Consider the following 60,948-nt stretch of genomic DNA (forward strand, 5'->3'; position numbering starts at 1 on the left):
ATGAGCATAAGGAGATGTCACTTTATGATTTTTGTTGGGTTTGTTTGGTCCCTTTCAAGGGCACAACAGAGGAACCACATCGCGGGGATGTGGATGGGTTTATTGATACCATCACTGTAGGGGAAACGAGGAAGGTTTCCGATGCATGAATCACTAGCATACATTTTCCTGTTTTATGCTATTTTGCAATATTTGCTAGTCGTTGCTTAATTGGTCGTGGAAACTGTGGAAACCTTAGTGTTCCTGATATTATTATTTTTTTCCACGGTTTCTTCAGTGATAACTCTGTTAGTATGGGTGGTATTATTGCTAAACGGTTAAGTATGAACCGTACAAAGGGCCCCATCTTTGGAGGCATCTATGCTTCACGCCTAGCTGCACATTTTAACATACCTATTAGGCATTATGAGAAGGAAGAAAAATTGCTGCCTCGTGTTTATTTAGATTATAAGAGTATGGTGGCACACGATTTTATTGTTAAGAATAGGGAAGGGGAGCTTAAATACAAATTGTTCTTTCATAAACATCATCCTGAGACTATTACCCTGCGTGCTCCTTCCTTGTTTCATTTATCTTCAGGCCACCTTGTTCCGTTAGAGGCTGTTCACGCCTACCGGAATCCACCATCAGCCACAGAGCCAGAGTCGGAACCACAAGTTGATCATCCACGACAGTCTAATTACCATTGGGATCCAGTGATGATTGCCAACAAGTGGCAATCAGAGTCTTCTTCATCGTAGTACGACCCCTACTATTATTATGGATATCCCCATGCCAACTGTGGCCATAGACCAACTTAGGCCAAAAGCCTAAGCTTGGGGAAGTACGCATTCCTCACCGATATTATATTCATGTTCACACACTCATTGCTAGATGTCGGTGCTCATACTTTTTCATTGTATCATCCATGCTAGTTTATTTTCCTTTTTACGCTCTCTTCTTGTGTGTTTGATAAACCTTAAGAAAAACCAAAAAAATTAGTTGTAGCTTTTGATTAGTTTACTTTCCATGCTTGTAGTAGTAATTAAAAAGAAAACCCAAAAAGATTTCATGTTCTTCTTTTGCTTGTTGGGAGCTTTCCCGTGTAAATAGTTTTATTTCTTTTCTTTGGGGTTGATAGGAGAAGACCATAATTAAATTGTTGAAGTAGCTCTTATATGCATTATTGTTGATCTGACAAAAGAGCCCATATTGCCTTGTCTTCTCCTATTTATTGAATGCTTGCAGATTCCAGCTTAGTCCAATGCACATGCACTATTATTATTATTCACACTATTCGATCGTGCAAGTGAAAGGAAATTATGACGATATATGATGGACTGACTGAGATGAGAAAAGCTGGTATGAACTCGACCTCTCTTGTTTTTGTAAATATGATTAGTTCATCGCTCCTGATTCAGCCCATTATGAATAAACATGTTTGCAATGACAACTAGAGATCATAGTTTCTTGTGCCATGCTTGATTAGCTAGGAGCTTATAATGGTTTACCTTGCGTGCCAACATGCTATTAAAATGGTTGTGATGTGGTATGATAGGGTGGTATCCTCCTCTGAATGATTTAAGTGACTTGACTTGGCACATGTTCACGCATGTAGTTGAAACAAAATCAACACAGCATTCACGATATTTATGTTCATGGTGGATTATATCCTACTCATGCTTGCATTCGGTGTTGATTAATTTTAATGCATGTTCATGACTGTTGTCGCTCTCTAGCTGGTCGCTTCCCAATCTTTTGCTAGCCTTCACCTGTACTAAGCGGGAATACTGCTTGTACATCCAACTCCATAAACCCCAAAGATATTCCATATGAGTCCACCATACCTACCTATATATGGTATCTACTTGCCGTTCCAAGTAAATTTGTATGTGCCAAACTCTAAACCTTCAAATAAATATCCTGTTTTGTATGCTCGAATAGCTCATGTATCAACTAGGGTTGTCCGTATCTTCCATGTTAGGCGGGTTATTCTCAAGAGGAGTGGACTCCGCTCCTCACTCACGAGAAAGTGGCTGGTCATTGGGATGCCCAGTCCCATGCTTTATGCAAATCAAATCAAAATAATTGCAAACAAAACTCCCCCTGGGACTCTTGTTAGTTGGAGGCACTCGTTGTTTCGAGCAAGCCATGGATTGATGCTTGTTGGTGGAGGAGGAGTATAAACTTTACCATTCTGTTTAGGAACCGCCTATAATGTGTGTAGCATGGAAGATATTGCCATCTCTTGGTTGTTATGTTGACAATGAAAATATACCGCTCAAAATATTATTCATCTCTATTTCAAAACCGAGCTCTGGCACCTCCACAAATCCCTACTTCCCTCTGTGAAGGGCCTATCTATTTACTTTCATGTTGAGTCATCATCTTCTTATTAAAAAGCACCAGTTGGAGAGCATCATTGTCATTTGCATTCATTATTGTTAGTTTACATTGAGTATGACTTGACTGGATCTCTTTTACCATGAATTACAATGTCTAGTCAGTCCTTGATCTTTAAAGGTGCTCTGCATTTATGTTTTGTGGTCTCAGAAAGGGCTAGCGAGATACCATCTTGTTATATCATATTATGATTGTTTTGAGAAAGTGTTGTCATCTGAGATTTATTATTATTGCTCGCTAGTTGATTATGCCATTGATATGAGTAAACTTGAGACCTAAGCGTTATTGTGAATGTGGTTAGTCATAATCTTTGCTGAAAACTTGAATGCTGGCTTTACATATTTACAACAACAAGAGCAAACAGAGTTTGTAAAAGTTTTTCTTTATCACTTTCAGTTTGTCAACTGAATTGATTGAGGACAAGCAAAGGTTTAAGCTTGGGGGAGTTGATACGTCTCCGACGTATCTACTTTTCCAAACACTTTTGCCCTTGTTTTGGACTCTAACTTGCATGATTTGAATGGAACTAACCCGGACTGACGTTGTTTTCAACATAATTGCTATGGTGTTATTTATGTGCAGAAACAAAAGTTCTCTGAATGACCTAAAACTTCACGGAACATCTATTCGGAAATAATAAAAAATCCTTGCAAAAGATGAAGACCAGGGGGCCCACCACCTGTCCACGAGGGTGGGGGCACGCCCCCTACCTCGTGGGCCCCCTGGAGCTCCTCCGACCTCAACTCCAACTCTATATATTTGCTTTCGGAGAGAAAAAAATCAGAGAGAAGAATTCATCACATTTTACGATACGGAGCCACCGCCAAGCCCTAAAACCTCTCGAGAGGGCTGATCTGGAGTCCGTTCGGGGCTCCGGAGAGGGGAATCCGTCGCCATCGTCATCATCAACCATCCTCCATCACCAATTTCATGATGCTCACCGCCGTGCGTGAGTAATTCCATCGTAGGCTTGCTGGACGATGATGGGTTGGATGAGATTTATCATGTAATCGAGTTAGTTTTGTTAGGGTTTGATCCCTAGTATCCACTATGTTCTGAGATTGATGTTGCTATGACTTTGCTATGCTTAATGCTTGTCACTAGGGCCCGAGTGCCATGATTTCAGATCTGAACCTATTATGTTTTCATCAATATATGAGAGTTCTTGATCCTATCTTGCAAGTCTATAGTCACCTATTATGTGTTATGATCCGTTAACCCGAAAGTGACAATAATCGGGATACTTACCGGTGATGACCATAGTTTGAGGAGTTCATGTATTCACTATGTGCTAATGCTTTGTTCCGGTACTCTATTAAAAGGAGGCCTTAATATCCCTTAGTTTCCATTAGGACCCTGCTGCCACGGGAGGGTAGGACAAAAGATGTCATGCAAGTTCTTTTCCATAAGCACGTATGACTATATTCGGAATACATGCCTACATTACATTGATGAACCGGAGCTAGTTCTGTGTCACCCTATGTTATGATTGTTACATGATGAACCGCATCCGGCATAATTCTCCATCATCGATCCATTGCCTACGAGCTTTCCATATATTGTTCTTCGCTTATTTACTTTTCCGTTGCTATTGCTATCATCACTACAAAATACCAAAAATATTACTTTTGCTACTGTTACCACTATTATCATATTACTTTGCTACTAAATACTTTGCTGCAGATATTAAGTTTCCAGGTGTGGTTGAATTGACAACTCAGCTGCTAATACTTGAGAATATTCTTTGGCTCCCCTTGTGTCGAATCAATAAATTTGGGTTGAATACTCCACCCTCGAAAACTGTTGCGATCCCCTATACTTGTGGGTTATCACCTACCTATTATGGCATTCCCGTAGCCATTCCAAGATATATTGCCATGCAACTTTCCACCGTTCCGTTTATCATGACACGTTCATCATTGTCATATTGCTTTGCATGATCATGTAGTTGACATAGTATTTGTGGCAAAGCCACCATTCATAATCCTTTCATACATGTCACTCTTGGTTCATTGCATATCCTGGTACACCGTCGGAGGCATTCATATAGAGTCATACTTTGTTCTAGTATTGAGTTGTAATCATTGGGTTGTAAATAAATAGAAGTGTGATGATCATCATTTTCTAGAGCATTGTCCCAAGTGAGGAAAAATAAAAAAAGGAGAAAGGCCATAAAAAAGAGAAGGCCCCAAAAAATGAGAGAAAAAGAGAGAAGGGACAATGTTACTATCCTTTTTACCACACTTGTGCTTCAAAGTAGCACCATAATCTTCATGATAGAGAGTCTTTTGTTTTGTCACTTTCATATACTAGTGGGAACTTTTCATTATAGAACTTGGCTTGTACATTCCAACAATGGGCTTCCTCAAATGCCCTAGGTCTTCGTGAGCAAGCAAGTTGGATGCACACCCACTTAGTTTCTTTTGTTGAGCTTTCATATATTTATAGCTCTAGTGCATCCGTTGCATGGAAATCCCTACTCCTTGCATTAACATCAATTGATGGGCATCTCCATAGCTCATTGATTAGCCTCGTTGATGTGAGACTTTCTCCCTTTTTTGTCTTCTCCACATAACCCCCATCATTATATTCTATTACACCCATAGTGCTATATCCATGGCTCATGCTCATGTATTGCGTGAAGGTTGAAAAAGTTTGAGATTACTAAAGTATGAAACAATTGCTTGGCTTGTCATCGGGGTTGTGCATGATGAGAGCAATCTTGTGTGACGAAAATGGAGCATGACTAAACTATATGATTTTGTAGGGATGAACTATCTTTGCCCATGTTATTTTGAGAGGACATAATTGCTTAGTTAGTATGCTTGAAGTATTATTATTTTTATGTCAATATTGAGATTTTATCTTGAATCTTTCGGATCTGAATATTCATACCACAATTAAGAAGAATTACATTGAAATTATGCCAAGTATCATTCCACATCAAAAATTCTGTTTTTATCATTTACCTACTCGAGGACGAGCAGGAATTAAGCTTGGGGATGCTTGATACGTCTCCAACGTATCTATAATTTTTTATTGTTCCATTCTATATTATATTCTGTTTTGGTCATTATTGGGCTTTATTATACACTTTTATATTATTTTTCGGACTAACCTATTAAATGGAGGCCCAGCCCAGAATTGCTGTTTTTTTGCCTATTTCAGAGTTTCGCAGAAAAAGAATATCAAATGGAGTCCAAACGGAATGAAACCTTCGGGAACGTGATTTTCGGAACGAACGTGATCCACAGGACTTGGACCCTACGTCAATACATCAACAAGGAGGCCACGAGGTAGGGGGCGCGCCCTCCACCCTCGTGGGCCCTCTGTTGCTCCACCGACGTACTCCTTCCTCCTATATATATCTACGTACCCCCAAACTACCAGATACGGAGCCAAAACCCTAATTCCACCGCCGTAACTTTCTGTATCCACGAGATCCCATCTTGGGGCCTTTTCCGGAGCTCCGCCGGAGGGGGCATCGATCACGGAGGGCTTCTACATCAACACCATAGCCCCTCCGATGAAGTGTGAATAGTTTACCTCAGACCTTCGGGTCCATAGTTATTAGCTAGATGGCTTCTTCTCTCTTTTTGGATCTCAATACAAAGTTCTCCCCCTCTCTTGTGGAGATCTATTTGATGTAATCTTCTTTTGCGGTGTGTTTGTTGAGACCGATGAATTGTGGGTTTATGATCAAGTTTATCTATGAACAATATTTGAATCTTCTCTGAATTCTTTTATGTATGATGGGTTATCTTTGCAAGTCTCTTTGAATTATCAGTTTGGTTTGGCCTACTAGATTGATCTTTCTTGCAACGGGAGAAGTGCTTAGCTTTGGGTTCAACCTTGCGGTGTCCTTTCCAAGTGACAGTAGGGGCAGTAAGGCGCGTATTGTATTGTTGCTATCAAGGATAACAAGATGGGGTTTATATCATATTGCATGAGTTTATCCCTCTACATCATGTCATCTTGCTTAAAGCGTTACTCTGTTCTTATGAACTTAATACTCTAGATGCATGCTGGATAGCGGTCGATGTGTGGAGTAATAGTAGTAGATGCAGGCAGGAGTCGGTCTACTTGTCTCGGACGTGATGCCTATATACATGATCATACCTAGATATTCTCATAACTATGCTCAATTCTGTCAATTGCTCCATAGTAATTTGTTTACCCACCGTGAATACTTATGCTCTTGAGAGAAGCCACTAGTGAAACCTATGGCCCCCGGGTCTATCTTCCATCATATTAATATTCCAATACTTACTTATTTCCTTTGCCATTTATTTTGCTTTGCATCTATTATTTCTCTTTATCATAAAAATACCAAAAATATTACCATATCATATCTATCAGATCTCACTCTCGTAAGTGACCGTGTAGGGATTGACAACCCCTTATCGCGTTGGTTGCGAGGATTTATTTGTTTGTGTAGGTGCGAGGGACTCGTGCGCGGTCTCCTACTGGATTGATACCTTGGTTCTCAAAAACTGAGGGAAATACTTACGCTACTTTGCTGCATCACCCTTTCCTCTTCAAGGGAAAACCAACGCAGTGCTCAAGAGGTAGCAGTCACCGAGGGTTCGAGGGTCGCCGAGGGGTCGAGAGGTTGCCTAGTGTCAAAGTATTGATGAAATCCATGGCTTCATCATTAGCCGGATGTAACCGGGGCATGATGATACAAAGTTGTGCAAAGTTGTTTTGGAACGGAGCTCCGGATAGAATAATTCACCTTTTTGTACGAATTTCAGCAAAGGCCTTCCAAATGGCAATATTCGGAAGGCTCTTGCTGAACTTTGTACGAAAAAGCGAATTATCCTATCTGGGACTCCGTTCCAGAACAACTTTGCAGAAATCCATACCATCATGCACCTGTTACTTTCGCCTAATGATGAAGACATGGTTTTGTTGAATCCTTTGACACTAGACAAATGTGACATGAGGGGTTCGAGGGTCGGGGGTCGTCCAAGGGTCGAGGGTCTAGATTTATCAAGAATGCCCCCATTATGGATGTGCACAAGTTGTTCCAAACCCTAGAAGCGTTGCCGAGGCCACCCAAATTTACCAAGTTAAAAGAGCGTTGTCGTAGAGGCCACCCGAACCCTAGAAGCGTTGTCGAGGCCACCCCAAACCCTAGAGAAGCGTCGAGGCCACTAATATGATTCCTTGTTGTGATTAGGTAGCTAGGTCTACATTTGCCACTAATATATCCACCTGTTGTCATGTTTGTATAATAATTGTCATGTTGTAATATTTGCAGAAACAATGGAGCATGGACGAGACGAGGAAGCAGAACAGGTGTTGGGGGACATCATCTTAGGCGGAGGTGATGTCATGTCGTATCTTAACGACAATGATGGTCTGGAAGGACAGGGTGAAGAAGCAGGCTACAGTGATCGAACAATGGAGGAGGAAATGCATGATTATGATGGCTTCGGTGACCGAATGCCGGTGCAAGAAGGAGACCGTGATGACGGCTCCGGTGACCGAACAAAGTCCGGCCATGTGTGTGTGTGTGTGTGTGTGTGTATTTATATACATACATATATGTATATATTAAGCATGTGCTGACTAGCTAATTTATCCATTCATTGTTTTGGTATGTACACATATTAACTCTCGTCTTTCTTCTTTTTTCTAGCCCTCCGGATCGAGCACAACTTCGGTAAAGAAACGAGGCCCGAAGAAAAAGTTGTGCCTGGATGAAAGGTTCACGATCACAGCAATCGCGCGCGATGGCCAACCGATTGAACCCATCCGGACAAAGGAAGCATTTGCTGCTCAGTGCGGGGTTCTTGTTAGGGACAAGATCCCGATCAGCATCCAGCAATGGTTGAAGCCTAAGAAGGAAGACCCTGAGGTCTCTTATGTGAACGATATGCAGAAAGATGATCTTTGGACCGCGCTGAAGGCAAATTTCACCCTACCACCAGAGGAGGATCCGGAGAAGCCAGTTAAAGAGCAATTGATCAAGTCTCATGCTCTTAAGAAGATGTCAGAACTATTCAGGAGGTGGAAGAATGAGTTGAAAACAATGTTTGTCGACAAAGAAGAGACACCAGAATTCACCGGCCGGTATGAGAAGATCAGAGATCACTGGGACGCATTTGTGGCCCACAAGACATCGGAAAAGAGTAAGCAGATGTCAGAGAGAAACAAGATAAATGTTGCGAAGAAGGAGCATCACCATCGCACGGGGTCAGGTGGCTACCTCAAAGCCCGGTTGTTGTGGGCCATGGCTGAGAATCACCTGCTTGATAAAGGGGTCGAACAAGAGACATTGCACTGGCCAGACCATTGCCGGACTTGGTTCTTTGGGGTTGGCGGAAGCTTGGACCCTGTAACAGGGAAGTGCGTTTGGACAAAAGAGCAAATGCGAATACCCGTCACGAAGCTTAAGTACTATATCGCCGCAGCGCAGGACGGGACGTTCGTTCCAGACAGAGAGAATGACGAGCTCACAATGTCCCTCGGGAATCCTGAGCACCCTGGACGGACACGAGGCACACCAGGCTCTGTTCCGTGGAAGGCTGGGTTTCCGGACGCAGGCGGTTACAAATGCCAGGAGAGGAGGAAGAAAGTGGAGCAGACCCAACTGCAGGCGCTGCACGCAAGGGTATAAGCAATAGAGGAATGAGAAGCAGATCGCAGCAAGCGACCTGCCGAAGCTACCCCCGAAGCTACCCTGCCATCTCTGCGGAGAAGCAGTGTGGCTTCCACCGAGCTGCTTCAGCTGGAGCCTGTCTTCACGGCTCCTGCTAGCTACCCCGTGGATGCTATCACGGAGTCTCAACATTGCCACCTTATGACACAATGGCAGAACTTTAAAGTCAAGGCGGTTGTCGGCTCTGTTCGACCTCCTGAACCCGACGCAACTTTTCATTGCCGTGCAATTCCAGAAGGATATGCTAGGGTGACGGTGGATGAAATAACAGAGGGATTTGAGGGCCTCAAGCTTGACCACCCTACCGGTGAAGGGGAGACTCGGTTGGGTTCAGCTCTGAAGACTCCATGCCTATGGTGGAAGGAGCTCATCAACCTTCCGAACTGGACGCCTCCGCCTCCTCCTCCTCCTCCGTCGAGTCAGGGCACTCCGCCGCCTCCTCCTCCTCCGGTGATTCAGGGCACTCCTCCTCCTCCTCCTCCGGCGAGTCAGGGCACTCCGCCTCCTCCTCCGCCTCCGCCTCCTCCTCCGGTGAGTCGGGGCACTCCGCCGCCTCCTCCACCAAGTGATCAGGGCACTCTGCCTCCTTCTCCGGCGTCTGGCGGCACTCCGCCTCCTTCTCCACCTGCACCGGCATGCCCGAGCAGCCAGCCTCCTACTTCTCCGGCTCGTCAGCAAGGGCGGAAGAGACCCGCCGCCGCTCCGTCTGCTCCGGCGCATCGTACTCATTCTCCTCCGCCTTGTAAGCAAGCAAAGAAGACAGCGGCAGCCGCTCTGTCTGCTCCGGCATCTAGCAGTATAGCCAGAGGCGGGAGGCAATTAAGATTCGGTCTATCTCTAAAGCCTCTACAGAAGTTACCATACGAGAGGTCCATGGAGGAAAACGCGAAGATTGTGGAAGCCGAAGTGAGGGACTTCTTAGAAGCGGTGAAAGCAAAGAAACATCCACCTCCGGAGGAGAAGGTAGATCTGGTGAAAGCAAAGCGCACACCCGATGCCCTGAAGAAACCACCACCGTCTCCGCCGAAAACCAACTATGAGCGCATTATTGGAAAGTCATTTATCAAAGCAAAGCGGTCGGGAAGTACTATCAGTGATCGAAGGTTAGCAGAACGACGAGCTGGGAAAAAATTCCCAGCTCGACGAACAAGCGAACCAATCGTGCCCCCCGCTCAAGGTGTCTAGCGATATCGTCGCTAATGAACCGAGGATGGTGCCAAGTTATACCAATCTTGGAGATTACCTGCCCGACGATGCAAATTTTGATATAATGGAGGTGGACGAACACAAATACCAGTACGGGAAGCCTCTCGTCAGAGATAGAACTATTCTGACAACGATGATGCGAAGATAACATGATTGGTACATGAAAACATGCAGTGGGTCTGGGGGGAAGAATACTTTGACGCTGAGAGTTAAAGAGGAGCACGACCTCATTGGAATTGAACTGTTGTCTGTTCCATTTGAGGAGTTCTTCCAGTGGTTCAATCAAAATGAAGGAAATATGCCCTAGAGGCAATAATAAAGTTATTATTTATTTCTTATTTCATGATAAATGTTTATTATTCATGCTAGAATTGTATTAACCGGAAACATAATACATGTGTGAATACATAGACAAACAGAGTGTCACTAGTATGCCTCTACTTGACTAGCTCGTTGATCAAAGATGGTTATGTTTCCTAACCATAGACATGAGTTGTCATTTGATAAATGAGATCACATCATTAGGAGAATGATGTGATTGACTTGACCCATTCTGTTAGCTTAGCATTTGATCATTTTAGTTTACTACTATTGCTTTCTTCATGACTTGTACATGTTCCTATGACTATGAGATTATGCAACTCCCGATTACCGGAGGAACACTTTGTGTTCTACCAAATGTCACAATGTAACTGGGTGATTATAAAGGTGCTCTACAGGTGTCTCCGATGGTACTTGTTGAGTTGTCATAGATCGAGATTAGGATTTGTCACTCCGATTGTCGGAGAGGTATCTCTGGGCCCTCTCGGTAATGCACATCACTATAAGCCTTGCAAGCAATGCAACTAATGAGTTAGTTGCGGGATGATGCATTATGGAATCGAGTAAAGAGACTTGTCGGTAACAAGATTGAACTAGGTATTGAGATACCGATGATCAAATCTCGGGCAAGTTACATACCGATAACAAAGGGAACAATGTATGTTGTTATGCAGTTTGACCGATAAAGATCTTCGTAGAATATGTAGGAGCCAATATGAGCATCCAGGTTCCGCTATTGGTTATTGACCGGAGACGTGTCACGGTCATGTCTACATAGTTCTCGAACCCGTAGGGTCCGCACGCTTAACGTTTTGTGATGATTTGTATTATGAGTTATGTGATTTGATGACCGAAGTTCGTTCGGAGTCCCGGATGAGATCAGGGACATGACGAGGAGTCTCGAAATGATCGAGCCGTAAATATCGATATATTGGAAGGCTATATTCGGACATCGAAAGGTTCCGAGTGATCCGGGTATTTTTCGGAGTACTGGGGGAGTTACGGGAATACGGGAGTACATATGGGCCTTAGTGGGATTTAAGGGAAAAGGAGGAGAATCCACGAGGGCTGGCCGCGCGCCCCCCATGCGCCTAGTCCGAATTGGACTAGGGGAGGGGTTGTGCCCCCTCTTTCCTTCTCCTCCCCCTCTCCTTCCTTTCCCCTCCTAGTAGGACTAGGAAAGGAGGAATCCTACTCCTACTAGGAGGAGGATTCCTCCCCCCCTTTGGCACGCCTAGAGAGGCCGGTCGGCCTCCCCTCCCTCCTTTATATATGTGGGGAGCGGCACCCTAGAGGACACACAAGTTGATTGTTCCAAGCCGTGTGAGGTGCCCCCCTCCACCATCATCCACCTCGATCATATCGTAGCGGTTCTTAGGCGAAGCCCTGTGTCGGTAGCAACATCGTCACCGTCATCACCCCGTCGTGTTGACGGAACTCTCCTGTGAAACTCTACTAGATTGGAGTTCGTGGGACGTCATCGATCTGAATGTGTGCTGAACTCGGAGGTGACGTACGTTCGGTACTTGGATCGGTTGGATCGTGAAGACGTACGACTACATCAACCGCGTTCTCATAACGCTTCCGCTTACGGTCTACGAGGGTACATGGACGATACTCTCCTCTCTCGTTGCTATGCATCACCATGATCTTGCGTGTGCGTAGGAATTTTTTTGAAATTATTACGTTCCCCAACACAAAAGGCCCTTAATAAATTAACGGCCACTTGCTACTGTCTGTAAGTACTACTTTTATCATTAAGTCTCTCTATATATAGCTCAGCTCTTTCATTGCATGTATATATAATTATCCTCACTATATTATGCAGATTGAAGATCGTCGAATGCAGAAAAGCAAAAATCTATGATATTGGGTTCATTAACACAAATCTCGTAGATGAATATATGGTTAAATTTGATGCCAAAGCAACCGAGGCCAACTTGCTCCAATCACTGGTAATAAATCAAAACAAAGATAAAATACTCTTTCCTTACAACTTCAAGTGAGTGTTACTGTCTTGTGCATATTCGGTTTCCCTTACTACTTGAGGTTATAGTAATGTAATTGATGAGTTATGCATGCGTGCACAGCTTCCACTATATTCTCCTGGAGATTAAGTTTGAGCAGGGACTAGTAACCATCTTAGACTTGAGAAAAAAAATCTCCCGAGACCTATGCGGACATGACTAAAATGCTCGACAAGTAAGTTCAATCGATCATTATCGCGCCATATCGGCAACTTTTTGTTCATTTCCTGATATCAAGTAATTTTTTTCTTTGTCTCGCAGGGTTTGGAAAGTATTCACCACACAATCTCCGGGACTGCCGAGGGAGCTGCGATGGACATACCCGAAAGTAAGTAGTACTAGCTAGCTAGTTCTGCGCATCTCGATCCCGTTGATTCTAGCTACTTTCATCAATGCCATTTATAATGCTTCATTATCAGTTTGATTGACCTCGCTATTTCTCGTAAAGTGCTTGTGGCAGGAACAAGGGAATGATTACTGTGGATACTACGTTTGTGAGTTCATCTACAACGCGACTTGCAAAAAAACCGGGGCTACTCTAAAAGACAATTTGATGTGCGTAAGCAATAATATTCACAATTTCATTATATTACCATCATTTGTGTTAAGTTTCATTCATATATATGTATTGACCCCCTTCTTCAAATTATATGTGGCGGATGCGGGATGACCTCCTACCACAAGATCGCATCAAAGCAATTCAAAAGGAATTGGCGGGATTTTTTCTTGACCACGTCATCAATAAAGCCAGAGAATACCATCTGGAAGCTGAGTTCATATATAATTAGGGGATTATATTGTAAGAGATCTTAATATTGTAGATATGTAGCCAGTAGCGCCGAATAGATATATGAAAACTTGTTGTTCGACCGATCTCTCGGAGAAGGAGAGGTCGATATCACTTCTCTCTGTATGAATATGTTCATGACGAACTTCTGTACTTAATGGTTTCCTTCATTTGCTTACTAGCTAGCGTGTCGAGGGCCTCTCTATATGTATAGTACGTAGCGTCTACCAAGCACGGAGATAAGACAGGACACTTCTCTCTATTAATTAATTAGCTACCTAACACAATATATGAAACCCCCCAAAATTAACCATACAAAACCCCCCAACCCCCCCTCCTTTCAAAAAAAACAAAAACCCTAGCCCCTGAAATGCTGACGCGTGGTAGCTTATTGGTCCGGGTTGGTGCCACCAACCGGGACCAAAGGCCCTCCTACCTGGGCTCGCCGCAACGGCCACGTGGAGGCCCATCTGTCCCGGTTGGTGTAAGAACCAGGACTAAAGGTTTAGGGCTTTAGTAACGACCCTTTAGTCCTGGTTTCCCAACCGGGACAAATGGGCCTTATGAACTGGGATAAATGGTCGTTTTTCTACTAGTGCATGCACATCAACATGAGCTTGGAGGTTTAATCGGGTCTTTATTTCTTCCATTGGCCCATAATAATCTTGAATCTTTAATCAGGTCTTCATTTCTTTCATTGGCCTATAATCTCAGATATTTAGTTGGGTCTTCACTGGTTCCATTGGCCCATAACCAGAGATCTTTAATCATGTCTTTATTGCTTTCATTGGCCCATAATCTCGGATCTCAAATTGGAGATCACCCTCGTAATATGCGTCCTCATTGCATACCTCACTCTCTGAGTTTTTTTATGTTTTTTGAGGCTGCTTGTTGATTTCCATGGCAACTTGCTAGCGTATATAAACTTGTAGAATTCAAAGTAAGAAAACTAGGTGGCACTATTTAATTGATGAACCAAAATAAAAAGACTATTATAGGCTGCTATGCTGCCCTGCCTGGGACATGGGATGGAAGAAACAACTCAAATGGAGTTGCCCAACGTATACAGCCGACCCACTGTCATCCTTCGTTGGTGATAAAAAGAGCATCATCTTGTATACATTTTCATCTCTATCTGTCCAAAATCAACAGTAGATGGGTGGTTGTTTGGCTAGCGGGTATTGTTCCAATGTTTTGGACAAGCCTAGGACGATCCAGCGACGCATGAAAGAAACCGGCTCGCTCGTATGTGAAATGGACAAAACCAAAATAGCTAGCATACGTGAAAATCAATCGAAGTGGAACGAAACAAAGCGGGACGAAAATAAGAATATCGCCTTCCTTTATTAGTATATAAGTACATAGATTCATCAAGAAAATAGCATACTTGCCTTATTGGTGATTCATAGCTCGTTATTTGCTCAACGGTGCATGAGAGGGTAGAGGTGCGCTGCAAGACGTGGCTCAGCATGTAGCACTAGCGGTTCCTCTATGAAGAGGTCATGCTTGGACTCGCGGAGATTGATGGCCGACACCCCAGACGGTTTGGTCCAGGTGAAGCCATGCAGGAGCCTGCCGAAGAGCATGACACTCATGGTTGTTCCTAGTGATGCCGTGATGCATCCCCGCCGTCCGGTGCTAAAGGAGATGAACCGCAATTCGCTCTCGGTAAGCACCACATTGATGTTGTCTACCATATGGCGCTCTGGCTTGAAGTGGAGTGGTTCATCCCAGACGGTGGGGTTCTGGCCCAGGGCCAGCCGGCTGAGGATGATGTGGCTACCCTTGGGAACGCGGTAGCCCGCAACAATGGTGTCGGCAATTGCCACATGCGGCACGTTGAAGGGAGCGACTGGGTGGAGGCGAAATGCCTCACGTATGCACGCCTTGAGATAGTTGAGTTGCACGATGTCCGACTCTTGCACCAGTCGCTCGCGACCGACCACCTGGTCCATCTCCTCCACCGCTTTGGCCACCAATTTTGGGTTGTTCACCATCTCTGCCAGCGCCCACTCCACTGCGTTTGACGGGTTATCTATGGCCGCTAATATTATGTCCTGCATGCATTCCATGGAGATAAATGTAAGTTAATACAATTTATATATTTGCATGAAGATAGATTACATTGACTAATTGGAATTTTAAATACAGTTTAAGTTGAAATCACATCAAAATGGTAGAAAAATGCAATAATGATATGTTTAAACTATCAATTCATAATTTCTTATTCTATTGTTTCCCTTTTCTAACACCTGTGAAATACAGTATAAGATCTATTTAAGAGTGTGAGCTATTACCTTTTCTCATGGATGACGTATTACCTTGTAGGACTATGAGGCAATTGGTCACTAAATTCAATCTAGGCCCTTGAACCATCTTAAAATTTCTCATTAATTAATATTTTGCTTACCTTGCATTGTGCTTTGACCTCATCGATGTTGAGCAATGGCTTGCCGTCTATAGGATCGAAAGTATGTCTAGAGGGGGGGTGATTAGACTACTTGACCAAATAAAAACTTAACCTTTTCCCAATTTTAGTTCTTGGCAGATTTTGGCTATTGTAGGACAAGTCAAGCAATCATCACACAATTCAAGCAAGCATGCAAAGAGTATATTGGCAGCGGAAAGTAAAGCATGCAACTTGCAAGAATGTAAAGGGAAGGGTTTGGAGAATTCAAACGCAATTGGAGACATGGATGTTTTTCCCATGGTTCGGATAGGTGGTGCTATCCTACATCCACGTTGATGGAGACTTCAACCCACAAAGGGTAACGGTTGCGCGAGTCCACGGAGTGCTCCACCCACAAAGGGTAACGGTTGCGCGAGTCCACGGAGGGCTCCACCCACAAAGGGTCCACGAAGAAGCAACCACCCACAAAGGGTCCACGAAGAAGCAACCTTGTCTATCCCACCATGGCCATCGCCCACAAAGGACTTGCCTCACTAGCGGTAGATCTTCACGAAGTAGGCGATCTCCTTGCCCTTACAAACTCCTTGGTTCAACTCCACAATCTTGTCGGAGGCTCCCAAGTGACACCTAGCCAATCTAGGAGACACCACTCTCCAAGAAGTAACAAATGGTGTGTAGGTAATGAACTCCTTGCTCTTGTGCTTCAAATGATAGTCTCCCCAACACTCAACTCTCTCTCATAGGATTTGGATTTTGTGGAAAGAAGATTTGAGTGGAAAGCAACTTGGGGAAGGCTAGAGATCAAGATTCATATGGTAGGAATGGAATATCTTGGTCTCAACACATGAGTAGGTGGTTCTCTCTCAGAACATATGAGTTGGAATTGTGTATGTGTTCTGATGGCTCTCTCCACGAGTGAAGAGGAGGTGGAGGGGTATATATAGCCTCCACACAAAATCCAACCGTTACACACAGTTTTCCAATCTCGGTGGGACCGAATCAACAAACTCGGTCGGACCGAAAAGGTAAACCTAGTGACCGTTAGAGATTTTCGGTGGGACTGACATGCAACTCGGTAGGACCGATATGGTTAGGGTTTGGGCATAACGTAATCTCGGTGAGACCGATTACACAAACTCGGTGAGACCGATTTTGGTAATTAGCTAACCAGAGAGTTGGTCAGGCAAACTCGGTGGGACCGATTTGCTCTTTCGGTGAGACCGAAAAGTTACAAAAAGGAAACACTGAATTTACATTGCAATCTCGGTGGGACCGATCCGCTCTTTTGGTGAGACCGAAAAGTTACGAAAGGAAAACAGAGAGTTTGCAATCCCATCTCGGTGAGACCGAGATCCCTATCGGTAGAACCGATTTGCTAGGGTTTGGCAGTGGCTTATGACAAGTGAAACTCAGTGGCGCCGGATAGAAAGAATTGGTAGGACCGAGTTTGTCTTAGGGTTTAGGTCATATCTAGATATGGGAAAGTAGTTGGGGGTTTTGGAGCATATCACTAAGCATATGAAGCAAGAGGCTCATTAAGCAACACCTCATCCCTCCTTGATAGTATTGGCTTTTCCTAAAGACTCAATGTGATCTTGGATCACTAAAATATAAAATGAAGAGTCTTGAGCTTTTGAGCTTGAGCCAATCCTTTGTCCTTAGCATTTTGAGGGTTCCACTTTCACATCCATGCCATGCCAATCATTGAGCTTTCCTGAAATAGTCATCTTGGAATAGCATTAGCTCAATGAGCTATATGTTGTTATGAATTACCAAAACCACCTAGGGATAGTTGCACTTTCAATCTCCCCCTTTTTGGTAATTGATGACAACATATAGATCAAAGCTTCGACAAATGATAATAAGCATGAAATATATCGTCGCTTTGAGAAGTATGTGATAAGTAAGAGCTCCCCCTAAATTTGTGCATATTTAAAATTTTCTTTGGACTGCAAATGCACAAAGAGTTAGAGTCATGGGTTACTCTTCCATGTCACATACATCTTGGTGGAGCGCTTAAAATTATAAGAATGAAATACATGCACTCATCACCAAGAATAGTGAATGATCACATAAGATAGATAAGATAATAGCATTAAGCAAACATTAAGTGTAGCTTATGATCAAACACATGATCATCAATGTCTCACGAGCAATGACATATTATCTCAAGCACTCAAAAGCAAACAAAGTTCGAAAAACCACCAAATAAAGCAAGAGAGAAAAAAAGCAACACTCTCTCTCTCTCGAAGCCTATGATCTATACATTTTTCTCCCCCTTTGGCAACAAGTTACCAAAAAGTTTCTAGAAAATTCATAGTGCTAGATCGATGCTCAGGCTTGATCTTCAGGTGGTGGTGGAGTTCGGATCACTCCAAGGATGAAGGCTTCTGTAGACGCTGAAGTAGACGCTGGAGTTGGGGCTGAGGTAGATGCTGGAGCTGGTGGAACTGAGGCTGTAGCTGGTGCAGAAGTGGTGGCTCTGGTGTCAGCAACTAGCACTGCAGACGACCTTGGACCTCATGGCACTCTGGCAAAGGCATCAGTTGTAGTCCTGCCTCTCCTCTCCTGCATGTCATCCTGGAGCTGCTCCACTGCAGTCTGAATCTCTGTCACCTTGACATCCAAGTCATAGAACTTTTGTTCCATGATTCTCTCTAGGCTTGCCTGGTTCTGAGTTAGGGTGGCTAGTCCTTTCTCAATCCGCAGGGTGGATGCAATTAGGTAACCAAACTGCTCTTGTTTAGTTTTCAAGAAATATTCAGATGCCTCCTCTTGAGTTGGCATCTTGGCAGCTTTCTCCTTCCTTGCCTTCTCCTTCTTTGCTTGTGCTTGTGCTGATGATGGTTCATTCTCAGTCATAACCACTTGATTATCCTCAAAATCTGGACGGATGGGCAGGTGTTCCTTGTCCAATGAGTATATGACTGTGCCCATCTTTGAGTTGATGAGCTCCTGAATCTATGGGGCATATCCACAGCTCCTCTTCTGGTCTGCTGCTGTCCTCTTGATTGTCTCTACTATGAGGCTCATGACCTTGAATTTCTGAGGTACATCAAATACATGAAGCAAATTGATTGCATGGCCTCGGATCATCTTGTGATCTCCAGATTTGGGCAATAAGGTGTGCCTCAAGATCCAATTGATAGTTGGCAGCCCTGACAGAAGATAATGCACTGAGCCAAATTTGAAAGTTTCAAGAGCTTCATTTGGAATTTCTTTGTACATATTGGACATTGAGTTATGATCCATCTTCTTCTTGGCATAGATATCCAAGTCATCCTCATGCTCTTCAGGGGCATTGATCAGCTGAGCCCATTCAGCAACTGTAGATTGGTACCTCGTACCCTCAGACATCCAAGTTATCCTACCATCTGGATAAAAGTGTGTTGTGGAGTAGAACTGCATGATAAGCTCCTCATTCCACTTTGTGAGCTTCTGCCCAACAAAGTCTGCAACTCCACAAGCACTAAAGTTGTCTTGCACTCCAGGATAGTGCTCTTCATTGTCCTTGATGTACTCCCAATCAACCCATCTCATGTCACAAACTATTGGCTTCTTGTCAAGCAAAACTGTCTCATAGAAGTCCTGCTGTTCCTTGGTGTGAAATCTGTAATCCACAGCAGTTCTTCTCCTTGAAGCATACGGATCTGCTTCTCTCCACTTCCTCAGCCCTGAATCTCTCCTGAGCTTCATATCCTCAGCCACAGGATGAGCATCATTGTGGTCTGGGATCTTGGGCTTGAGTTTTCTGAGTACTTGCTCTTCATCATCTTCTTCTGCAGCTTCAGGCACTGGGGCCTTGTTCTTCTCAGTTGCAGGTATGCTCCTTGTGTTTCTCTTTGGTGCAGACTTGGACTTGGAGGCAGCTTTGGGTGCTTCTTTGGGCTTAGATGTGGCAGCCCCTGTCATGATAGCATCACCCATAAGCTTAGGTGCCTTAGGTGCCGGTGTAGCAACCTCTTCTTCTTCCTCTTCTTCCTCTTCTTCCATGATGGAAGACTTTCCAAGCACTCTGGCTACGGTCTTCTTGACCCTTTCCTTCCTCTTCTTACCTTCAGCAGCAACTGGCTCTATGGGAGTGGGCTTCTCAGAAATCTTGGTTGAAGCTCTGGCCTTTGGCATAGGCTGCCTACCTGCTGGCCTTTTGATTTTCATCCCTGGCTTTGTGCCTTGAGCTGGTTCAACTCTCTTGGAAGTTGCTTCCTCTTCTGCCACATAATCTTCATCCTCAGAATCTGAAGTTCTCTTCTTCCTCTGTCTGGTGGCAGCTTTTGGCAAATTGCTAGGAGTGCTCCTGCTGCCATCATCTGAAGAACTTGAGGGACTAGTGCCCTCACTCATCTGCACTTGCTCTTCTGACATGTTCTGGCTATCACTTTGGTCTGACATGATGAACAAGCTGACTGCTGACCCTGTGAACAGTTTATAGATGAGGTAGAGTGGATGAGCATCACAAAATGCAGAGATTTTTGCAAAAGAATGGTCCAAAAACTTAGTTTTAGTTTCCCACTGAAATCATCTCAGATCTACCGATTTTCAAACTCGGTGATACCGAAGCAGTTTTGGAACCTAAACTAGTGAACTCGGTTGGACCGAGTCACAGTTCGGTGGCACCGAGACTGCTAGGGTTTCACAGAGTTCCAAAATCGGTCACACCGATAAGTAATTCTCGGTCAGACCGAGTCTCACTTGTGCAATGGCATAAGCCAAATCGGTGGGACCGAGTTTTTCAACTCGGTGGGTCCGAGATGGTTTCGGCGGAAACCTAAACCTAGAATTTTCGAATCAAACCTAATCTACGAGTTCATTGACAAGATAGGAGTGTTTCAATCGTGGCAAGAATCATGATGATCACAATGTGCTAAGAATCGGATTGGGGAATAGCACAAAGATCGAGTCCATACCCTAGTTCGGTGGAGACTCGCTACGGCGGCAACGGCGGGGTAGAATTCCCGTTGACGGCGACGGAGACCAGCGACTGGAGGCGGCTGGCGGCGAGGAGACGATCCGGAGACCACGTTGGCAGAGCAGGCTATCGCGCGGGCGAAGGGGTTCGGAGAAATTTCCAAATTTTTGCCCGTGGCTATATATAGCCCGACCCTGTCGGTGTGACCGAGTGGAACAACTCGGTGGCACCGAGATGCAAAACTGTATACAGTTGTTGCAATTCGGTGTGACCGAGAGGTTCAAATCGGTTGCACCGAGATCGAAAACCTAGATCAACTTAATGATCTCGGTAGGACCGAAAGTGGGGTATCGGTCAGACCGAGAATCATAAAGAGGTTTTGGAAGTTTAAGTCTATGACGAATCGGGGACTCCGAGCGCTCCTCACACAGAGTGGTTCGAATCTGACTTGATCAAATTTTGTGATGTAGCATGAATAGAGTTTGAGACGAGAAAAGCATAGATAGCTAGAGGAGGTTCTTAGGCATTCTTGTCCATCCACTTGGCAAAAGGAAATAAAACCAAACAATCAAAACAACAAGTGGATGTCCTCAAATGAGTAAATATGCAACCAGCATGCTCACACAATAAGATGGCAAATGAAATATGTGACAAGGCATGCACAACCAATTCTAGCATCTACCAAGCAATTTGTGATGACAAGGTCATCTATATATGAGTATATTGACTTAGGAGTCAAGTGAGAACACTTGATCATAGGTCATACTCATCGTTTAAGCTCAAGTGGGGTTACCACTTTTACATAAAGCATTGTTGTGTTCACATCTTTAGAGTTGCTTTAGCTCAAGTCTTAGAGTAAAGCTCCCCCTAGATGTGATATCCCCCCTTAGAGGGATGAACTAACCTCGGGTTTTGTCGATGATGGCTTCATGTAGATGTTGAAGATGTGGATGCTCAATGTTGATGTAGATCACTTGGAGCTATCCATTTGAGTGAATTGCACTTTCAATACCTACATGGGTTAGTCCCACAAGGAACAAACAAGGATATCCATAGACATAGAGTGATGCACACACAAGATGATGTCCATGAAAACTTTTAGGTTACCTTGTCCCTTGTCTTACCAACAAGAGGGTTTGTGACTCCTTGAACTAGTGCAAGATGTGGAAGTTGATTGCACTTGTTCTTGCCAAAATGATAAGAGTGAAGTATGTTGGCGGAGTCACCCTCAAGAACTCTCTAGTTCTTCTTCTTTTGGATCCACACCATCTTGATGGGAATCCTTGGAGTTGTAGTCGTACTTGATGAAGTGGAACTTGAAGTAGTCTTGGGAATCCACTTGACTAAGGTCTTAGGAGCTTCTTCAAATGCATCAATTTCCTCTTGAAGCTTGTCCTTGCATTTTTGCTTGTAGTCTTGTGGTGGAAGATCATCTTGAGCTTGTGTCCCCTTGAAAGAAGTATCATACTTCTCTTGTTGAGGAACAAACTTTGTCTTGGGGTATTGATCTTCTTCCCACTCAACTCCATTGGCATTGAACTTTCGTTCAAAACCAACACCTTGATTCTTCCGGTGCATTCCTTGCTTGCGCACAATTTCCTCAAATTTCTTACTCCCGGCAAGGCTTTTGTACACCCCTTTCTCTATAATTCCCTTCAATAAGCTATTTTCTTGCTCAAGTGTAACTTGGCTAAGAGAATCATTAGTGGAATCAAGAGAACTACTAGAAGCAACAATATTGGATTTAGCATGATCATTGTTACTGCTAGAGGAAGAATCTTTCTTGTTCTTGTTACTAGACTTGACTTGAGGCATGTAAGTGGATAAGAGTAAACGCTTGGCAATGTAAGAAGAACTTTTCTTGCGGAGATCATCATTGATTGCTTTTAAGAACTCATGCTCTTGCTCAAGATTGAGCTTTTCAAAGCGTAATTTCTCATGAGCTCTTAAAAGTTCTCGATGATCTTCGAAGATAGTTTCATTAGCTAACTTAAGAGTGTTTAGTTCTTTAGTTAGAGCCTCAATCTTCTCCTTATCATTGTCATTCGTTTTATCTTGATTAGCATGATTAATTTACGTTTCATCATAGTATTCATCACTAGAGTTGTCAACAAGCAAATCATCACCTAACAAGTCATCTTCATCACTATTGAAATCAACATACTCGGGGTGTGTTACCTTAGGACCTTTGGTCATGAAGCATCTTCCAATTCCTTCATTTGGTGAGTCAAATATGTCGTAGGAGTTGGTTGACACAAGTGCTAGACCGGCAACACCTTCATCTTGAGTATCTTCGGAGTCGGAGTGATAACTTCTCTCGGAGTGGCTGTCGGAGTCGGAGCCGGATACCCATTCACCAACATGAGCTTGATGTCTTTGTCTTGTGTAGCTCCTTGATGATTTTTCCTTCCTTTCCGAATCCTTGCTTCTCCGTGAGTATCTTCGTTCATAAGGATCATCTCTACTCCTTCTCTCTCTTGGTGGTGATTCTTTGCTTCTTCTTTTTGGAGAATCTTCTCTTCTCTTTTAGGGAGCCGTACACTCATTGGAATAGTGTCCGAGTCTTCCACAACTGTAGCAGTTTCGCTCTCTACTAGAAGATCTTTTGTCATTGTAGGACCTTGACTTGAAGCTTCTATCTTTGCTTCTACTCTTGTAGAACTTGTTGAAGTTCTTCACCATTAAGCTCAATTCTTCATTGAAGTCTTGTTTCTCACTTGATCATGTAGGGGCTTCACATGAGGCTTTGTAGGCACCACTTGATTTGTTGTGAAGTTCCTCTTTATCCTTAAGTGACATCTCATGAGCAACAATTCTTCCAATCACCTCCGTTGGCTTGAGATCTTTGTAATCGGGCATCATTTGGATCAATGTGCACATGGTATCATATTTTCCATCCAAGGTTCTTAGAATCTTCTTGATGATGAATCTATCGGTCATCTCTTCACTTCCTAAGCCGGCAATCTCATTTGTGATGAGAGCAAGCCTAGAGTACATTTCAGCGACACCTTCATCATCCTTCATTTTGAACTTGTCAAGTTGACTTTGAAGCACATCCAACTTGGATTCCTTGACGGAGTTGGTACCTTCGTGCATATCAATCAAAGTGTCCCAAATTTCCTTTGCATTCTCAAGACGGCTGATTTTGTTGAATTCTTCGGGGCACAATCCGTTGAAGAGAATATCACAAGCTTGAGCATTGTATTGCAACATCTTCAACTCATCCGCGGTAGCTTCACGGTTTGGTTCTTTCCCATCAAAGAAGTCACCTTGCAAACCAACACACACAATAGCCCAAACGGCGGGGTTATGTCCAAGAATATGCATTTTCATTTTATGCTTCCAACTAGCAAAGTTAGTACCATCAAAGTAAGGACCTCTACGGTGATAATTTCCCTCGCTAGACACCATACTCTCCTAGGTTGTGAAACCAAGGCTATGACCACCAAAAGCTATGAAGATCAAAGCAAATGGAGACCAAAGCTCTGATACCACTTGTAGGATCGAAAGTATGTCTAGAGGGGGGGTGATTAGACTACTTGACCAAATAAAAACTTAACATTTTCCTAATTTTAGTTCTTGGCAGATTTTGGCTATTGTAGGACAAGTCAAGCAATCATCACACAATTCAAGCAAGCATGCAAAGAGTATATTGGCAGCGGAAAGTAAAGCATGCAACTTGCAAGAATGTAAAGGGAAGGGTTTGGAGAATTCAAACGCAATTGGAGACACGGATGTTTTTCCCGTGGTTCGGATAGGTGGTGCTATCCTACATCCACGTTGATGGAGACTTCAACCCACAAAGGGTAACGGTTGCGCGAGTCCACGGAGGGCTCCACCCACAAAGGGTAACGGTTGCGCGAGTCCACGGAGGGCTCCACCCACAAAGGGTCCACGAAGAAGCAACCACCCACAAAGGGTCCACGAAGAAGCAACCTTGTCTATCCCACCATGGCCATCGCCCACAAAGGACTTGCCTCACTAGCGGTAGATCTTCACGAAGTAGGCGATCTCCTTGCCCTTACAAACTCCTTGGTTCAACTCCACAATCTTGTCGGAGGCTCCCAAGTGACACCTAGCCAATCTAGGAGACACCACTCTCCAAGAAGTAACAAATGGTGTGTAGGTAATGAACTCCTTGCTCTTGTGCTTCAAATGATAGTCTCCCCAACACTCAACTCTCTCTCATAGGATTTGGATTTTGTGGAAATAAGATTTGAGTGGAAAGCAACTTGGGGAAGGCTAGAGATCAAGATTCATATGGTAGGAATGGAATATCTTGGTCTCAACACATGAGTAGGTGGTTCTCTCTCAGAACATATGAGTTGGAATTGTGTATGCGTTCTGATGGCTCTCTCCACGAGTGAAGAGGAGGTGGAGGGGTATATATAGCCTCCACACAAAATCCAACCGTTACACACAGTTTTCCAATCTCGGTGGGACCGAATCAACAAACTCGGTCGGACCGAAAAGGTAAACCTAGTCACCGTTAGAGATTTTCGGTGGGACTGACATGCAACTCGGTAGTACTGATATGGTTAGGGTTTGGGCATAACGTAATCTCGGTGAGACCGATTACACAAACTCGGTGAGACCGATTTTGGTAATTAGCTAACCAGAGAGTTGGTCAGGCAAACTCGGTGGGACCGATTTGCTCTTTCGGTGAGACCGAAAAGTTACAAAAAGGAAACACTGAATTTACATTGCAATCTCGGTGGGACCGATCCGCTCTTTCAGTGAGACCGAAAAGTTACGAAAGGGAAACAGAGAGTTTCCCATCTCGGTGAGACCGAGATCCCTATCGGTAGAACCGATTTGCTAGGGTTTGGCAGTGGCTTATGACAAGTGAAACTCGGTGGCGCCGGATAGAAAGAATCGGTAGGACCGAGTTTGGCTTAGGGTTTAGGTCATATGTGGATATGGGAAAGTAGTTGAGGGTTTTGGAGCATATCACTAAGCATATGAAGCAAGAGGCTCATTAAGCAACACCTCATCCCTCCTTGATAGTATTGGCTTTTCCTAAAGACTCAATGTGATCTTGGATCACTAAAATATAAAATGAAGAGTCTTGAGCTTTTGAGCTTGAGCCAATCCTTTGTCCTTAGCATTTTGAGGGTTCCACTTTCACATCCATGCCATGCCAATCATTGAGCTTTCCTGAAATAGTCATCTTGGAATAGCATTAGCTCAATGAGCTATATGTTGTTATGAATTACCAAAACCACCTAGGGATAGTTGCACTTTCACCGTCACCATCGGCGAGCATGATGAGAACGTCAAGGAAGTCCTGGACCCCGTCCTGCCTCTCGTTGCTGTTCCATTGCCTCCAACGCTCTTCAATGACCATGTTGTGCAGTCTATCCACTTTTGTGTTGGCCTCCTTAATAATTTTCTCGTGGCCGTCGAGGTCTAGGCCAAGTAGACACGGGAGGTAGTCGCTGACGCAGAACGAGAAGAGGAGCCCTAGGAGGGTGAAGGAAGCATCCATGTGCTCCACCTCCATCGGCCCCGGCCCGCCGTCCGGCTGAGGCTCCCCGAAGTACCGTTGGCCGAAGACAAGCCGGCGGATGACGTTGCCGCAGTAATGCCGTGTGACATGCCTGACATTGACGTTGGCTAGTCCCAACGTTGAAGATGACCCCACGGCGGTGAGGTTGTATATGTAACGCGTCAAGTTGTCAGCTTCGTCGGCGCGCTTGTCATGGAGCCACTTGTGGCGGGAGGGGCAGATGATCTCAGAGGTGAGCACCTTGCGCATCTTCATCCACTGGTCGCCGAACGGCGTGAGCACGGCGTCCTTGTACCCGCAGCTGATGGCGTCGGAGGCGAAGGTGAGTGGGCGGGACAAGAAGTTCTTGTCCTGCTTCTTGAGCACCTCCCTTGCGATCTTGGGACATGTGATCGGGACGACGTGGACGCCGCCAAGGCGGAAGCAAGCGATGTCGGTGCCCATATCCTTCATCACGCGATGGATCCAACGGAACGCTGGCTTATTGAGCACCATCTCGGGCAGGCTACCCACCAGTGGCCACGACCATGGTCCCGGCGGAAGTGGAAGCGGGACCATCGCCGATGAGCATGTGCCACTGTGGACCTTGCTCTTGGTCATGGCAAGGTGTATGAGCGTTATTACGATGAGCAGCTGGGACACAAAGCAGCAGCAAGCCAACATTGTGGAGACTGCTGCTTGCTGAGTGCACACAGGCTTGCGAGGTAGCTTGCCTTGTTATCGTTGCGTAGGTAGGCCAACTTTGCTTTACGTGTTGCTTTGCCCATGAGTGCGAGACCCCTTTTTATATGTTACCTCTCTCCCCAAAAAATTGGCTTAGATTTATCTAGATACAAAGGTATCTACGTATCTAACACTAAAACATGTCTAGATATATTCCACATGTGTGGATCGTTTACCACATGTATCACATGGTATTTCAAATGTATTTATCCTGATACTACTAATAATAATTGTCTACAGAATGAAAAATCTTCTATTGGTAGATTGTCTTAGATTTATTTAGATAGGAAGGCTGATACTAATAATAATAATTGTCTATCCAAACATAGTCAAAACAGAATAAAAAGCTTCTATTTATAGATTGCCATAGATTTATCTATATATGAAGGCTGATACTAATAATAATAATTGTCTACCTAAACATAATCAAACCAGAATAAGAAATCTTCTATTTATATAGTCTTAGTTTATCTAGATACTAAGGATGGTATTAATAGTAATAATTGTCTATCCAAATGTAATCAAAATAGAATAAAACATCTCCTATTTGTATATTTCCGAGCGTATTATCCGAAACTAACCATAATTGTCTTTCCAAAAGTATTTCAGACGCCAGGATGATGGACCATATGGGCAGCTTTCGATTTGAAGAGATGGTCAGACCATGCATCCGAGATTCAATGAGCTGCTACATCGAGACCTCCTATTTAGCATTGTACGCGCCAGCGAACGACGGAGCGCGTACCCCTCGCTACCCCACGCTGCCTCATGGGCTGGCCCATGTGTGGGGAGGGAAAGCGGAACCATCTTTTCTTTGTTCTTTTTTTTTATTTTTTTCATTGTAATACTAATTCGGGATTTCAATAAAGTTACAACTTGTGAAATGTTCGTGAATTCAAAAATTGTTCATGATTTGAAAAAATATGTTCGCGAAATGATAAATGCTAACAGAATTAAAACATGTTCACCAAATTCCAAAACATTTCTTGAATTCAAAAAATGTTTGTGATTTCAAAGGAATGAACATCTTTTTTAATTTGATGAACATATTTTGAACATCTATAAACAAATTTGGCATTTGATGAACATTTTTTTAGTTTAATGAACAAAATTTGTATTCAAGAACATTTTTTGAAAAAGTCATGAACAAAATTTGAATTTGATGAACAGTTTTTTGAAAAAATAATGAACAGATTTGTAATTCAGTGAACAAATTTTGAATGTGATGAACATTTTTTGAAAACAATGAACAAAAATAGTCAAAAAGTGAAGAGGAAGAAAATAGAAAATAAAAAGGAAAAGAAAAAACCAAAAAAAGGAAAAAAAAGAAAGAAAAAATAAGAAAACAAAGAAGAATTGAAAAGGAAAAAAAATGAAAAACCAGTATAGAAAACAAAAAAAAGGGTTCTGGGAAGGTTCTACAACCTTTCCAAAACCGGCGGCAAAATAAACCGCAAAATTGGCTCGCCCATACGCTGAACGGGGAGCTTTGGGGGGAGGGGGTATGTTGCTAGCGGGCGACCTACGCGCTGTATAGGATCCCGCTCCTACATCATGCATGGGACATGCATGCACGACACAGGGAACAGTGGGCTCACGGGCCTTCTTATAGCAAGTTAAAAGGTGTGTCCAAGCACATGCAGAACTGGGTACGTACGTACTGACTTCGGTTCGGTGTGGCTTGAAAAGACCTGCATGAGCTCTACGACGGGGAAGAAGTGATGCTATGGCCGGAGGGGCCACCGCAACACCAAGTTCTTGCAGAATAGGGCATCACATAGGCGCCGTAAAAAACGATTCTAAGAGCATTTCCAACAGGCGCACAACTGCACGGCACGCAAAAACTTTTTTACAACATCGAAATAGCGTTTTTTTTTTTTGCGGGAAGCAGGACGCTGGCTCCAGCGGCCGCTCCAAAATATGGCATGCACGAGTAGCTCCAGAAGGCATGCTAATTTACAGCGCGCACAAGCATCCGGCGCTTGCAAATATGATTTTTACATGTCCATTTGACAATATGATGATGTTTCAAATAATAAACAAATGTGCAAAACAGAGACGTAGCATAGTTCACTTGTACGACATAGTTCAAAATCACCCAACCAAGTTCATGACAAATAAAAGTTTACACAAACAAATGGCACATCAACAATCATGCCACATCACTCATCATCGTCCTCTTCTTCCTCCGATTCTTCCTTCTCATCCAAAGACGATTCTTCCTTCTCTTCATTTTCAAGCGCCACATCGTCATCAGGAGCTTGGATGGTGTTCACAAGATCTCCAGCAAGATAATGCGAAGGTATGTGAGGCACACAGGAAGACATGCGTCCGCCCATGTCACCCCGAAGGTGCTCCCATGCCTCCTGTGAGAGACCCAAAACTCATGCCTCTCATGATAGCTCTGAAGCCACCCATGCCTCCCGTAGGTGCTCTCAAGCCTCCCATGGTAGCTCCGAAGCCACCCATGCCTCCCATTGGTAGCTCCCATGCCTCTCATGGCCATGGCTCTTTTTTGGACCAAGACTTCACGGGAAAGAATGATGTAGTCCTTTTGCCTATCATCGAGTGTAGATGTGTCCATAAAGAACAAGTGCTTTTCCCTTTTCAATAATCTAGATCGCTACTCCATGGCCAATTTCTTCTACTCCAATGCCACCTTCCTCTCCTCGGTCGTTACCCTCCTCTCCTCGGCCGCCGCATCTTAGATCCTTTCCATCATCCTCACCGTGTTTGCTTCCTTTCGTGCTTAATAGCTTCCATAGCATTCTATAAATCATCGTCTCCTCTCTTCTTCTTTTCTTTTGCATCTTTCTTGCCTCCATTTGGTCTCTTTGGTTTGGAGTAGGCAACCGAGTTTGTTGTAGGGATTCTCTTGCCGCCATCACTTGATGCCTCCTCATCATCATCATCATCCAAATCAATAGTTGTCTTGCTTTTTTTGCTCTCCTCTTGGCCATCACGGGGCTTCCATTTCTCTTCATCCTTCAACACATTGTAGCAATGGGCCAACACAAATGATCTCCCTTTCTTGACCTTCCCTTTCTTGGTCTTCTTCTCTTCTCCTTGAAATAAGTTTTATGCAATAGTGAGCTACAAACAAAAGAACAAGTTAGCACTTGAAACACCAAAAAAGAAGCATGAACATGGAAGGAACATAAAGAAATGACACTTACCCTATCTCTATCATTAGTGTCACTTGGGTTTATCATGTCAACCGCCTTAAGTGCCGCCGCCCACCTTTGATAATCTTTGTTGATTGTCGACCACTGGGAGCAAAGAGATCTACGTGTGCGGTCAATTCCACTCTTGTTGTGTAAATCAAAGTGCTCCTTCATCCGGTCCCAATATGCATCTCTACTTTTGTCCCCTCTAATGTTAGCATCCATAGACACATGCAACCATGTATTGCATAGCAAGATGTCTTCGTCCATGGTGTAGTTGCCCGCTCTTTCTTTCGGTGCATCGACAATACCCTCACCATCCTCGTCAACCTCCCACTCAACATGATCATCTTCATGCACTTCATTGGTTTGAGACCAATGAGAATTGTTGGAGCCAACACCCATAGTTGACATATATGTGTCATCATTGCAACTACAAAGTATGTAGAAGAAAATAAGTTATCCACATGTATACATTTATGTAAAAAAACACCAACAAAAGGGGGGGAATCATACCTTGTGGGCATTTCATCAAACACCTTGTGCGCATCAGCCTCCGGGCAACAAATTGCGAGCTCTCCAGCGCTTTGGTCAGCAGAGGTGTGGCCGGACGCCCTGCAAGGTTCTTCTTCGTCCGCCTAGAAGAACCATGTGCCTTGTTCTTCTTCCCGAACACCTTTGCTTGCCCTCGCAGCCGCCGCATTCAGTCGCTTGGAGAGGGAGGCCCGTGGCTTCACGGCGGGCGGCGGCACAACGCCACCCTGCGAGGTCATCAGTGGCGCCATGAAGAGGCCACGCACGAGACAAGTGCTTGGAGGAGGGCCGCCGGCGGCGAAGCCGAAGCTCAACCCCGCGTTAGGGTTTACGGCGGCGGTGGCGGAGGGGTCGCGGGTGTAGGGAGGGGTTGGGGGATGTCGGCGCGACCTTCTATCGGTCAAAGTTCGCCGGTGACGGCGTAGGGCAAGGCGAAGGTGTGGCGGCCAGAGAGGTTGGCGGCAGTTGGTCGCGGGCGCTCGTATGTCCAGCTCGCGGGAGCGGGCGCATGAAATAAGTGGCACGCGATGTCGTTTTCCTCCGCGCACTGAACCCATTATATCACGCGCACACGATTTTTGCGCGGCTGCTGGAGCGCCCGTTTCGACTCCGCGCGCGCAAAAAAGCAGTTTTTCCCAGCGCTCGGCTAAAATAGCGCGCCTGTTGGAGATGCTCTGAAACTGAAGAAGCCTGATGTAGCTAAGCATCAACATACGCTGAGATGCGTGTCGTGGCATGGGATTTTTATAGGGAGCTCTACACATCCGAGGGTGCAACTAACTTTCGTTAGATTCTACAGCATGTTCAGACCCTGGTCTCCACTGATATGAACGCGCAACTAACTTTCGTTAGATTCTGCAGCATGTTCAGACCCTGGTCTCCACTGATATGAACGCCAAGCTGACGGCGAATTGGACGTGTGAGGAGATCGAAAGGGCTCTCTTCCAAATGGGTCCTACAAAAGCTCCGGGACCAGACGGATTACTAGCTCTATTTTATCAAAGACACTCGTCTTTTATAATTAAAAAAATTTAGGCTTGTTCGACAGTGATTTTTTTTTAAATGGCAAAGAATTCCCAGCGGACTTTAACAGTACGGTGTTTGTTTTGATCCCTAAAGTCAAGGCACCGGAGTTGCTCTCTTAATTCTAGCCGATAAGTCTATGTAATGTACTATACAAACTGGCGGCAAAAGGTGTTGGCTAGGAGACTAAAGATCATCCTTCTGGTGCTTTTGTTCTCGGACGTTTGATCACAGACAACATCCTCATTGCGTACAAGTGCACACATGCCATTCGGTCCAGTCGACACGGGCGGCGGCGCTCCTCACCGCCCTCCTCGGCCATCCTCCTCGCCGCCGCCGGCCGGCAGCGCCGGGGCAAAGTCCCATGGCGGCGGCGGGGCCTCTCTTCCTCGAGCTGGTGAATATCCTCGATGGATCATCACGTCTTCATCACCGTTGGAGGGTCGCCGTTTGCTGCCGGCCTCCAATCCAAGGCTTGGCTACTGTGTGGCCTGGGGACGTGCAGTCGGTCTCCTGGTCCTCGCCTTGTGGCTTTATCCATGGTCGGGGCTCTGCCCAGATTTGATCGGGCGGGTGGACTGTGCATCAGTCTGATCCCCTGGGCGCTGCCTAGATGGGGTTGCGCTGGTGGCGTGTACGGAGGCCTCTACTGCCTAAGCCCCTAGCGTGGTTTCGAGGTTTGGCTGCAGCTCTGGTGGAGCATCCTCATGCAGCTCCCCTATAGTGCCCTTGGCAGACCTCGATACCTCACAGAAAAGGGAAAAAACGAATAAGAAAACACAAATAAAAAAACCCGGTTCAGAGAACCTTCTGGAAGGTTCCCAAAATCCATAAAACTAGATAGAACTGCTAGAAGGTTTCTAAAACCAGATCAAGTAACTGTGCCAGCCCAGTGCATGCGATCCCGATCGATCCCTCTGTGCATTTGCTCGGGGTTCGGCTCATCTACACGGCTCCCAGCAGGAAATATTGTGCAGGGCCAATAAAAAACTGCCACTTGTTCATGTGGGCCAACTCCTTCGATCAAGGTAGATTTAATTTGATATACGAGAAGAGGGCGGGGGCGATGCGGCGAGCATGGAGGAGTCCGGCGCCGTGCGGCCCGCTAGAACACCGGCGTGAACGGCATGTCCCTCCCTGTGGCCGAGCAGGGCCCCGCAGCCGTTCGGGTGGTGCTCGTCCTCCACGGCTTCTCGGAGCTTTGGCGCCACCAAATGGCCGCACTCGCCACGCTCTCGTCTTCGACCTCCACGGCTTCGGCGCCGGTCCCTCCTTCGACCAGGCGCCTGCTCAATGTTGAGAGGTGGTGATGCGTGAGATGTGGTGGTGCAGGTGCCGGTCCCTGCGCACGTGTAGAAGTCTTTTCGGTTTGCTTCTTTGTTTATGGAAAAAAAAAGGAGTTCGCGCAACAGCGCTGAGCTGCGAGATGGGCAGGACCCACCGCTGGCGACTGGGGGTGGGGAGTCGGGTGGCGACGCGTCTCAACTCTGAAGCCGCGCGACTCCAATCCTGCTCTCTCCGTTTTCCCTCCACACACACTGGCCCTCTTCCGCCACGACGATGGCGGCATCCTCCCCGGCGGCCACCGCCACGACGACCCCTCCTATCGCCGGGACGGCGATCCACCGCGGCCCCGGCGCCGCCCGCCTCCTCTCGGGGTCGCTCTCCCGCCGCTCTCCCCCGGCATCCACCGCCCAGGCTGTCTCCTCCTCCGCCGCCCCCAAGCCCAGGGTTCGTACATTATGGCTTGCTCCGCACTACTTAAATCCGTGTCGTCGTGGTCGCGATAGCACATCGCTATGATTCATACGCTTCCCATGGGGTTCTGGCAGGGCTTGCTCCTGCCATGCCGGGCAGCGGAGGGGGCGGCGCCGGCGCGGGCGGAGGCGCCGCTGAAGGTGATGATCTCCGGGGCGCCCGCGTCGGGCAAGGGGACGCAGTGCCGCATGATTGTCGAGAAGGTAAAAAGCAGAAAACCATTGCTTGGGGTTCTTCCTATTTTGTCTGCGCCCAAAAATGCATATGTCGTCGGTGTTAATAACAGCCTGATGCAAATCTGAATTGTGGAGAAAGACTCTTGCTGAAGGATATGCATGTATCTGAAAGTAGTTGGCAGATTAATCAGCTTTGAACGGATTTATTGTTTAACTCTAGTTTTGGCTGTAAACATGTTTATTGATCAATAGCCTGCTCTGTTCTAAAACTCTTTCTTTTTAATTTCTTCTAGTATGGTTTGGTTCATATATCAACTGGGGATCTTCTACGGGCTGAAGTGTCTTCTGGCACAGATATAGGCAAGAAAGCAAAAGAATATATGGACAGTGGCATGCTTGTCCCGGATCAAGTCGTGACAGATGTATGCGGTTCGATTCTCAGAGGTTCTTTGTAGTTGGTAGAATTCTGTTAGCTAATGGTGGTTGTTATTTCATATAGATGGTTGTATCACGACTATCACAGCCTGACGTGCGAGAAAGAGGGTGGCTTCTTGATGGGTACCCAAGGAGTTATGCTCAAGCACAAAGTCTTGAAAGTATGAAAATAAGACCAGATATATTCATTTTACTGGAAGTAAGCCATTTTTTTACCATTTTAAGACCGCATATACTTGTTGTATTGGAAATAGTCATTTTTGACCATTTATGGCATTTACTATCAATTGACACTGACACATCCTTCATATTCTTTCAACTTTTGATTATAACATCTTAATATATTGCGTTGCGACCTTGTCGATCATGCTTATCTCAATAGGCATCCTTATGTAGTGTTACATTTTGTTCCCATTCTGATAAATCAAAATGTTTAGAAAGAAAGGATGTTTGAACGAGCTTCATCACGGTACTTCAATTTCATGAATTCTGATTCTCCAACTTGTTATTAGTTTTATGAATTAAATTTGCTACTCCCTCCGATCTGAATTAATTGATGCAGTCTTTATACAATGTCCATCTTGCATTGTATAGAGGCTGCGTCAATTAATTCGGATCGGACGGAGTAGTATAATATGGCTGTCGCAATATTCTCCCAGAATGTGGTATGTCCAGGTTGTTACAGGGCTGTGCACACAGTACGATACTTTTCCTTCAAAGCTGCACAAGAATACCACACCGCAGATTAGGGGTCATAACCAGGTCAAATTATACCCTAGACGTACATTATGGTGAATCCAGTAACTTTGGTTGTGACAAAAGGGAAGCTAGTGACTGAGAATAGATTTAATAATTAAGCAAATTGATCAGGTCTGCCCTTGTGCAACTGTAAATAAGATTCTTTACGAATTCATTTAGTGGGAATTCATATCAAGTTTGTTGGCGTGTGACATTCAAACTGATAGCAATTATACACTTAGCTGTGTGTTTTCTGAATCAGTGTGGTTCATAATAGTCTGATTCTTCTTCTTTTTTTGAACTTAATCTGATTCTTATTTGTGTCAACTTCAGTATTTGTATCTTGAAATCAAATACTACGCATTTTGCTTCCCTTGCTCTTACAGAATGTCTTTGATCTCTTGTGTTTCATTTTGTTTTCAAGTTCAGGTTCCTGATGTCAATCCCAAACACTGTATACCACAGATATCTTTGACCTCTTGTGTTTCATTTTGTTTCTAAATTCAGGTTCCTGATGACAATCTAATCGATAGATGTGTTGGAAGAAGACTGGATCCTGTGACGGGCAAAATTTACCATGTAAAGAACTTCCCCCCAGAGAATGAGGAGATATCTGCCAGGCTTACTACACGCTCTGATGATACATTTGAAAAGGTTTCTGTTGTTGTCCGCTTAAGTAATCTTTTACTTGTTTTGTCATCCTTGGTAAGGTCTATAGATGTATCTATCTTGTTAAATATAATATGCTAGTTTGAGAGCTTGGGGCTGCATTTAAGAATTCGATTTGTGCAAATTCCTTTTGTTCTGTCATCACTAGCTTGGACCTAGATTTGAACATCAAAGAGTTTGGCAGGTGCAGGTTGCTTAGAAACTTGGTTGTAATTATGTTCTGTTTGTTACTATCTGTGTTTATTTATTGTAGGCCACAGCTGGTAAGTAATTATTTTTCCTATTGTTCCTGATCTGTACTATAACTTCTCTTCTGATACGCTCCTGCTTACTCTAGAGGAAAAAATATTATGTATGCTTTGGCTATCTTAAGCTCGAAGTGTTGCATATCTAGGTTTGACTTCGATTGTATTATTAATATTTTTAGGTCTTTTTACATCACTTAATCCCCCTCTTTCAGCTAGCTCTACATTCTCAGTGCTTTTCGTAAACTTTTAAGACACGGCAGGGGAAAAATATTGTGCTGTTTAAAATTTTACTGTCATTTACAGAATACAAAAATGAATTATACAATTAAACTGACAGGATGCAAAACTTTCCATTACTTACCGTACCCCCTTCCTCCCTTTTCTTTATGACATTGTGATTGCATAATGCTGGCATCGCTTCCATGAAACATTCTGAACCATAAGAGCCTTCTTTCTTCTGCAGGTTAAATCACGCCTTGAGACTTACAAACAAAATTCTGAAGCTGTTATTCCGACATACTCAGATTTGCTTAACCAGGTTCTCGTGTATTTCTAGCTACTATCATAGCAGTGATCCAGATAGTAAATCAGAAGTAACCTTTGTTCCTTCAACCTGCAATGTAGATTGATGGAAATCGCCCAGTGGAAGTCATTTTTCATGAAATAGAGTCCATGTTACAGAAGATATGTACGAATGCTTCAGAAAAAAAGTTGGCCAAGACAAACGGTCAGAGCAATAATAAAGTTCCCCACTAATGTCTTCTTCCATTCTTCTACTGTCATTCACAACCACTATCATGTAACTCCACTAGATCAACCGGTCTCTCCGTTTGCTTAAGAACAGCCCATTTCACGTTATTTCGAAGCTGCATTTCTTTAATATTTTTGCATATCACTTTGAGCTAATATGCCTTCTTTTAGAATGTGCTAATGTTATTTTAAAATAACCATAATATGCTATCAGTTTTAGCTAATATGTCAAGAATCGGTATATATCGTTTATTTAGCGAGACCATGCAAGAGAGTTGCATGTATATATTAGAGAGAAAGATGGTAATACTTTTACAATGCGACGAATGGCATGACCACAAGAGAAAACAATAGGACCCAAACAGAGAAAATAAACATCGACCAAAAGGCGAGTTACCAAACTAGGCCGGCCACAAAAAGGAACCCTGCGGGTTAACTTGCGGTTGAATCATGATAGGGCTTCAGCCCAAATTAAGTTGACCACTGAATACCCCACCAATAAGTGACTGAAATCTTCTGAAAGCCGGCAGCAAATGCATATCTCATTATGTTGCAGACCTCTCCTTGCTTTATGATGAAAGATCCAACGTCTCCTTTGGATTACAATCCATATGAAGATTTTGCAGCTTAGCCATGCCCAGGATTTCTAAATGACTATGGGGAGTTGATTTTTAATTACGTTCTCCTCTTCATTAGTATAATCAGGCAAAGCTTTTAGCTTCTTTTTTTACTATGCCGGCTTTCCCAATTCTCATTGTTTGCTCAAACTCTTCATTGAACAGGAAAACCACCAGACACAACAGCTTCGAAAAAGGTATGTGTAATATAGTTAGCCATTTTATTCTACGTGTGAGATCTTGAAGTGAAGTGTGTCCACTTAGATCTTTTCTATTAATGTATGTCTAAATGCTTTCTGCTAGGAGTGGCGTGGAATTCCAACGAGATTAAATAACATTCCACACTCCAGAGAGATCAGGAAATACTTTTACGATGATGTGATACAAGCTACAAAGCGTGCTATTGAAGATAAAAAGACTCGGTTGCAGGTTGCCACTTTACGTTTAAATTTATTTCAAATCTCAATTGAAGATTGAAATCAGAACTCACTGACTAAACTATTCACTGAGGCAATTTGAGTACTTTTCTCTTTCTATTGCATATTTAACCTAGAGGGAATAATATGTACTTGGGATTAATCATTGTGACTGAACCTTGTAGTCCTTTCACCTTTTTTTTTTGCTTCATGTGCTTTCTGGGAAAACATTTTTTCTTGATTACTGTCTACTTTTGCTCAAACATGCAGATAGATATCAATATTCCGGAGCTTAACCCTGAAATGGTAAGAGCACACAAGCTTACATATCTTTTTTGCTGGCGTAAACTGTCAATCAAACCTTTTTTATCTTCAGGATGTTTATCGTATAGGAACCCTCATGGAGCTTGTAAGAGATTTATCTCTTACCTTTGCTGATGACGGAAAGCGTGTCAAGGTGCTTACATTCGGTATTCATCCATATACCTCCACCTGCCCACTCCCTTTTTTGATGACACAACATGAGACTGCTGACTTCTTATCAGGTCTGTGTTCAAGGCTCCATGGGGCAAGGCGCATTTGCTGGTATTCCACTTCAGCTTGCTGGAACCAGAAAAATATTGGAATTCATGGACTGGGGTGACTATGGGGCGATGGGTGCCTTCATCAATATTGGAGCAGTAGGTTCGTCATCCACTAAATTAATACGTTCAATAGCATTGAATAAAATAAATGGTGGCTACTTAGTTTCATCAGAAGAATATTGAAAATGAAATTAAGTGTTAGTTATCGTGGAAATTTTGTGGATTCTTCTATTTTTTACTACTCTCATTGCTATACATGTATGAACTCTAAATGGGCCTTATGAGCCAAACACCACAGCACACACACACACACACACAACCATTATGTCTCACACACACACACACACACACACACAACCATTAAACCGTATGCTCAACTCCCCCCTCAAGATGCTTGCAATGGTGGGCATTGCTTAGTCAGCTGGGCGCAGATGTGCAGGCCTAAGTGCCTCGGTGGGCTCGGTGTCAAGGATATTGAGAAGTTCAGCACGGCGCTGTGCCTCAGATGGTTGTGGTTTGACTGGATGGACTCGGAGAAGCCTTGGGTGGGGACGCCTTCGTCTAACAGTGCGGTTGACCAGGAGCTGTTTGCATCCTCGGTCTCAATTTCCATTGGGGATGGACACAAGGCCAAATTCTGGACATCTCGCTGGCTTAGTGGTCGGGTGCCAAGGGAGTTCACCCAAACCTCTTCCTGCTTATTAAGCGCAAAGGCATCTCAGTCTTCAGGGCGCTTCAGGACAACAGCTGGGCTTGGCCCTTCAGGGTATATCCATGGAACATCAGGTCCAGGAGTTCGCTCAACTCTGGGTACTTCTCGTTGGTGTCTCCCTTCAGCCCACCGTGCAGGACTCGGTTGCATGGAGATTGTAGGTGGATGGGTCTTACTCCGCGGCCTCGGCCTACTCCCTCCAATTCCAGGGCTCTTTCTCTCTGGTGGATGTCCACCCAGACGCCATCTGAAAGGCGAAGACTGAAGGAAAATGCAGGTTTTTCATGTGGCTGCTGCTGCGTTGGCGCATTCTCATGGCAGGTAGGCTTTTGACAAGGGGTTTTGCAGCATGCTCTGCCTGCTGTGTGGCAATGCTCCAGAGTCCAGAGACGGCAGATCATCTTGTCCTTGGCTGTAGCTTTGCCTGTTATTGGTCGTGCCTTTTATTGTTTTCTGCTATTTCTTTTTGGTCGTGCATTTTATTGTTTTCTGCTGTTTCTGTTTATTTTTAAGTATACTAGTATGTTTAATTCGATTACAGGTGCTAGTGAGGTTGATAAGGAAGATGACATGTTTGTTCTCATTGCTCCCCAGAATGCTGTTGGAAACTGCATAATTGATGTAAAGATTCTGTGTCTTAGTATTTTTTCCTAGTTATAGAGTATATACCCTTCTCGATCTGTAGTATCATATTAGAGTTTTGCAGGATATGAGAGCTATGACTGATGCTGCTGGTGACAGACCTGTGATTCTTGTAAATCCTCGCCTGAAGGTTGGGTGCATACTAACTCTCTCTCTCTTTCTCTCTCTCTCTCTCTCTCTCTCTCACACACACACACACACACATGACATGTCTCTAAGAGATTTTTGCTTTATATCCTGGACCTGTTTATTTTTGAAATTAGTGTAGTTTCTATTATCTCTTTTGTTGCTCTTAGGAAATCTCATTGGAACTAAAAATGGTTTGTGTTTCTTTGCTCATATAATCCTTGGGCCTAATCTAATCTAGGAAGGAGTGTTCTAGAAATAAAAATCCAACACGGTGAAAAATTGTTTCTTGGCATCGTCATAGCAAACCTTAATGTCCCTGAAATTTACATTTACAGGATATGCCTGCATCAAGTGGCGTAATGCAAGTAAGTGCTCCATATACGTTCCACTTAATCATAGCATGACAGCTAGTATTCAGCTGTTTCTTGGTTTTCATGTTGAAGACAATGGGAAGAGATGTGAGGCTTCAGTATGCTGCATCATTTGAGACTTGTTATTCTTTCCGGCTTCTCTTCTATGCTGGTACATTTTATCCTATCATGGGCGCTTTAAGGTTATCTCTCTTACTTTTGTTCTCCAAAGTATCATACTTCTGCTAATGGTGCTGACAGTTAGATAAATTTCAGTCATTACAGTTTGGTTGAATTATTGATACAGGATGGCTTATCCAAATAAATACGAGATTTTTCGAAGGGTTGATGAACCTAATGGAGAAAAATATGATTTGCTAGCTGAATTCACCGGGAATCCAACGGCTGATGACATCACCAATGCCTTTGTAGGACCAAAAAAGTAAGAATTTACAGAAGTTTCTTATTTAACTTGTTATCTAATTTTTAAATAGCTATAGCCGCCATTACAGTTAATATTATACTATTTGTGCAAAATAGTGGGCGACTTTCACTGCCCCCTTCTTTACAACTGATCCATATGTTTATTCCTTTTGATATGCTGGTCAATGGTATGACTGAGATGAATTGTGAAACACAGATATTGCACAGCTATTGGTATTGAGTGTTAGGAATGAACTTAATTGCACAGTATTAGTTTCTGCGTAGAAACATGTTCTCCAAAAAAAGTTCCATTCCAGAAACATACTTTTGATTATTATTATTCTGCTTATTGTTAAGTTGATTGGTGAGGTTGTTGTTCAACAGTGTATTTGTATTGAATAGCTGAAGTAGCAAACTTACAGGGCTGTACATTCCCTTAGAAATAAAAGATAGATTAATGAACTAAAACAAATGTCACGGAAGTGAAATAGAAAAAGAATTCAGGACTCCCTGTATCCCATAGAATATATATAAAAAGGTAGAAAATTCAAGACCTAAGGTAGTCTTCATTCAGAGCGTCTGGCCTTAGTTGCTTATTGTCGTATGTCATGCAAACTAGTCTTGTAAATGATATACTAACAAGTGTTATTACTTAGTACAGTAATACAATAGGTATAAGAAAACTTTCAAATCGAGGGGTTTACAGTTCCCTAATTGTGTATACGAATAAAAGGTTCCTGGCACCCTAAAATTTGGGCAAGAAGAGTTTATCGTGATAAGAGGTTCTTTGACAACAACCCATAATTCTAGGCCCATAGTGGGAAATCAAACTGTCCAGCTGTAAGAAGTATTACCAATTTCGTTACAAAAAGAGTACCCAATGATATTCAGAAATATATACCAGTACCAGGGGCAAGGCAGGCTCTCCCGTTTCCGACCCTCGCCTCGGCGCGGATATCTGGGCCAATATTGCTTTTATTCAATAGTTACATCCTAGTGTTTAACATTGGACATGGCCTTGGAATGATTTCTGCTTTTTGGTTGATTGTTCGATGCAGGAAAAAGGAAAATGCGCCCTCTGGATTCTGGTAACTTATGCCCTCAGTTGACAGTTAACTTGTGTTACTAGTATCATCTGGAGGACACTTACCGAATTGTTCATCATTTTGTAGGGGCTTCTTGAGCGGTATATTGTAAGTAAAATCAGTCCACTATGCAGACAGAAGTTTTTGCGTGAGGTAAGGAACAAATGATGTATTAGCTTCAAATTGATATTCTGATGTCCATTCCGATGTGCTCGCCCAATGTCCTAGTCATTCAGATTTTTTATTTGCAGGGTCCTAGTCAATCAGCTTTTCATCGGTGTAACTAGACATAATCTTGTGCAATCCTGCGACGCTGAATTATATCCTGACGTGTATTGTCCTATATATATTCTTTGTGCATGCATCATCCATCATTGTTAATTTTCAATGTAACTATGAGTGAAGAGTAAATTTCTGCAACACTACAGGTTCCCACTTTGGGATAACTGAAATGGTACACAATATACAAAGAGTAAATGCATCAAAACCGTGGTCAATATACAAAGAGTAGCTGCAACACACACTGTACCTTATATCTTGGTGTAGCCAATATTTAATACTATCTCCAAACATGAAGACTGGATTCTTTCTATTCCTCATCGCATGTTTGAAAACATAGTATACATAAAACTAATCAGCGGAGCATGCAAAACACTGCAATTATGGACTCAACATGTTGCAATTATGTGAATGGAATGTTGCTACTAAAGTCAGGAGATTGTGGGAATGGAATGCAAACAAACATTTTGAGGAGGTTTGCAACATTATACTGGAAGCATAACATCGATTCATGTAAGGCAATCAAGGTCAACATATACTGGAAGCATAACATCCATTCGTTGAAATAGTTATTGAGATGTTTTAGGATCGTTGAGAACAGGTAAATGTTCCTTCTTGCAATTGAGCGATCAGCAAGAATCCCATCAATGCCAAAGAATATGAAACATGGTCAAATAAGAAAGCATGTATGCATGTTTGGTCACAAAATATATTTGAAGGTTGAGAACCTAGAACTAATGGAAGCAATGATAGTTTCAGCATGTTTCTTATAAAAAAACATGTCACTAAGGTTTCTTTCTAATCCATATTACTTACAAAACAATAAAAATATATGAGAATAATTGCGTCATCCCAATCCCACACACCGAGATGGTAAGTCTAAAATGTAATGTCGTTATGGCAGTGGCAATGATTTGATACATTTTCATGTAGTTATCATATGAATATTATTTTTATTTTTGAGAAACTTCTAACCTATTCATTCACAATCATGACAGTACAAAGAACACCATAGGTAATAAAAATTACAACCAGGTCCGTGGACCACCGTACCTAGTGACGACTACAAGCATTGGAGTGAGCCGAAGGCGCGCCATTGTCATCATCCCTCCCTTGCTAGAGCCGGGGAAACCTTGTTACTTGCGTTCCATCCACATGAGCTATGTGAGGAATATTTGACGTCTCCATTGCCAATCAAGATCTATTACGTGTCCATTCGAAAGAACTAAGTAATATCTTATGCAATTCAAGAGAAAGATTCTAATTAAGCAACAAAGAAATGATTTTTTTTGAACAGAGAAAGGCGCACAAAGCGCCAACATTTTTATTCAGCTCAATAACATCTTACAGCGGGAAGTACATAGCCCTAAAAATTGATATTGGAAAGGAGGGAAACTACAGGGCATGTCCTATGTGAATGAGCTGAAGCAAAACAACTAATGTCAGGTTCTATAGAACATCTAAGAACCTGATGAGCCACATTGTGAGCTATGCTATTAATCTCTCTTGATATATGAAACACATGCGCTTGGAGATCTTTAGTAAGAGAGAAAAATTCAGCAAGATATTTCCTGATGGACCAAGGGGTAGAATCAGCCAAAACACTTCTTTCTGCTGCCGCTTTTGCCAAGGAGAGACAATCAGTGGGGAAAGTAGGCCTATTAATGTGAAGCCTGTGAGCAATTTTAGCTGCAAGAAGAAAAGCAAGGGCTTCAGCTTGAAGAGGCGTGCTTGTGTTTTGGGTGGAAACTTGAATTTGCACATTGACCTCAGCTTGATCCTGCAAAAAACAGAGAAACACTCCAACTCCAGTAGTTGTTGTTCCATGTACAAGTCCTGGAATCTTCGAACAATTGAAAGCGGCATCAGAATAAATTTTAGCTCCTGAAATGAGAAGATCCGTCCTAACAGTGCAGCCCTGTTGAGGTATGGTACTTATATTATATATATGTTTGATATAATAGCAAGAATAAGAATGTTAAACAATCATTTCGATATTTGCATTACCTGCTGGTACTAGACTCACTATTCTACCTGTTGGCAAACTGCTGCCTTCTAGGAGTAGCTAGCAAGGTATGGTCATGAGCTCTAGGGCCTAGGGGAGTAATGTGTTCATGCACTTCTCTTCTCAGCAGTTCAGCAACCATCCGTTGTGTGTAGTGAGGAGTCATAATCCAATCAAAACATTTGTACACTAAGATTTTGTCGAACGGTCGACATGCGTCTTGAACATAGGCACCTTCAAGAGGATTGCAGTGTATAAAGGCAGGCGTGGAGTTTCAAGCGGATGGACGTCCACTGCTTAGGGCAGAGAGTCGCGTAGGGGAGGAGCTCACATGTTATGTGGTTGGTGAGATGGAGCTTGGCCAAAGGTGGAACGCTGCCAGTGGCAAAGCCAAGAATCAAATGACTCGAACTTTTGACAAAAGGAGCCAAATTACATTAATACATGTATTTTTCATAAAATACAAAAGGTTAAAAGCGCAAAACAATCACATACGTGCACAAATTTGGGATCATAGGGAGCCCTAGCTCTTGCCAGTCCCCTCCGTCTTGGCCACTAGACACCACCATCCTGGGGAGAAGAGAGTGAGGCTTCTGCTAGTTTCGACTTTGAGCACCTAAGGCCAATAAAAGATATCAGCAAATCAGACTGTTAGTACAGTGCAGAGTGTACCGATCAAAATGTCAGAATCCCAACAACTTTTGTATAGAAAGATACTTTATTTCTTGAAACGACATTTCTCCACCCGAGCTCATATGTTCTCGCGTGAACAATAAAATTGAAAGAATAAATAGAATCGATAAATCTGAAGAAAAAAATTGGTGCCAAAGATGCTGGAGTGTTCTAAGTGTATGTAAAATTTCATCAAGAAATGACACCCGAGAAGCTCTAAAGAAAAAATGAAGTCAGTGTTTCGAAATGCCTATTTCTTTGGAGCATTGTGTTTTTTGTCTAAAGCCCCTGGAATGTCATTCTATATGAAATTTTGCATGTACCTAACACGCACGAGCATCTTTTATGTAAATGATCCGAAATTTTCAGAATTTTTCTATTATATTTGTTTATTTTTTTGAATTTATTTTTCATGAGAGCATATGAGCTCGGGATCAACTATGAATTTCCGCTTATCTCCCTATCCCATATTGCTCACTATATCCAAATGGAGCCTGTTTTACTCATGTCTCATGAGCATGAGTAATCACTATTGCTGGCCATATGGGCCGAATCTTACGGACCAGCCCGTTAGCACACGTGCTTGACCCGTGACGTGCCTGCCCTGTCATATCACTAAACGGTCTGTGCTTGGCCCGTGGGAGGGCGCGGATATACCTCGCTGCAAGTGAGACCGGGGGAAGGCTCACCTGAAGGAGGCACGAGATGAGCTAGACCAGGCACGCGGGAGAGCACAACCTCGTGTTTTGTGTGTGTGTGTGTGTGGGGGGGGGGGGGGGGGGGGGGGTTCACCTTTTTGTTTTTGTCTATTTTTTACTTTTGTTCCTGCTTCCAACTATTCTAAATAAATATACTACAAAAAATACTACGCATAAAAACATTTAAAATAATACAGTATTAACCAAGGATTTGAAAAATATTAAATGCGTATAGATATCTCATGTATACAAAAAATGTATACATAAAAATATATGATGTGTGTGAAAAAGTTGATCATGTATTTAAAAAAAATCAAGTATTTGAAATAATGTTAAGAAGTTTCTGAAAAATGTTAATCAAGCATTTGAAAATGTTAAATGTGTAAAAAATGTTGACAATGTATTAAAAAATGTATAACATGTATTTCAAAAAGGTTCATCAAGCATTTGAAAAATGTTAAATGTGCATAGGAAAAATCTTGACCATGTATTAAAAAAAAATCTTGTATTGTATTTGAAATATGTTAATCAAGCATCCGAGAAATGTTAAATGTATATAGAAAAATGCTGACCATGTATTCATAAAATGTTTAACATGTATTTTCAAAAATGTTAATCAAGAATTTTAAAAAACGTCACCATGCATTAAAAACATGTTAATCTTGTATTCTATTAAAAAATGTTAAACTTGTATTTGAAAAATATTAATCAAGCATTTAAAAAATATTAATCAATTGTTTGAAAAAAATTAAATGTATATAGAAAACATGTTGACCATGTATTAAAAAAATCTTGCTTTTGAAATACTGTTAAAAATAAAAAATGTTAAATGTGTGTAGAAAAAAATGTTGACCATGCATTAAAACATGTATATCTTGTGTTTGAAAAATGTTAATTAAGCATCTAAAAATGTGTAAAGAAAAAATGTTAATATTTTATTTGAAAAATGTTCAAATTTTGTATGTAAAAATGGTGTATTCAAAAAATGATTAACTTTTATTTGTAACAATGTTAAACGTGTTTATAAATTTGTTTTTAGCATATATGGAAATGCAAAATGAAACAAAGGAAAAAAAGTGAAAACTAGAAAAGAAACAAAAGACACCAAAGAAAAAAGAACAAAGAAACAAGTGTAAAGGGAATAAAAAAGTGAAAATCCATAAAGAAACAAAGGAAAGCAAAAAAAATGAAAATCAAGGAAGAAACAAAAAAAACCTAATGAGAAAATGAAGAGAACATAAGTTATATCAAAGAAAAAACAGAGTAAAATTATACCAAAGAATAAAAAACAAACAAAAGTAAAGTGAAGAAAAAAAGAAAGAAAAGAAAAACCAGTGAAAATCGAGGGAATACAAAGAAAACATAAGTTATATCAGAGAATAAGGAAACCAAAGAAAACCGGTGAAAAAGCAAAAACAATAAGAAAAGAGAAAAAACCAGAGAAAACCAAAGCTGCAGTGATCGAACCACAACGAGCGACTAACTACGCTAGTCGACCCGCTGGCGATGCGCCTGACGCGAGAGCTTGTTCCATCTTGCTATAAGCGAGATACAGCCCTCGCGCCCGCGAAACACATGGGACCGACACGACACGATTCAATTTTTTGAAAAGAGTAATATATTAACCCCAAACTTCCCAAAAACCTTAAAAAAAACTTCAAATTGGCCCAAAACACACGTGGGTCGGCGGCAGACGTCTCAGGAGGGTCGGCCCACCTACCTATTGTGCGGTGGTGAGGCACGCATTCTGGCCCGGCACAGCCTGCTTATAATACATGTCTCAACATGTCATGCCGTGCCCGGGCTGTTTAAGTGTGGGCCGTACCGGCCCATTGGCAAGAAGGTGTGGAGCAGTCAGTGCAATCTGTAGAGACCAACATGAAATGTTTCTTGGGTCTTCGGTCGTAGTAATCAAGTTTATCACTGACCTCCCCCCGCCCCCCCAACACTTGAAGCAATGGCTATCAGGGAAGCTCGTCGGACAATCTATGCATTCAAGATATTCAAGTTGTGTCTGACTGCAAAATGGTAGTGGATGCCATGAAGAAGGGGACCTATGCGCCGTATGAAGCAGTGATACAAAATGGTAGTTTATGAGTTTAGGAGCTCGAATTATGAAGCTCACAATCTAGCAAAGCACGCTCTCTCCCTCGGTATTGGCCGTTATGTTTGGTCAGGTCATCCAGAAAATCTTTTCTTCGTCCCTGTAAACATTGTGACGAGTTAATAAAAGCTTTGCGAGATTGTCTTGAAAAAGAAACATTACCTCTTCGTCTCGACTTTTCCAAAGAAAACTTAACTTTTGGATTGTGAACTTCGCTATAGTAGTAGAAAAATTCGCTGCGCATTTGTAACTAATAAGCGGGCACGTGCAACGCACGTCTTGATTGATACACATAATTTGTAACCAATCCATTTTGATATAACAGAAGTACGCAAGCCAAATGTGCACATAATAACCCTAATCATTGCATCCTCTTTTGCTAGTCACAATTAAACCCCTGACATTGGCTAGTACAATTAGGAGAATGATAAAAAAAAGTTCTGTACGTAGGGAGAGATACCAAATCACAACATATTTTACAGCCTTTGAACTTTTATAAAATGCTCCCCTTTTGCAACTCTGAATCAGAAAATATATTCAACGAATAGTTATCATTTGTTCATATGGCTGCCAGGCCGTAAGAGGTTCACCAACCAATGTCGTTTCAGACAAGGCTATGCCATCTCCCATGCTTGCATGCTCTGCAACCTCTCAGAAATAGTTGAGCAAGCTCTTCTTCACCATCCAACCTTTCTAGATGGTGGTTCCCTCATTACCTTTGTATGTCCTTGGCTGTAGTAGAAGTAGAACTAAGGAATTGTGGGAGGGGTCTTTACTTTGCAAAGTTTGGTCTTCACTGTCACCGATAATAGTTTCATGTTACCCCAAGCAAAGCAATATATACCGATGCTTATAAAAAAAGACTTAAGACTCTGACTTGGCCACTGTCACAGATAATAGTTTATAGTTATCCCATGCAAAGCAACATCCAAAACAAACATTTGGGAACAGAGAAATCATGGAAAGGAAAACAACCATTTAAAGTTTGCATTATTTTATGTATGTGGCTTCAAGTTTTTTTTGCTTAAATTGGCCAAAATGTTGAAGAACCAAAGTAAAATAGTGTCTTTAAAAAATAGAAGATATGACACTATAAAATACTCCCTCCGTCCCATAATGCAAGACGTTTTTTGACTCTAGTGACTCTAGTGTAATGTCAAAAAACGTTTTACATTATGGAACGGAGCGAGTAACTAATAAAGAGTTGGTGTCTAAGCAAAAATTGAGGGCAAGAAAGTAGAAATACCTCCGCTGGGCCTCAAGTGGTAAAACGGATCACTGCCCTTGTGTACGCATTGGCCACGGCTACAAATCCAAGGCCGCAATAATTTGCCAGGCCATCGAGGTGTCTGTTTCGAGGTGCAGAGGCTAGAGGAGCAATATATGCATGCAATGGAGCACGCGCAATGCACGTATCACCCAATATATAGCATATTGGAACTCTAGATGACATAACAAAGCTACGCCTCAACTAATAATAATCAAAAAGAGAATGTTTGGAAGCACACGAAATCCATACATGTTTGCAGTTACACTCTAAGAATATAACTGATAAACCATGAATTTTCATGTGTTATTCTGCGAAAAAATGTAACTATAGATCTAACTATTGCATATTCATGATGACCCGTTTTTGTCTCTTGAGAGAAAGACCAAGCAACTGAAAAAAAGACATTTCTAAATAAAATAATAGTGGACGTGATCTATCGATGGCATCAGATACAGCGATTTGTGGAGACTTAAACTTGCTCGAAAATACATGACATAACTGAAAATGTTCCCTCCCCCGCCGCCGCCGGCCCCCTCGCCTGCTTTCGCCGCCGGGCGAGCGCCTCCAGGCTCGCCCCGCTCCCTCCCCTCCCCCCTCTCCTCCCCCACCCCCGCGGCACGCCCGCGCGCGCCGGGGGGGGGGGGGGGGGCTTTACCTGCTGCAGCCTCGGACCCACCTTCCTCCCCCCCCCCCCCCGCCGTCGCCGGCGAGCTCCGTCGGGCATAGCCCGGTAGGCGCGGTGGCGGCAGGGCCCTTCTCCCCCCTACTCGTGGGACGCCGGCGCGGGGCGGCCTCCTCGAGCTGCGGCGCTGGACTTCGCGGGGTTCAGCGGCTTGGCGACGGGATCACGAGGCGGCCGGCTGGTGGCGGCGCGCCGGTGCCCTGGGTCTCGTGCGTGGCGGGGCGGCTGCGGAGCTCCCCGTCTCGGGAGGTGGCGCGCGGCCGGCCCCTCGCTGGATCCAGCCGGATCTGGTGGTGGGGGTCGGCCGGCGGCGCGTGGCGTCAGTGGTGCGTGCCCGGCGGCTCCGGTGCTATGAGCTCGTCGGGCGACACGGGTAGGGTAGCGGTCGGGCGTGGTCGTTGCTCCGGCCGTGGGCGGCGACGTGTGGAGGTCCGGCGGTGGTGGACTTCCGGTGTCGTGGCCGCTTCATGGTGGCTTGGCGGATCTGCTTGCGGCAACGGCCGGCTTCTCCGGCGTCGGCTTGTCTGCGATCGGACCGTTTCAGCCTTCACTCCATCTCCTCGGTGCTCGGTCGCTACTCCCTTCGAAGGGCTGGCCCTTTCCCAGCTATGGTTCATCGCTCGTCTCGCGCCCGGTGCAGCAGGACCGAGCTCGTCTTGCGCACAGTGCCGCAGGACCGAGCTCGTCTCGCGCACGGTGCAGCAGGACTGATCTCGTCCCGCCCCACGGTGCTGCAGGACCGATCTCGTCTCGCTCTCTGGGCTGCAGGTTGGGTCGATGGATGCCAGTGTTGGCCGACCTATTGGGTCTCGACGCTGGGGGTGGACCAGGGGTGCAAAGGCGGATCCTTTTCTGCTCGTCTCTTTGGTTGGGGTAGCGGCGGGTCTCGGGTGCGGTGGTGTCAAGGTCTTGGATGCCGGGGGCGGCGGCCCTGGTGGCGGTGCACGGTGCTCTTGGGCAGAGCCCGTGTCTTGGCGCTGCCCGGTGACCATGGCCGTGTGGGCGGCGTGGTAGCCGGGGTGTAGCGTTCGGTGGCGGTAAGTGGTGGCCAGGGTGAAAACCTGCTCTATCTTCGGACGGACCGGCGATGGCGAAGCTCGTTCCCTTCTTGAAGGCGTCGTCGCGGCTCTCACCGCCCGTCGTGCGGCTCCGGGGGAAACTCTGATCCTCGGATCGGGCGGTGGCGGCGCTCCGGTGTCGTATCCTTCCTGAAGGCGCCGTCTTGGAGTCCACGGTTCGCTGTATGCGGCTTCATCTCTTCGTGGTAGTGTGCTAGGGGTGGTGTTGCTGCGCTCAGTGCTTGTGTTTCGTGCCTTGGGTGTGTGTGGTGTTGGCGTGTGTTTTGTATCGGTTGATGTTGATCTTTGCTTTATATATAAAGCGGGGCGAAAGCCTTTTTCAATAATTCAAAGAAAACAATAACTGGCTTAGGTTGGCTCTTTATTTAGACCTAGACGTGCCCATCTTTCAAAGATGGCTTTACTGAGAGCGTCCAATATCTCCCTACATAAGAAAAGAAAATTGCAGCATCGTGCGGTCAGCACATATGTAATAGCCACTTCAAACACAAGACTGCTGTGTGTGTATAGTATAATAATGTGAACCTGCAATATATTTACATGAATCCTTGTGTGTGTTTTGACTTATAAGTTCACCTATTGACCTGGATCATACTGCATGTTGCGCTAACAACATTTTTCTGCTCCAAAGTGAAGACTTTTAAGAATATTAATTTTCACTACCTTCTGGCCTGCAACTCAAAGGAGATTCATCTCAACTCTGTAAGAGGCTAAGAGCACACCGTATCTGTTTCATCTGAGCAATAAAACCGGCACACCCCAAACAACAAAAACCTAGACACGGATAAAAAGTGCCCACAAGCTTCATGACCCTACGAGGAAATATCTTGGACGCAATTTACATAATAAATAGCATGGGATTCCATGAAACTGACCTAGGAACATAAGAAAGATGAACGACCAAACATTTATTCTTGTTTTGAAGGCCAATACACTCCCCTGAACTCAGACTCTGCATGGAGTTCCAGTGGACGGGGAAAACACGAAGGCTGCCTCGAAAAGACTCCACGCTTGAAGGGTCAATAAGAAAGGTACCTAATGGGTGGATGCAGAACCTGAATGGTTTTTTTTCATCTGCACAACACACAGCAGTTTATGAGAAACCACAAATAAATGATATGACCCAAGAGAGGCATGAGGTAGCACACATTTGCGGCCGAAAATGATAGATGCGCTCACCCAGATCACAAACCTAAGAGAAAGAACAAAGACTTTGACCTGTATATATGTGAACGGAGCAGAAAGGGGCGGCCGAAGACCGGCAAACTTCGATTGTCCCATGAGGAAAACGAACAGCTGGAGAGAACAATCCTATGACCAAATGCACATAAGAATCATTAGAACGAAACTGTAGAACAGGAAAACATGTCGTGATGCTGGATGATGCAATTTTTGTTGACGTGTTTTGGAGATTTATATTTGCATCAATGAAGTTTAGCACAATATCCTATCCCCTTGATCTTGTAAAGGTACTGATAATAAGGAGTAGGTACCTACACACGTCGTTGCCCCTAGCGGCGAGCCTCTGTTGCTGCCGCACCACACCCGGTGAATCTCGACCTCCGCGTACGTCGTTGCCCTGCTGGCCCGGCCATGATGCGCGCGTCGACGCGCCCAGCTACCTTGTTAGAGCCGCGCCATGTGCCGCACGAGCGCCAGCGCCGCGGCCCTGCAGCCCGTCGCCGCCCGTGCCGAGCCGCCGCCGTTTGAGGGCTGCTGCATAGGCGCCGCTCAACACCGTGCCAGCCGCGTCATGCCCGCGCAGACGTAGATGGAGAGAGGTGTCGGCACACCTATTATGGACGGGGAGAGACGACGGCGGGGGCGTCGTTGCCCGAAAATTCTAGACCTACGGACCAGTTACGAGCTGCAGGCTACGGACAACCTTTTCCTAACAAACCTCTCGTCCCCCCTGATTTTCCGGGTGGGGCAAACTAGCGTGATTTCCCAATCCTTCAATCCCACGTCAGTCCGTAATCAAACATCACGTAGAATCTGCGCGTAAGTGTAGCAAAATTTGTCGTTGCCATGCTTGTCCTCCTCTTTTGGCCACGGTTCTCACAATGAAGGCGGCGGCGGGATGGGAGCCAGTGGCGTAGGTAGGATCGGGCAGAATTCCAGATCGGGCATGGGCGCCCCGATGGATTTCCTGAACCAAGATTGATTTGGGAGAGCTGGACACCGGGATTTTGGGTTAGCGTTTATTTCGAGGTGCGGTTAGGTGGGAGGTTAGCAATAATTGAGGGTGAGGTTACGTGGTTGCCAATTGAACCTCTTTTTGCTCGCTGGCAGAGTTGTCGTCCGCCCGACTAAATTGCTAAACGCAGATTTGACCGAGGGTTGATATAATCTTAACGGTTAGATCAGATAAAGTGATACGATCATGAGGTTGTAATTGATCCATGTTATTATAAGTACGTTAGGCTGTGTGCACTTAGCGATGAATATGTTTGCTTGTTTAATAATATAATAGAAATAGAGAAGTAGAGATGTGAGCTCAGCTTGTGAAATTTGCACTGCGCATTTTGCTAGAAACCACTCGTTCAGTCCACACTCCACAGTCGTGTCCCACTGACCACTGTCCTTCCCCAAAACCCTCGTCCATGGCGGCCGCGGCACCGCCGCTCGCGGAGTTCGCCCGCGACGCTATGGCCTACGTAGCCGAGGAGGAGGAGGAGGAGGACCCCGAGGAGGTGGAGCCGTGGGTTTCCTCCGACTCGGAGCCGGACGAGCACCCGGCGCCCAAGCCGCGGAGCCCTTCCCCCGACACGCAGCCGGAGCAGCCGCCGCCGCCGCCGCCTGCGCCGACGAATTCGGCGTCCGAGGTGGCGGAGGAGGGGAAAAAGGCGGCGCCTTGGCCCGGGTTTCCCGGCGCGAGCGTGTTCCGGCTGGTCGTGGCCGGGGACAAGGTGGGCGGCCTCATCGGCCGCCGGGGCGAGATCGTCAAGCGTCTCTGCGATGAGACCCGCGCCCGCGTCCGCGTCCTCGACGCCACGGACGGCGTCTCCAGCCGGATTGTAAGGCTCCTTCCCTGTAATTTTGGTTGATGCTGGTTTGATGGTGGTGGTTAGGGCACGGGAAATTGAGCATGACTGTCTACGGTCTCATGCGGTCACAATCAGGTTGATGCATTAGCAATATATAAGGAGCTAAATTAGAAATTGCTTTGGGATTTGTGCATGCTCACTGTAAGAGCATTTCCAACTGCTCCCCTTTCCCCAATATTTTTCTGGTATTGGGGGATTTGGGCCAAAATACCAGCTCCAATAGCTCCTCTTTCCCCAGTATTTTTTGGAGATCACAAGAAACAGCCCATCTTCCCCTAAATGGAGGGGGAGTCGACCCTCTCTATTGGAGCTACCATCCCCAATAACCGGAAAAGTGTTATTGGGGAGCCCCAATAAGTGCTTATTGTGGGAGTTTTTTTGTGAGCTGTTGGAGATGCTCTAAATTGGACCGTGGCACAAATATGGGTCTGCCGCAAGCAACACTCGACATGTACATCAGCAATTGTGTGCCAGCATTGCCCTGGTTTGGGTTGCTCATTTCCAAGTTCTCTTGGGACTTGAGATCATCAAGCGCCTCTGCGAGGAGACCCATGTCCGCGTCCTCGAGACCACGGTCGGCGTCACCAGCCAGATTTTAAGGCTCCTCCCCCGGAATTCTGGTTGATTCATGTTAGGATTTATGTCTCAATGGTGGTGGTTAGGACATCGGGAATTGGAAATTGAGTCGCTTGTGCCATGCTTAGTATGCGGTTGGGCGCGTGGTGCATGAATTTCTATGGTCTCATGTGGTCACAACCATGGATTAGCAATATAAGCTAGCTAAGCTAGAAATGACTTTGGGATTTGTGCATGCTCATTGTAAATTGCACTGTAGCGTTAGTGTGGGTCTTCCACAAGCAGCTCTCGACATGTAGATCAGAAATTGTGTGCCAGCATTGCCCTGGTTTGGGTTACTCATTTCCATGTTCTCTTGAGAATTGTGCACTGTGGCCATCGGCACATTGTTACTGTCATCTTGCAACGCTATCCTAGATGTAATTGTGCTGTTTCTTGCATAAGGACACTGATGTGTTGTCACAAGGTCAAATAATTATATAATCCCCATGCTCTTTCAAGTTCGAACTCACACGGATGTGGTCTAATCATCATTAGAGAAAATGAGTAGACAACTGTAAGACCATAGAAACCAGGTTGGTCCATCATATATAATAGTTCTGGAACCCTTTTTAAAAACCTTGTCCTGGAACCTAATTTGGTTATGAAATGGACGAAACAATGACATCAATGTTAGCTTTATAGTTCCAATTGTTCAATGAGCTTTTTTTGTTAGCATTTAGTAGGTAAGTGACTTATTGTTTAATTTAATTATTCTACAAGATATCTCTACTTTGGTAAGTCTTGGCCATGTTATCTGTTGGGTTGTTGTTTTAGTTTAGCAGTTTTTGCAATCATAGGAACAAAGGCATTACTCTGGCCATGTGTTAGGGAAGTTGAAATGGCTTGACCAGGTGAAAATTACTCTGTCTCGTAAGCATAAGCTTTTTAAAACGGGAGGATTCTAGCATGGCATGTTGAGGTGGTACTTATTGTGAGTACATTACATAAAAAAAGAACAAAAAAGGTTAAACTTAGATCATTTGTTTGTACTTTCTTATTCATTGTGTTAAATTTTATACCTCCTCTTTAGGTCTTGATATCCGCAACAGAAGAAACACAAGCAGAACTGGCACCTGCTATGGATGCTGCAGTTAGGATCTTCAAACATGTAAATGATATAGAAGGGATCAATCCTGATGTCACATTATCTCCTTCTGCACCAGAAATTTGTTGTGCTAGATTACTGGTTCCTAAAGCACAAGCGGTGCACTTAATTGGCAAGCAAGGAACCATGATCAAGTTAATGCAAGAAACTACTGGTGCTACCATGAGGATTATAGATCAAGGTACACGGTTATACATTTTCATGTTAACTATTATGCGATGCATTTCCACTTTGATCCATAGAATTACTGGTCATTTTTATTACCTATGAATTAATGATATTGGTTTCGCTCTTGGATGTGTAACTTGAAAAGGTATATACATTTTCAACTCAAGTATTATGTGATGCATTTCCAGTTTGATTTGTAGAATCGCTCAGTCATTTTTGTTACCTATAAATTATTAACATTGGTTTCGGGCTTGGATGTATAACTTGAATGTGGAAACAAGGGAGTATACCTGGGCATTCTAAAGCAAACATGGTGTCCCTAACTTCTATGATCCATCATTTCTTGTACAAGAGTACTCCACCGGTACTTGATGTCAAGTTCTTTTTGCTGAGAAAAATCCAGAAAAACTATTGGACTGTTTTCCCAACTTTGTGTTGCAGCACCAACCTTCGCTGAAAAGTAGCACCTGCCTTCTCCCAGAAATTAGTAGCACCGGCCCTGTTCACTAGAATAGTAGAACGTACTCTGTTTCATCACTGAAGGAGGAGTGCAATTGATAGGATTCTTGTTCTTGTGTTATCTAACTTTTTAGCATGAGAATACTTTTGGTTTTGTTGGTTGGCACCAATTTTTCAATCAAATTATTGTGATCCTTGTAGAAAATGGTGGTTGCTTAAGGGATTTGCACCAATCAGTTAACCAGATGGTTTGTTGTGACCCTATCACTTGAAAATTTAAACTCCCCCACTTTTATAAAATGCTGAGACCAGAAGTCACATAAGCTTCCAGATTGCATTGCATCCCTATATATCAGTGGTATAATCGAACTAGCTTGGATTTTCCCTTCCCTGATACATAAAGCACTGAAATATTTATTACGGCAGAGAAGCAACTTGATTTTGATCTGGTATTTGTTGCTACTAATACCATGGAGATTCTTTTGCACACTGTAAAGAGTCTGCCTGGCAGGTTACATTTTTAGAAGCCCTACAACATACTTATCACCTTATTGAAGCTTATACCGTTTTGCCGGCTTTTCAATTTCGATCTCGTTTTGGTTGTTGTGAATTCAATCTAGATCACTGGATGTAACACATGATACTGGATCTACTTTTCTAGACGACTTTTTGAGTAATCAGATGGTGGTTGAAAGAATTGTGGAGATACGTGGTGCTTCCCTCAAGGTCCTCAATGCCCTAAAATCAGTACTTGGACTTCTCCGGAAGTTCCTAGTTGATCATAGCGTCCTTCATCTATTTGAAAGAAAGGTAATCCTTGTTACAGTTGTTGCTGCATGTTTTATTATAAGGATGAGAGCAGCTTGTAACGTTCTCATGGAATTTATATTTCTGTTGCTTATCAGCAGAACCAAGCAGTAACCGAGGTGCAGGATAGTTGTAAAGAAAATCAGGTCACCAATGGTTATGCTCTTCCAGTGAACCAGGACCTTTTGTTATCCGACAGTCGAAGTCCTCTTAACCTGAATGGCAGCAGATATTTGTCATACGGACATGACCCATCTGTTTGTGACCCATATTCACCAGATATCAGACGCCCAACTGTCTCCTTAATATCAAAGGTCTAATGCTATAACCATTGTCCCTTAGCTGCAAACGTATATCATGCCAGTTATTAGCTTGTAAAAATGTGCTCAGGTTTCACCTGGTATAGGCAGATTTCTTCTGTTCATTTTCCCTTTTGAGTTTTGACCCTCGAGACCTGACTTGGTGTAGTCATCTTACATCAGACTTGCTGCGGTTGTTGTTCTTAGTTTCTTACAGAATGTTTTGGCTTTCAGATTATGCAAACGATGCAGATCCCTTTGCTGCAAGCTGAAGAGATAATTGGTGTCAGGGGACAGACCATTGCTCATATACGTTCTGTCAGTGGAGCAGTGGTTGTCCTCGAGGAAACTGGAAATTATCTGGATGAGGTTCTAGTTTCGATCGAAGGCACTTCTTCACAAGTTCAGACCGCGCATCAACTCATACAGGTTAATTATCAATGTCCTGAGGGGTCCTACTTTACTATCCATTTTCTGAATTAGATTAGGATGCCATCTGAAATTTTTTTTTGCGCCCAGCTTACTACGCATACACAGATAGTTGCCACCTACCAGTTACACTAGGTCTGACCCAAGAACTAAATGTGCTAGAGTATACCAGATTGTTTTTCTTGCAACAAGTTCAGTGTAGTTTACACAAGGTTGGAGATGCCAGCCAACCTTTAGAAGATAAATTTGTCGTAGATATCAGACCAACAGGATATTAGAAGGAAATGGCGCATGGTCGCTTTCACTCCCAAGACTCCAGAGCGGGATAAAACTTGATAAGCCACTTGTGTGAGTTGCTCCTTCTTTATGAGTAGTAATTTTCCTTTATTTAACTATTGGTGATTCGGGCCATTTCGTAACTAGTCTAGGTTCCAGCTTGCTGGAGGTAGCTACCCAGGACATGATTTATCACCTATGTAAAATGTAAAGCACACTACACAACACAACCCTTGCTACTCCTCCGGTTGTCACAGCGTCGATTCCGCTGGGCGTCTACATGGAGACCAGCCATCGACGCCTCTTAATTGATCAAATCAAATGAAATGGCCGTTGCAAAACACAGGATTCATTATACCATCTTGCGCGGTTGATTTATCGGTGCAATGCAATCATGAACCGCACGGTTGAATGTCTGTTTTTTGACCTGTCGCCATTTTTGCACGCAGGAGGTCCTACTGGGCGACGGAAAAGTTCTACCACCCAGGAGCAGCAGCTACGGCAACCTAGACGCTGGCCCGGTCAGGCCGCCGTTTGCCCCGCGCGGCGCTGCTCCGGCGAGCCCGGAGTACGCCCCGTCTCTGTACCGCGACTACCAGTCATCGTCCAGCAGCGTCCGCCACTGCCACTCTGCTGCTTACCACGGGTACAGGCTGTAGCACGCGGAGCCGAGCGACTGACCGCGCGCCTATCCTCCTCATCGCCGCGCCTAACCTAACGATCACCACCCGGACCATGCCCGATTAAGCAGGAATTGAATGGAACGGCTTTGCCGTGACGATTGATCGTTTTTGGGGACGTGATAGTTTCCATGCCGGCTTGTGATGTAAATGCTGTAGATGGCAACCGAACGCCTCCTTGACTGCATGTTTTAGTGTCAGCCCAACGCTGTCTTCGACCCTGCTCTTCTACCTGGCTGGTTCATTCCCCCTTCTTGTAACCCAGGCAAGCCGGTGCCACCATTCTGGTAGGGTGGGGGCGGCGATGCTCATGCACTCGTCCTCTGCGATGAGCTTCCAGACTGCTCCGGTGAATGGGGAGCGGCGACGACGGCGATGGTCTCTCTCTCTCTATCTCTCCTGCGACGACAGCGTTTACTTTCTGCACTAGGGGCGTGGACTGCGACGTTTCAAGGCGCGTGACCGCAATTGAAACATTTGTGTTTCAGGCTCCCAAGCAAAATTCGAGGGCACACCCCACTATCTAAAATAACAATCTTTTTAAACCAAAATAAATACACACCCCTCTAGGCGAAAGTACCTTCCTACAATTGAGGGGGTGAATAGACACTTAGCAAGGCAATGGTGCAAATTTTTATTTTCTTGGAACTTAGGTAGATTTTAGCACAAGTTAAATAACAACCAATACAATGTACACATGCATATCTAGAGTCTAGGGAGCAGACGAGGAACAACATGCAAGTACAAGAATGTAAAGATGGTAGAGATAGAAAGGTCAAATGAAGCCATGGTAATTTTTGGTGTGGTTTTGATAGGTGGTGTTATCGTACATCTATGTTGATGGAGACTTCAAACAACTGAGGGTAATGCCTGCGTGAGTCCATGGAGGGCTCCACCCACGAAGGATCCACGAAGAAGCAATCTTGTCTATTTCATCATGACGTACGCCCACGAAGGACTAGCCTCACTCGAGATAGATTTTCACGAAGTAGGCGATCTTCTTGCCCTTACAAACTCTCTGATTTAACTCCACATGATCTGGAGGTTCACACATAGCCAATCTAGGAGACATCACTCTCTAAAAGGTATCATATATTGTTGTTGATGATGAACTCCTTACTTTTGTGCTTCAAAAAATAGTCTCCTCAACACTCAATAACTCTCTCACAGATTTGGCATGGTGGTGGCAGAAGGATTGGAGTGGAAAGTAACTTGAGGGGGTAAGAGCATCTCCAGCCGTTGTGCTCCCCCAGGGACGTTTTTTCGTCCGGCTGGGGCTGCACCGGCGCAAATTTTGGGCTTGGGGGAGATTTTTCCAGCCGTCTCCACCCCCAAGCATCTCTGCACCTCGACGAGGAGGACGCGTGGCGCGCAGCGAGGAAGCGGCCAGGCCGGTGACGATGTCAAGGAGGCCCCATGGCAGAGGAGGAGGTCCAGGCCACCGTCCTTGTGCAGGAGCGACGCCATGAAGAAGAAGAGGAGCAAGAGGTCCAGGCTCTCCGCTGCGCTGTGGGAGCTCAAGCTGGCGGCCAAGGCGAGGGACAAGGAGGGGCTCCTTCAGATTCTTGTCACCGGACACCGCACCAGGACAGCAGTCTTGGTGGCCGGCTGGCTGTAGAGCCCGACGCCGCCGTCCTCCATGATCTGGAAAGCGAGCGTGACGACGAGCTCCCCGCCCTTGGCCTTGCCGGTGAGCAGGAATGCCATCTGCCATTGCCGGACGCGCTCCCCCCGCTGGCTCTTCTCCGTGGACTCCTTCACGAGGGCGCTCAAGTCCACCATGCTCTAGCCAAGGTCCAGCTCCGACGCGTCCACATCGACCACGGACAGCAGGAATGGGCGAGGCTCGAACTTCGCGGGTGGCTTGCCGGCACCCCCGCCGCTACAGTAGACGTGCCCCAGTCTCCTCGAAGTCCGCCTCGCCCTGCTGCACACGGGACGGCATGGTCTTCACAGCGCCCTCGTGCGACTCCTTCTTGCACATGGCCACGACGAGGCGGAGCCCGTCCATGGACGACAGGAGGCCCTGGCCGCCGCCACCTCGACGGGAGGCCAGGGCAAAGGAGGCGGAGCCCGTCCATGGACGACGGGAGGCCCTGCGCCGCCGCCACCTCGACGGGAGACCGACACAGAGGAGGCGGAGCTAGAGAACACGGGGCGGAGGCTTGGAGATGCAGGGGGCTTGGAGAGGCGGGAGAGAGCGGGAGCGGACGCGAAGGCGAGGCGGCGGAGGTGGTTGTTGGCCGCCATGGCGTGCGGGGGAGGCCGGGGCAGAGGAGGAGTAGGATGCAGCGGTGGAAGGTGGGTGACGGGGTGGGGTAGGTGGAAAGAGAGGAGAGAGAGGGGTTTGCATGTGAAAGGTAGCGCCGGTGCCCCAGCTCGCCCCCAGCGCGTTGGGTTTCTCATGGGAGCGCTGGCCGAAACTTTCCTCAAATCCGGCGAAAAAGGAGGTCTTGGGTGCATGGCTGGGGCGATTTTTACAACCGGCGCAAAAAAAGTGGTCCTGGGGGGCTGTTGGGGGCCTAGTGGAGATGCTCTAAGAAATCAAGGATCAAATGGTTGGAGTGGATTATTTTGATCTCAACACAAGTGTAGGTGGTTCTCGCTCAGAAAATGGATATGGGAAGTGTAGTTTCATCCCTGTTGCTCTCTCTGAGAGTAGGTGGTTGTGGGTGGGTATATATAGCCATCACCGAAGATCTAGTCGTTACTCACCTTTATGCACAACTCGGTGGCACCGAAAGAAAATCTCGGAGGCGCCAACTAATGCAAAATATTAAAAAAAATTGGTGAGATCGGATGAATCCACTCGGTGGCTCTGATATGTGATGACCTAAGCAGTTACCTCATATTGGTAACTCCGATTAGTTTCACACG

The 60,948-nt window shown here is 44.6% G+C and overlaps 3 protein-coding genes, 1 long non-coding RNA gene and 1 pseudogene across 6 annotated transcripts; 2 read left to right on the forward strand and 3 right to left on the reverse strand.

Annotated features, from left to right (window-relative positions):
* Window positions 1-14,811: 14,811 nt before the first annotated feature.
* Window positions 14,812-26,881, reverse strand: LOC125516660 (tyrosine N-monooxygenase-like). The gene is made up of 3 exons (XM_048682016.2): window positions 25,957-26,881; window positions 15,801-15,847; window positions 14,812-15,447 (listed from the first exon to the last, which is right to left on the reverse strand). The coding sequence occupies exons 1-3, from the start codon at window positions 26,879-26,881 to the stop codon at window positions 14,812-14,814; spliced, it is 1,608 nt and encodes a 535-aa protein (XP_048537973.1).
* A 6,239-nt stretch (window positions 26,882-33,120) lies between these two features.
* LOC125516283 (adenylate kinase family protein) lies at window positions 33,121-41,819 on the forward strand. Of its 2 annotated transcripts, none has more exons than XM_048681763.2 (20): window positions 33,121-33,393; window positions 33,495-33,623; window positions 33,890-34,018; window positions 34,096-34,230; window positions 35,277-35,423; window positions 36,150-36,224; window positions 36,311-36,413; window positions 37,219-37,250; window positions 37,357-37,482; window positions 37,740-37,775; window positions 37,846-37,926; window positions 38,015-38,153; window positions 39,307-39,386; window positions 39,472-39,537; window positions 39,872-39,901; window positions 39,980-40,089; window positions 40,194-40,328; window positions 41,368-41,397; window positions 41,482-41,547; window positions 41,631-41,819. In XM_048681763.2, the coding sequence occupies exons 1-19, from the start codon at window positions 33,223-33,225 to the stop codon at window positions 41,504-41,506; spliced, it is 1,779 nt and encodes a 592-aa protein (XP_048537720.1). In that variant the 5' UTR covers window positions 33,121-33,222; the 3' UTR covers window positions 41,507-41,547; window positions 41,631-41,819. The 2 variants fall into 2 exon arrangements, with proteins under 2 accessions (XP_048537720.1, XP_048537719.1); XM_048681762.2 differs by having other exon boundaries at window positions 41,646-41,819.
* Window positions 41,820-49,511: 7,692 nt separating this feature from the next.
* LOC147963922 (uncharacterized) lies at window positions 49,512-52,298 on the reverse strand. The gene is made up of 3 exons (XR_015608395.1): window positions 51,677-52,298; window positions 51,402-51,494; window positions 49,512-51,257 (listed from the first exon to the last, which is right to left on the reverse strand). It is a non-coding gene; the product is annotated as an uncharacterized LOC147963922 (long non-coding RNA).
* Window positions 52,299-52,687: 389 nt separating this feature from the next.
* Window positions 52,688-58,315, forward strand: LOC125514509 (RNA-binding KH domain-containing protein PEPPER-like). Of its 2 annotated transcripts, none has more exons than XM_087526551.1 (6): window positions 52,688-53,200; window positions 54,879-55,134; window positions 56,242-56,390; window positions 56,486-56,701; window positions 56,921-57,115; window positions 57,841-58,315. In XM_087526551.1, exons 1-6 carry the CDS (start codon window positions 52,787-52,789, stop codon window positions 58,048-58,050), a joined length of 1,440 nt encoding a protein of 479 aa, XP_087382677.1. In that variant the 5' UTR covers window positions 52,688-52,786; the 3' UTR covers window positions 58,051-58,315. The 2 variants fall into 2 exon arrangements, with proteins under 2 accessions (XP_087382677.1, XP_087382678.1); XM_087526552.1 differs by having other exon boundaries at window positions 52,690-53,200; window positions 56,489-56,701.
* A 1,313-nt stretch (window positions 58,316-59,628) lies between these two features.
* Window positions 59,629-60,321, reverse strand: LOC125516534 (protein PLASTID MOVEMENT IMPAIRED 1-like; annotated as a pseudogene).
* Between the last annotated feature and the right edge of the window lie 627 nt (window positions 60,322-60,948).

The sequence above is a fragment of the Triticum urartu genome, chromosome 6A (genome assembly GCF_056163025.1).
Source record: "Triticum urartu cultivar PI428250 chromosome 6A, HENAU_Tu73, whole genome shotgun sequence".
Classification (NCBI taxonomy): domain Eukaryota; kingdom Viridiplantae; phylum Streptophyta; class Magnoliopsida; order Poales; family Poaceae; genus Triticum; species Triticum urartu.

Excerpts from the sequence above, each read along its gene's own strand:
- LOC125516660 (XM_048682016.2), bottom strand. The coding sequence starts at position 26,881 with ATGTTGGCTTGCTGCTGCTTTGTGTCCCAGCTGCTCATCGTAATAACG. Across the intron at positions 15,848-25,956 it reads CATGCTCGCCGATGGTGACG|ACGGCAAGCCATTGCTCAAC; the intron begins GTGAAAGTGCAA and ends TCGATCCTATAG. Across the intron at positions 15,448-15,800 it reads AGGTCAAAGCACAATGCAAG|GACATAATATTAGCGGCCAT; the intron begins GTAAGCAAAATA and ends GAATGCATGCAG.
- LOC125516283 (XM_048681763.2), top strand. The coding sequence starts at position 33,223 with ATGGCGGCATCCTCCCCGGCGGCCACCGCCACGACGACCCCTCCTATC. Across the intron at positions 37,251-37,356 it reads ACACAACAGCTTCGAAAAAG|GAGTGGCGTGGAATTCCAAC; the intron begins GTATGTGTAATA and ends GCTTTCTGCTAG. Across the intron at positions 37,927-38,014 it reads ATGACGGAAAGCGTGTCAAG|GTCTGTGTTCAAGGCTCCAT; the intron begins GTGCTTACATTC and ends ACTTCTTATCAG.
- LOC125514509 (XM_087526551.1), top strand. The coding sequence starts at position 52,787 with ATGGCGGCCGCGGCACCGCCGCTCGCGGAGTTCGCCCGCGACGCTATG. Across the intron at positions 53,201-54,878 it reads ACGGCGTCTCCAGCCGGATT|GTCTTGATATCCGCAACAGA; the intron begins GTAAGGCTCCTT and ends CCTCCTCTTTAG. Across the intron at positions 56,702-56,920 it reads CTGTCTCCTTAATATCAAAG|ATTATGCAAACGATGCAGAT; the intron begins GTCTAATGCTAT and ends TTTGGCTTTCAG.